This window comes from Petaurus breviceps, unplaced genomic scaffold, assembly GCF_028583685.1.
Source record: "Petaurus breviceps papuanus isolate PSGF00001 unplaced genomic scaffold, PetGlider_PUasm1.0 91133, whole genome shotgun sequence".
Classification (NCBI taxonomy): Eukaryota; Metazoa; Chordata; class Mammalia; order Diprotodontia; family Petauridae; genus Petaurus; species Petaurus breviceps.
This window is the reverse complement of record NW_027187419.1, coordinates 56,760,844-56,832,932: the sequence shown is the minus strand read 5'-3', so window position 1 is coordinate 56,832,932 and position 72,089 is coordinate 56,760,844. Positions and strand designations below refer to the sequence as shown.

Here is a 72,089-nt window from a genome sequence, read left to right as displayed (position 1 = left end):
GCTTTTCTTCCAAGGGGCCAGTATCTTTTAATTTCATGGCTGAAGTCACTGTCTATTATGATCTTTGAGACAAGTGCATAAAGTCTGACACTGCTTTAATTTATTTTCCCTCTATTTGACAGGAAATGATGGGATCAATTGCTATGATCTTAGTGTTTTTTTAATGTTAAGCTCCAAGCAAACTTTCACCCTCTCCTCTTTCACCCTCATCAATTCTTCTTAATTCTTCCTCACTTACTGTTATCAGACTGCTATATTGTCTGCACATCTGAGATTGTTATTTCTCCCAGCAACTTTAATTACAGCACTAAATTAATACAGCTTGGTATTTTTTGATACGTACTCTGCATATAAATTAACTAAATAAGATGACAATATGCAGTCCTGTAGTACTCCTTTCCTAGTCTTAAATCATGACTTGCATACTGGTTCCTCAAGGGAAAAGTAAAATAGTCTGGTACTCCCATCTCTTTGAGGATTTACCACACTCTGTTGTGATCCACTGTAACAACAATGCAATATTCATGATGCCTACGGTGACTAGAAATATGCTGGTATAGTTATTAATCACAAAATGTAACAGGCTGTCTACATTTAGGACATAGCCAGAACATTTATTCAAATACCATAAAGCTGAATCCCCAAACCAGAAAGTCAACGCCATCACAGTAGCCACGGAGTTGGCACACATAGATAATGCAATAAACACCCACATTTTCAAGCCTTCAAAAAAAAATAAGCTCCCTCAGGCAAAGATCCTCCTCTCCTCACTCACGGTAAATGCTTAGCCTTTTGATCCCGGCAGCTCTGTTGCCCCCCACCCCCCAGCAGTTTCCCTCCCTGGCAGTGCTCAGCAGAAGTCCTCAGCAGAAGTGCTGGCTGGCTGTCAGAAGAAATTTTTGCTGCTGCTGCTACTTCTAGTCACCAGGATGGCTCCAGCCCAGCTCCTACTCAGCTCTGGCTCCTTCCTGCCCCACCCTTCCTGCTATGTCAGTAAGTTCAAGGGGCATGGAAGATTTTCCAGTCCCATTACCATTACATCCACACAGTCAAAGACTTTAGTATTGTCAATGAAGAGAAATAATTGTTTTTTCTGGAACTCCTTTGCTTTCTCCGTAGTCCAGTTTATATTGGCAATTTGGTTTCTAGTTTCTCTGCCTTTTTGAAAACTAGCCTGAACTTCTGCTTTTTCTAAGTTCATATATTGCTGAAGGCTAGCTTGCAGAATCTTAAGCATAACCTTGCTGATATGTGAAATCAGTGCAATTGTTCAGTAATTTGAACATCCTTTGGCATTGTCCCTCTAGGACTAGCATATAAACTGATCTTTTCCAATTAAGTGGCCCCTATTGAGTTTTCTGAAATTGCTGGCATATTGAGAGCAACACTTTAACAGAACCATCTTTTTAGGTTTTAAATAGCTCAGCTGGAATTCCATCACCTCCACCAACCTTATTGTTAGTGATGTTTCCTAAGGTCCTCTCTACTTTATTCTTCATTCTCTAGGATGTATGACTTTAGATCAGTAAACACACTATCATGGTTATCAGTCATGTTAAGTTCTTTATATTCTTGCCACCTCTTCTTTATCTGCTTCTGTTAAGTCTTTTGGCATGCCCATTTCTGTGTGAGATATTTCCTTGAAATCTCTAATTTTCTTAAAGAGATCCCTCATCTTTTCCATTCTCTTCATCTCTTTTTTTTCATTGCTCATTTAAGAAAATATTTTGGGCAAGTTACTTAATCCCAGTTGCCCTCAAAAAAAAAAGAGAAAATTTTATCTCTCCTTGCTAGTCTCTGGAATTCTATGTCCAGTTGGGTATACTTTTCCCTTTCTCCTTTCCCTCTCACTTTTTTTTTAAAGCAATCAGGATTAAGTAACTTGCTCAAGGTTACATAGCCAGGTGTTTCTGGGTGGGTGCTAAGTGTCTGAGCCCGGATTTGGTCCCCAGGTCATCCCGACACTGGAGCCAGTGCTCTTACTCGCCGTGCTACCTGGACGCCCCCTCTCCCTTTTTCTTTAGCTATTTGTAAAGCCTCATCAGACAGCCAGACTGGTTTTCTTTATCTTTTTTTTTCCTTTGGGATGTTTTTTTGTTGCTGCCTCTGCCCATAGTTCTTTGGGCATTCTTCCAGACCTAATCCCTTAAAATTATTCACCACCTCCACTTCATATTAAAAAGGGATGTTATTTAGGTCATATTGATTTGGTCTGTGGTCTGTTGATTTTCTTCAATTTAAGCCTGAATTTTGCAATAAGAAGTTCATGATATGAGCCACAGTCAGTTCCAGGTCTTGATTTAGCTGACTGTATAGAGCTCACCCACATGTGGCTGCAAAGTATAAAATGAATCTGATTTTGATATTGACCACCTGATGATATCCATGTGTAGAGTCACCTTTTGGGTTGTTGAAAAACAGAGTATGCTATGACTAGTGAGTTATTTTGACAAAACTCTATCAGTCTCTGCCCTGCTTCATTTTGTAGTCCAAGGCCAAACTTACCTATTCTAATTATTTTTTTATTTCTTAATTTATTATTTCAATCCCCTATGATAAATAAAATAATATAATGGATAAAATGAAAAAAAATCTTATTTCTAAAAGTGGTTGTAGATCTTCATAGAACTGGTGAACTTTGGCCTTTGCAGAATCAGTGGTTGGAACATGGACTTTTTTTTTACTGTGATGTTGCACAGTTTGCCTTGGATTCAAACAGATACCATTCTGTCATTTTTGAGATTATACTCCAGCACTTTTCTTACCCTTTTATTGACTCATTATGAGGGCTACTCTATTTCTCCTAGGGATTCTTGCCCACCGTAGTATATGTAGTGATCATCTGAATTAAATTCACCCATTTGTAGTTATTCTCCACTCTTCCTCAGGAACATGTTGGAAACCTTATGACCTGAAAGGCTCATCTTCTGGTATCATATAATTTATCATTTTAATGCTTACCATGGTATTTTCTTGATAAAGATAATAGAGTGGTTTGCCATTTCCTTCTCTAGTAGTCCTTTTTAGTCAGAGCTCTCTACTTTGACCTATAACCCCTGGATAACCCTTCATGGTATATTTCATAGTTTCATTGATCTATGCAAGACCCTCTGCCACAAAAAGGTAGAGATCTAAGAGAAGTCATCTATTGATATAATATATTTGTTATTTTTATTATTGTCATGGTCAGCTATACTAATATTTTACCTAATATTGATCCAGCCCTACATTTCTGGCATAAATCCCACCTAGACATATTATATGATATTTGTGATACATTGCTATAATCTCCTTATATTTTATTCAAAACTTTTTGTATTGATATCATTAAAGTAATTGCTTTATAATTTTCTTTCTGTTTTTTTTTCTTTTCCTCATATGAATATCAAAACCATATTTGTGCCATAAAAGGAAATAAGAAAGGTTTCTTCTTACGTATTTTCTTCAAATAGTTTTTATAGTATTGGGATTAATTGTTCCTTAAATGTTTATTAAAATGGACTTGTGAATCTCTCTGGTTCAGCAGTTTTTCCCCCTTCAGGGAGTTTATTGATATATTATTCCATTTATTTTTCTATGGTAGGATTAATTAACTATTTTACTTCCACTTCTGTTAATCTCAGAAGTTTGTATTCTCATAAACATTCATCCATTTCACTTGAATTGTCAGTTTTACCGGTATATAGTTGGGCAAAGTAACTTTTAATGGTTGCATAAATTTCATCTCCATTGTTGGTGCATTCACTGTTTTCATTTTTGATACTTGTAATTTAGTTTTCTTCTTTTTAAAATTAAATTAACTAGTGGCTTATCTATATTGTTAGTTTTTTTAAATGCTTTATTAACTTCTGGTTTACATCATTCATTTCCACCAAATTTTGAGTTACAAATTTTCTCCCCATTTTTCCCCTACCCACCTCCCCAAAATAGCAGTCCCACAGGATATGCCCTCCTCCTCCAATCTGCTCTCTCCCATGTCTTCTCCCATACCCCCTTCGACTTTTCCACTAGGGCATGGTGGATCTCCATGCCCCAGTGCCAGTACACCTTACTTTCCAATTACATGTAAAATAGTATTAATAATAGTATATATATATATATATATATATATATATATATATTTAACATTTGATTTTAAAATTTTGAATTCCAGATTCATTCCCTTCCTCTCTTGTCACCCATCCTTACTGGGAAGATAAGCAATTCAGTATAGGTTGTACATCTGTAGCTAATGCAAAACATTACAATAGTAGATATATTGTAAGTGACTGATTATATTTCCCTCCCTCCTATCCCACCTCCCACTTGTTCTATTCTCTACTTTTATCCTGTCCCTTTTCAAAAGTGGATGCTTCCAACTTCCCTCCTCCCCAGCCTGCCCTCCCTTCCATCATCCCCCCTCTCATCTCCTTCCCCCCTACTCTCCTATAGGGTGAGATACCCTATTTAGTGTGTATATCATTCCCTCCCTTAGCCAAATTCAATGAGAATAAGGATGATCCATTCCCTTTTATCTTCCTGTTCTTCCCCTCCATTGTAACTATTTTCCCTTGCCTCTTCTATATGAGATAGTTTACCACATTCTGTCTCTCCCTATCTCCTCTCATGATATTCCTCTCTCACCTCTTAATTTTACTTTTTAAGTATCATCCCTTCCTATTAAATTGGTCCTGTGCCCTCTATGTATACCTGTACCCATATATACACACATTCACAAATGTATTCATATGCCCATATAGCCTCCTATATAGACATATATATGTACACACACATACATATATATGTATATATATATATATATATATATCCTTCATATTCATACTGAGAAAAATTTCATCAGTTACAGTTATTATTTTTCCATGTAGGAATATAAATAGTTCACCTTTGATAAGTTCCTTATAATTTCTTTTCCCTGTTTACCTTCTCATGCTTCTCTTGGTTCTTATATTTCAATGTCAAATTTTCTATTCAACTCTGTTTTTTTCATCAAGAATACTTGAAAGTCCTCTATTCCACTGAATGACCATATTTTCCCCTGAAACATGATACTCATTTTTACTGGGTAGGCAGTTCTTGGTTTTAATCCCAGCTCCTTTGACTTCCAGAATATCATATTCCAAGCCCTTCAATCCCTCAGTGTAGAAGCTGGCAGATCCTGTGTTAATCCTGATTGTGTTTCCACAATATTCAAATTGTTTTTTCCTGGCTGCTTATAATATTCTCTCCTTGATCTGGGAATTTTGGAGTCTGGCTATAATATTCCTAGGAGTTTTCTTTTTGGGATCTTTTTCAGGAGGTGATCAGTGGATTCTTTCAACCTCTATTTTGTCCTATGGTTGAAAAACATCAGGGTAGTTTTCCTTGAGAATTTCTTGGAGGATGATTTCTAGGTTCTTTCTTTGATTATGGCTTTCAAGTAGTCCAATAATTTTAAAATTATCTCTCCTGGATCTATTTTCCAGGTCAGTGGTTTTTCCCATGAGATATTTCACATTGCCTTCTATTCTTTCATTTCTTTGGATCTGTTTCACAGCATCTTGATTTCTCATAAAGTCACTAACTTCCTTTTGCTCCAATCTAATTCTGAAGAAATGATTCTAAATGAGCTTTTGAGATTCTTTTTCCATCTGGCAAATTTGGCTTTTTAAAGCATTCTTCTCCTCACTGCCTTTTTGAGCTTCTTTTGCCCTTTGAGTTAGTCTATTTATAAGGTGTTTTTTCCTCAGTCAGGCTGTTGACTCTTATTTCATAATTTTCTTGCATCGTTGTCATTTCTCTTCCCAATTTTTCCTCCATGTCTCTTATCTGCTTCTTAAGGTCCTCTATGGCCTGTAACCAGCTCATATTTTTCTTTGAAGCTTTGGTGCAGGATTTCTGACTTCACTGTTTTCCTCCTGTTCCATTCTTTGATCCTTTTTGTCCCCAAAATAGGAATCTAATGTTGGATTCTTCTGTTTGCTTTACTTCTTTTGGCTGGACATGTTACCACTCAATTACTTGACTTTTGGGCTTTTTACCACAGTAGGACTCTGCTACCAGACATACCCCTGGTGTTTTCTCAGCTACTGGAGGTATTAGTTGGGTGCCCTCTCTGAAGCCTCCACACACTCTGGTGAGGTAGTCACACACCCCAGGACCTCTACCCTAGACCACAATCCAGATCCAAGCAGGTCAAAGCAAGAGCGATTACCCCTCAGACTGGTCACTTGGTCCCCCTACAGTCTGCAGGCAAGGAGTGGAAGCTGCCACATGGTGGGGGCTGTGCTGCAGCCCTCAGTGGCTTCTTCCTCTAGGGGATAAAGGCCGATTCACTCCCAACTACTGGATCCCAAAGTTCACACTGCACTGACCTCTCACATTGTCCTTAGCATCTATGTGTTGATAATTCTGGAAAACACCATAGCTGCTGGTGATCTGAAGTCCCTCCAGCTGATGGTTGGTCAGGCCTGCCCTGGGGTTAAAACCTCCAGCTCATGTGGGGCTGGGGTTGGCTCCCCAAGTGCTGTGCTGGCTGATTTCTGCCAGCCTGCCAGAATGTCCTCATCAAGAGGTTAGCTTCTCTGTTTCATTTTGTGGGTTCTATAGCTCCAAAGTTTGTTCAGCGTCCCCTTTTACATGAATTGGGGGAAGTGGAAGATGGAGCCCCATGGAAGTCCTGTTTCTATGCCACCATCTTGACTCTGCCCCTTGGTTTTTTCTTTTATAAAAACAACTCCTAATTTTATTTATCAGTTCAGTAGTTTTTTACTTTTAATTTTGTTAATCTCTCCTTTGATGTTCAGGAAAAGTGGATACAATAATCTTAGCATCTCTCCTATCTCTCAACCAATTTATATAACTGATATAACACTAATTTTCATAAGGAACAAATCTGATCATATCACAAGTCAATCTAAAAGCATTTCACTGACTCCTCATTATTTACTGATTTAAGTCAAAACTCCTCAGCTTGGCATTCAAGGAAGAACATCATAATATGGCCTCAGGCTTTATTATCAGATTAATCTTTTCTTAGCATCCTACAGATATATTATGCTCCAACATGCTGCTTTTCTGTAGGTTCCTAGAACCTAACATTTGGGGGCTTTCCCACCTTTGAACCTTTGCTTATGCTGTTCTCTCTAACTTTAATTCCCTTACTCAGGATCTTTATCTTTTAAATTCCCACCCACCTACTTCTTTAAAAGTGCATAGAAGATAAGAGATAGACAGCCATAAAGAATCATAGATAAGAACAGCTTCAGAGGTTACAGTTGATGTTGTGATATAATTAAAAAGAAATGAAAACTGATCATAAAAAAAAAATTACCCAAATTTTCAAAGTGTAGTTCAACTATTTAATGAAGCTTTTTCAGATACCTCCCTGCAAATCTGGATGTGACCTCTTACCAGATGATGCTTTCAGTGATTCATCCTAATGTACACTGTTACTTCTTATCTGTAATCAAACCAATGCTCCCTTGCTTCTAGAAAGGAGTATTAATGGCTTCCCCAATGGCTGTACACACCATATGACTTCCATGCCAACCACTATCTGTCTTTCTGTTTTTCACCTTACACACACACACACACACACACACACACACACACACACACACACATACATATATACACACACAAACTCACACAGATATATATATATATATATATTTTCATTAAAACTCCTTGAAGGCAGGTACAATACTGTTTTTTATTTGTATTCCTAGCTCTTAGTACACTATATTATTATATTTTATTATATATACAATGTTATTACATATTTTATTATACATTACATACTTTATTATATTTTTATTTATATTATATAAAAATTTATATTATATATTTTATTATTCATTCATGCATAGGTTATATATTATATATAATATATATTTTATTATTCATTCATGCATAGAGTTCATCATTTATTGATTCCTTTTGTTACATTAGTTTCTTGGGTCACATATTCTAATTTGAAACTTGATTTGTTTATCTAATTTCTCTTCTCTTTATTTGCTTGTGAACCTTTTAAGATCAGGAACTATCTTTTTGTCTATATTTATGTTTCCTGTGGCACATAGCTCAGTGTCTAGAATTTAGTTGAAACTTAATAGATATTTGATTAATTGAACTGAATGGAATTCTGCTTTATAATGAGTGGTGCTATAGTGGAAAGTTAATATATTTTGTAGAGGCAATCCGTTTGGAGAAAAAAAATGGAATAATAAAGTATTTGACTTGGAATCAGGAAAAGCATGATAAAATACTGCCCCTGACATTTCCTAGTTGTATTACCATGGTCAAATCACAACCTCTTTGATCCTCAGTTACCACATCTATAAAATGGACATAATAATAACTGTAGTACTTAACTCATAGAGTTACTGTTAAGTTCAAACAAGATAAAGTACTGTAGCAGCAAGCACCCCAAGGGTCCTCAGGGTTTGCTGCCACCACAGGTTCTTAGATCTGCTTTGTTAAAGGAAAGCAACTCAAAATGGGTTAACAAGCTTACTTTAATCAGTCAGACATATATCGTTTACCTTGTTCAGGGGAAAAGGTCAGCACCCCGAACTTCAAAGTATACAGGCAGAATTATCAAGACAGAAACAGATCAAGTAGACAGATTTCCAAACTGTCCAACCATTACATCCATACCCAGTCAACATCTGGGTTTCCACATCTGGGTTTTTCAAAGCCAGGGGGGCCCTGGACAATGGCTTCCCAGAATACAGATCAAATCACAGAACACTTCTCAAAGTGGGCCCCCAAAACAAAGCTACACATCAGGGCTTATATAGCCTTCTCCTGGCTCAGAGAATGTAACGACCTTTTGGACCCACTGGCCAATCAAAAAGTATCTACTGAAAAACAAGCCGCCCACCCCAGGCTCCAGGTGCACTTTAGCCTAGGGGCAGGGAAGATCTTTAAATTTGCATTTCCATTACAACTACATAAAGTACTTTGAAATATTTATTGCATAAGTATCAATTATTAGTAATAATAATGCATGGGTATTAGTACCATGAATGTCACTGGCACAATACATTCAAGCCCCATTGTGACAGAACTTGTACATGTGTGACTAAGGCATTTAAAGAATATAAATGAAATAAACTCTTTAAGAACAAAGGAGTTTCTTTTTCTTTTTTTTAATTCTATATTTTGGCTGCATTCCAAATTCTGAACTGTTTCCCTCTCTCCCTCCCCACATCATGCTAGAGACCTCCATTTGACACAGATACATATGTGTGTGTATGAGAGACAGACAGACAGACAGAGACAGACACAGAGACAGGGAGAGAGACAGAGAGACACAAAGACACAGAGAGAGAAGTGAAAACTATGTAATAAATACTTTTTTATCAGTTCTTTCTTTGGAGATAGATAGTATCTTCCTTTATAGGTGCATTGTTGTTGATTTTAATATTTATAATATTCAGAATAGCTTAGTCATTCAGCTATTCTAACAATTTTGCTGTCACTATATACAATGTTTTCTTGGTTCTGCTCATTTCACTTTTCATTATTTCATGCAAATCTTTCTATGTTTTTCTAAAATTATCCTGCTCATCAGTTCTTACAACACAACCATTCAGGGTTTGATAATCAAATCAACATTTCCCTTTCTACTGAGAAGGGTATGATGATCTACTGCCCTTTCATAATTTTTCATTCTCTCTTGTTCTCCACTCATAGATCCACCAACCTGGTGTAGGCTTGCATCACATCATACCTGAACTTGCTTAAATAAGTCTTCTGGTTAATCTTCATGCTTCAAGCATGTCCTGTATCTTGGAATCCTGTCAATGAATTTTCTCTTTAACTAAGCCTTTGACTCTGTCCTAGCAGGAGATTGTTGTCAAAGCTAAAAAGAATAAACAGGATATTTGCACCTCACCATTTCACTATCTCTTAAAAAAAATTAACACTGTGAGCAAGTCCACAAATTCTATAAGATCCCTTAGCAATTGTACCAAAGATTGAAATACCACGAGGAGACTCAAACTGAAAATCATTTGCAAGTGCAAGCTTAGGCTGTTTGTGTTCATTTCTGCATCCTGAGGAGGCCAATACATGGCTTTAAATGGCCTAATTTTTCCTTTCATGAGCCTAACTTTCATTATCACTAATGGAAAAGTAATATGGTAGGGGTGAGGGCTCTGTGGGGGAAGGAAGGCAAATCCAAGACACATTTGTGGGAAGGAAGCAATGTCTGCTCTTCATGTTCTGAGTGAGATTACAATGTGACAACCCTTTAAGCCTGTGAGAAAAATAATTGTACTGGAAATACCCCCTAGGTTGTTTGTGATAATGGCCTGTAATTTTTAAATGGTGAGTATATTTTGACCCTTAATTTTACATGGTTGTTAACCACCAAATGGACAGGGTGGACAATGAAAAGAAAAAAAAAATAGTCAGGATACAAACACAACATTGAAATTTGGATCAGTTGTAAAATACATTTCTGAGAATATGTTCAATAAGGAAAAAAAAAGAGGGAGAACAATGGTACTGAATACTGAGGTCAGGTTTCTCTTTAAAAGTACATGAACCAAACAATCTAAAGGGACGAGAATCTACAGAGACATAATGAAAAAAGGAGGAAAGGAAGGGAGCCAAGCACTACACGATCTCAAAATATAATACAAAGCAATATTTATCAAAATAATTTGGTGATTGTTAAGAAATAGAGAGGTCAATCAGTGGTACAGATTGTGTATACAATTTAGAGAATCAAATGAAAAATGAAGCAAAGCATTCAACAAATCCCAGGAATTGAGCTACTGGGTCAGTGTATTGTACAAAATAATACAATAAATTTCCAGGAAAAGTGGAAAGCAGTCTGGCAGAAATTAGATATAGACCGACATCTCACACCATAAAAAAAAAGATAAGTTCCAAAGAATATCACAAACGTAAATAGTGACATCATCAACAAATTAGAGGAGCAAGGAAGAAATTACCTTCAGGATTTATAGACAGGAGAAGAGTTCATGACCAAACAAGGTATAGAGAGGAAGATCACAGAAATAGAAAATTTTGATCATGTAAAATGAGAAAAATTTTTGAACCAATAAGGTTAATCTAATTAAAATGAGAAGAGAAACAGGAAACCAGGGGAAAGATTTGCAGTAAATTTCTCTCATAAATGTCTCATTTCTAAGATATGTAATAAATTGATTAAAGTTTTTAAGAACAACAGCCATTTCCCCAATAGATAAATAGTTAAAGGATCACTATAGTTAACTAGTTAAAGTTAACTGACATTTCAAAGGAAGAAATTCAAGCTACAAGAAATAAGTTCCAAATCACTAATAGCCAGAGAAGCAAAATAAAGCATCTCTAAGGTTCTGCTTCACACCCATAAGATTTGAAAAAAAGAATGACACAAAAGGAAGATTGCAGTTGTTGAGGGGTAAGGAGCTGCAGGAAGATACGCAGAGTAATACACTGTTTCTGGAACTGTGCATTGGAATAGTTATTTTGGAAAGCAATTTGTAGCTATGTCTCTGACATCACTAAATAGTACATCTATACCCTTTGACCACTATGAGGCCTAGACCCAAAGACATTAAAAAAAGGAAAAAGACTCATATGCATAAAATATATTCATAGGAGGTCTTTTTGTAATAGCGGAGAACTGGAAACTATTGGGTGACTATGTTAATGTCATCACTGTGTTGATGAGGCAGAATTGAAAAGACCCCCAGCCTGTTGTAAGTCTGCCTTTGCTAGTACAGTTGCAAAACATATGAATAGCTTGAGATGAAGGCCTTAGTTGAAAACCAAAACTGTTGAAAACAACAGGCTGGGAATTTGGGGAACGATCACTCTCTTCTATTTGGTTCCTAGGTCCATCCAGCTTCCTCATGCCATGAACAGAAGAACACCAGAAAATGCAAAGACAGAATCAACCACACTTGCTTATGAGAAATAACATTAGATCAGTCATATGTAATCATTAGCAGAATAAAAGGACAACTTGCAAATGCCAGTCATACTCATCTGAATCTGTATGTGTGGAAAGAAGAGCGAGGACCACACAGTTAATTACTTTCCATTTGTCCTTTGCTTCTTGTAATCTCCCTGTGAAACTTTGGTTTGAGAAAGGGAACTGCTGATGTTGATGCCAGCAGGCCTGGGTCCCTGGTACTCTTTGCATGTTTTAGGGCAAGAATTCTTTTTTTTTTTTTGCTTTTTGGAGGCCAGTTGGGGGTAAGTGACTTGCCCAAGGTCACACAGCTTGTTTTTGTGATAAGTGTCTGAGGTCAGATTTGAGCTCAGGTCCTCCTGACTCCAGGGTTGATGCTCTATTCACTGTACCACCTAGCTGTCCCAAGGGGGAGAATTCTAAGCACCTCTCTTTCTCTCCCCCTAAAGAGGTCCTCAAAAACTCCCATGATAGAGGGAAAATCTACCTTCCCAGTCATTATCTCAAGGAAGTACCCTGTCTTCTCAAACTGAAAAAAATACATCTCCCAGGATCTTTATTGGCTTAGCACCTTTTTTAGGCCACCAGCTGAAGCATTGTTAGAGGCCATTACATACAATGTGGAAATTATTATTTACTTGGTGTTTGTTCTGTTCAGAATAAAATATTTTAAGTAATCCATGAGTCTATCTAGAGTTAATGGCTAAAGTTTACCAAAGAGGTAGAAGCATGACCTTCCCTCTGCTCTGGCTTCCACCCTCCCCAATCCATGTAAAAAGGGGACTCTAAACAGGCTTTGGAGCTGCAGAACCCACAAAATGACACAGAGAAGCTAACCTCCCGCTGAGGACAGCCCAGCAGGCTGGCAGGAATCCAGTGCAGTGCTCTGGGAGCCGAGCCCAGCCCCACAGAATCTTTAGCCCCAGGGCGGGCCTGACCAGCTGCTGGCCAGAAGGACTCCAGATCAGTCGCAGCTGTGGCCTTTCCAGATTTATCAACACAGAGATGCAAAGGACAAAGTGAGAGGCCAGTGAAGTCTGGACTTTGGGACCCAGTAAGTGGGAGTGCATGGCTTTTACCCCCGGGGCGAAAAGCTGCTGAGATGCAGGCACAGCCAGCCAGAGCCACATGGCAGCTTCAGCTCCTGGCCTGCAGAGTGTAGGGGGACCAAGCACCAGTCTGAGGCGTAATCACTCTTGCTTTAACCTACTTGTGTCTGGATTGCAGTCTAGGGTGGAGGTCCTGGGGTGTGTGTCCAGCTTGCCAGAGCCCATGGAGACCTCAGAGAGGGCACCCATCTAATACCTCCAGCAGCTGAGAAAACCCCAGCGTTTTGGGATGAAAGCTCCCCTGTCTGGTGGCAGACACCAACTGTGGCAAAAAGCCCAAAAGTCAAGTAATTGTGTGGCAAAATGAGCAGGCAAAGGAAACAAAGCAGACAGAAGATTCCAACAATACACTCCTATTTTGGAGACAAAAAGGAGCAAAGCATGGAACAGGAGGAAAACAGTGAAGTCAGAACTCCTGCACCAAAAGCTTCAAAGGAAAATACGAGCTGGTTACAGGCCATAGAGGACTTTAAGTAGCAGATAAGAGAAGCGGAGGAAAAATTGGGAAGAGAAATGAGAACAATGCAAGAAAATTATGAAATGAGAGTCAACAGCGTGACTGAGGAAAATAATATACCTTAAAAGACAGACTGACTCAAATGGCAAAGGAGGCTCAAAAAGGCAATGAGGAGAAGAATGCCTTAAAAAGTCAAATTTGCCAGATGGAAAAAGAATCTCAAAAGCTCAATGAGGAGAATCATTGCTTCAGAATTAGATTGGAGCAAATGGAAGCTAATGACTTTACGAGAAATCAAGATGCTGTTAAACAGATCCAAAGAAATGAAAGAATAGAAGGCAATGTGAAATATCTCATGGGAAAAACCACTGACCTGGAAAATAGATCCAGGAGAGATAATTTAAAAATTATTGGACTACCTGAAAGCCATGACCAAAGTAAGAACCTAGAAATCATCCTCCAGGAAGTTCTCAAAGAAAACTGCCCTGATGTTTTAGTACCAGAGGGCAAAATAGAGGTTGAAAGAATCCACCAATCACCTCCTGAAAAAGATCCCAAAAAGAAAACTCCTAGGAATATTATAGCCAGTTTCCGGAATTCCCAGATCAAGGAGAGAATATTACAGGTTTCCAGGAAGAAACAATTTGAATATTGTGGAAACACAATCAGGATAACCCAGGATCTGGCAGCTTCTACACTGAGGATCGAAGGGCTTGGAGTATGATATTCTGGAGGTCCAAGGAGCTGGGATTAAAACCAAGAGTCACCTACCCAGCAAAACTGAGTGTCATGTTTCAGGGGAAAATATGGTTATTCAGTGGAATAGAGGACTTTCAAGCATTCTTGCTGAAAAAAAACCAAGTTGAATAGAAAATTTGACATTCAGATACAAGAAGCAAGAACAGCATGAGAAGGTAAACAGGGAAAAGGAATCATAAGGAACTTATCAAAGTTGAACTATTAACATTCCTACATGGAAAAACAATAATTGTAACTTATGAAATTTTTCTCAGTAGTTGAAGGGATTAGAAAAATATATATATATATATATATATATATATATATATATATATATATCTATATATGAGGGTATATGGGCATATGAATACATATGTGAATGTGTGTATATATGTTTACAGGTATACATAGATAGAGGGCACAGGACCAATTTAACAGGAAGGAATGATACTTAAAAGGTGAAATTAAGAGGTGAGAGGAATATAATGAGAGGAGATGGGGAGAGACAGATTGGGCTAAACTATCTCACATAGAAGAGGCAAGAGAAAATGGTTACAACGGAGGGGAAGAATAGGAAGGCAAAAGGGAATGGGTCAACCTTATTCCCATTGAATTTGGCTTCAGGAGGGAGTGAAATACACACTAAATAGGGTACCTCACCCTCCAGGAGAATAGGGGGGGAAGGGGATGAGAGGGGGGATGATAGAAGGGAGGGCAGGCTGGGGGGGAGGGAAGTTGGAAGCACCCACTTTTGAAAAGGAATGGGATCAAAGTAGAGAATCAAACAAGTGGGAGGTGGGATAGGAGAGAGGGAAATATAGTCAGTCTTTTACAATATATCTACTATGTTATTGTTTTGCATTAGCCACACTTGTACAACCTATACTGAACTGCTTATCTTCCCGGTAAGGGTGGGTGACAAGGAAGGAAGGGAATGAATCTGGAATTGAAAGTTTTAAAATCAAATATTCAAATATATATGTATATATATGAGTGTGTGTGTATACATATATATGTATATATATATATACATACAATTATTAATACCATCTTACATGTAATTGGGAAATAAGATATACAGGCACTGAGGCATAGAGATCCACTGGAAAAGTCGAAAGGGGTACGGGAGAAAATATGGGAGAGAGCAGATTGGAGGAGGGGATATCTTGTGGGACTACTATTTTGGGGCGGTGGGTAGGGAAAAAACAGGGAGAAAATTTGTAACTCAAAATCTGGCGGAAATGAATGATGTAAATCAGAAGTTAATAAAGCATTATAAAAAAAAAATAAAGTTTACCAAAGAGGTTACAAGTTCAGGTGAGGCTTTTGAGAAGTCTCTATATATTGACCCCAAACTTGCAATATCTTCTCTAGACTAAGCATTTGAAACTTCAAATTAGAATGCTATCAATGGTAGCTCTCCCCAAACTTCACTGATCTAGAGTACACCAGTTTAGAGTTCAGGAATAATCAAGCCAGGCTAGGGGTCTCCTGTTACAAATTTTGTTGGTAGTGGGGTGTTTTTGTCTCCTTGTCTAAAGGTGAATATCTCATTTTGAGTGTCTGAGTTTTGATTCTAGCTGTGTTACTAACTAGCTGTGAGAACTGTAATTCACTTACACTAGTGTCAGCTGAACCAGAACCAGCCTCTAACCTGTGGGTGGCCAGAGCCAAACAAACAGCAGGCTAGAGACAGGAAAGTCAGGAAACAAACAGAAATTTAATTAATTTCAGAGTGAGGAAAATGACAGATACATATGGAAGCCCCCCTTCTTAGAAGGAGGGCTTAGCATACTGGACTAAAGACAGGTCTTATATACATCCTGAACTGGACTTTGACATAATAATTTTTACGTCTTAAATTACTGTTCCCACAGGCCCTGTGGGAATAGTATCATCTCAATTCTTGGAGGTATGTGATAGATGACCTTGGGAAATAAAGGGATCTAAATTCCTCAGTGAACAAACTTTGCCAGAGGGTAATATCATCCTGAGCTCAAAGGATTATTGCTATGACACACTCAGGACACAACCTGCTTGCTGGGTCTTAGCTCTAGGAAACAGGATATCTCAAAAATATTTTGACATTAGCCTGTAGTTTCCTTATTCAGAAAATGAGAGTGTTCAATTAGACTCTCTGTAAGGTCCCTGATATTTCCAAAACTCTATAATGTACCTGGAAAGGTCCTCATACGTATCACTCCTCTACCCTTCCCCACCCCCACTCTCCTGCCAGGATTCTCTACCTTGCTTGGTACTGACCTCTGTAGTTAGGAGAGAAAAAGCTTTGTGCTAGCACTTCTCAGAATCAGGCCCAGATCTACTCATCATTTGATTCCCAGAGGGACCTGAGGAGGGTCAAATCACAACCTCACTTGTAACCTTTGTCCGTGAATGGACAAATGAAATATGACCCTAACCAGAGATGCTTGCTCTCCCAGAACAAAGTTCTACATGATAAAACCCTACTGTTCTAAATCTTTCAGACAAACTACCACCCATGCCTGAAATAATGGTTCTCTCATCTCCACTTTTGGAATCCTTTGCTTTCTTCAAGCTTCAGCTCATAAAACACAGACTTGAAGCCTTTCTTGATCCAATTCTGCCCCTCCCCTCAGCATTTAGACTCGTCTTCTTCCTCATATTAGTTTGTATTACCTATCTGGGCACATATTGTATACCCCTAATTTATCTGGGCAGCTAGGTGGCGCTGTGGATAGAGCACCAGCCCTAAAGTCAGGAAGACATCTTCCTGAGTTCAAATCTGGTTTCAGACACTTAATAGTCATGTGACCCATTGCAAGTCACTTAACCCTGTTTGTCTCAGTTTCCTTATCTGTAAAATGAGTTGGAGAAGTAAATGGCAAATCACTCTAGTATCTTTGCCAAGAAAACCCCAAATTGAGTCAAAAAGAATCAGACAAGACTATCTCTCCTTGGTGTCTAGCACTACAAAAATATAAAAATACTATCTACCTCTAAAGGTTGTTGTAAGTATCACTAAGATAATATATGCCAATTCCTTAGTGAATCTTTAAGTTCTATACAAGTATTAGCTATTATTATTATTAATGTTGGTTTTAATATTTATTTAATTAAATATATATATATGTATATGTGTGTGTGTGTGTGTGTGTGTATACACAAAGAGGGATGAAAGTACAAGTGTAAATTCCGGGGCATTGTCTCTCCAAGTGGATATTTTAGGGAATTTGCTTCCAAAACAATCATGAAAATGACTTGAAGAGTCAGTGAGGTAAGTGTAGACATTCTCTGATTCTGACTGGGTATCCACATGGTAAAGAGGAGGCTCTTTAAATGGCTATGACCTGTCAGTTTCAAGTCTAAGCTATTTGCATCATTCACTTTTATCTTCATTTGGTGACTCCTTAGCTCATGGCATTTAGTGAGTAAACACATGGTAAGGGGAAAGGCCTTAGGATTTTCTCTTTGAAAATCATAGAACTCCAAGAAACAGGTTTTGATTCTTGGTGTTTTCATTTATTTCCATTCTAGGTGAAGGGATTAGAACCTCATGGCCCAGTGAATTTGGAAGACTTTCAAGAGAGCCCTCTTGTCCTGGCATTCCAGAATTCCAGAGTCTAGTTTAGGGGATGTAGACAACACTGCATTGATGCTTTCAAAAGAACTGACTGACTCCTATGATCTTTCAAAGTTTCCAAGTTAGAGATTCTAATCCCTTTACCTAGAGTTTAAAAGAACAAAAAAAAGGGCAAGGATCAAGGCCTATTTCTCAGTAACACATGGCCTCAAAGGGGAAAAGGCCCTAAGGTCTCTCACCCTAAGTCATTGTGAGTGAGGCAAAGAGGAAATAATTAAAACTCATCAGCCCTTTCAACTATCTCTACAGTCAAAGGGCTCCCTCTCCACTACATGGTTTGCTGACGAGAACCAGTTACAGAATTCTCTAATGTTCTATGATTTCATGATTTCCTAGTAATAAACTATCTAGCCTCTTCACATGAAAAGACACTGCCTCAGGGATTCTATGCATGTGCCAGATTTCCATTACATATTATCATGAGTTCAAGAGCTTCCTTGGATCTAAGACCCTATCTTGATTAATTTTTTATATAATATACCTCAAACATGCTACATGTTTGTTCTGGCTTCTCTGGAAATAAAATAGTTGGTTTGAGAACCAGAAAAATATTATTCCAGTCTTATAAAGACTGGCACTAAGAAGGGATTGTTGATACTTTCTGACAGTGACCTTACTAATGACAAATCTTGTGCATCCATTTCTTATCTCTGCCATCTCCCATTCTAATACATCATCAGAAAGGCTATCCAACTGCTGAAATTTCACCCAGAACTATGGTTATCCTATACCCCTTTAAGTTTACTCCCAGGCCATATTTCTTCCTCGAGATGTTCTTTTAGAAATAGATACAGTGTAGTTTAAATGTAGACCAGGAATCAGGAAATAAAAGAGTTAAAATCATGATTCTAATGTTTACTGTAAGACACTACATGACCATAGGAAAGTGGCAACTTGTTTTCTATTTCAGTTTCATGTTTGAAACATCTATGAAAAGAGTCATCTATGAAACAGAGATAAAATATTTGTAATAATACTGCAAAAAAAGCTGCTGTGAGTATAAAATGAAATAATGTGTGCAAAGTGGCTTGTAAATATTAATTATGATCATTGCACTTGGTCTGGACATATGTCTGCCTCCTATGACTAGAGCCATAACTCAACTAGACCACCAGGGTTTTCACTAGAAGCACTAAAATTTAAAGGGAAAAAGGTGTTGAGAAATTTAAAATACCAATTTCAAAAGACCATGCATTTTAAAATTTTGTTGCCATTTAGATTTTGATAGTGCCTTTGCTCCTTCACTGTCATAGAAACATCTTAGTTTGGCACCCATTTATCAAGAATAAATCATTAAACTAGAAACAACCAGATGGAATTGTTCCTTCCTTTAGCATAAATATTGGGTGAGCTCTTCTCCATCCTGGTCCTGACCTGTTTTCTCTCAGGCAATGACCTCACCAGCAACAGTCTCAGGGTAAGCTGCAGTTTCTCCACACTGTTCCTGGTAGCTTTAGGTCTCTATGATGTGGGGAACTGTGCCCCTACCACCTTACTTTCAATTGAATTTTTCTGAATTGCTTGTTTTTACATTGTTTTGTTTTTTTTACATTTACAAAAAAAATTTACAATTTTTTTTTACATTGCTTGTACTTGTTTTTACATCATGTGTTACAGAGTTGTTTAGAGGTTATGTTCTGTGCTGCTTATCCCAGGCCCCAACGTTATTAGTTATGGCTGTGATGTTTCTCCTGCCTAATAAAAATCCTCTTCCCTTTCACACCAGATATGAGGAAGGGATCATAACCTAAATAACTGATATTATGTTTTTACACTGAACACTCAAGGATCTGTAATGCTGCTACCTCAGAGGCTACCCAGTCAAACCCACTCCTTTTCCAAGGTGAGAAAAGAGGCCCAAGATGATTAAATTACTTTCCCAAGGTCATATAGATTATGAGCTTTTTGGACCCAGGCATTTGGACCCAGTCCCCTTAATTTCAAAGTCAGTGGGTTTTCCACCATCATCGTCTTAAAAAGTTGTTGTGGTTAAAAACAAAACAAAACAAAACAAAACAATCCTTACCTTGAGAGCAAAATGGTGAATAACTTCTCTAAACTTAGGTAGGCTTATCTTTAGAACAGATAGTATATCTCCAGTCCTATATGAAAATTCATTTGTGTGTGTTTTAGTGTTCTGAAGGGCTTCCTTCATATCATGGTGAAGTATAGGAATAGGACTTTATTAGAGGGTTTACATTTTTTTAAACTCTTCATTTTTATCTATTCCTTAAAGTAGACTTAAAGAAATCTAATTGGCAAAAGATGCTTAGTGTCAATGGACTTAAAAGTAAGGAATCTGCATTTAAAAATAGAAGATTTTACAATTTAGAATTTTAATGATTTCTAACAGTTTCCTTCCCAATAGTTCAAATTAATGAGACTGTATTTAATTTAATCAATAAAGAGCTCTGAATACATTATTGCTATACACAAGCTTTACACTTTATAAAAGGTTTAACAGAAATAGCAGAAATAACCAAAAGGGGATGATTCTTTGTAACCTTGATCCAGAATCCAAAAAGGAAAGTCCTCTCATCATCATTAGAGGTTTGCTTGCATTGTATTTTTAAAGAAATTACCTAATTGAGTAAATTCAGGGAGAACCTAATGGGGAAAGCGATAGGGGAAGCCTGTGCATTTAAAACAACAGCAGTATTAATAGCAACAAGAACTAACAACAAGAATTGCTGCCAAACTCCTTACCATCTCTCTCCCTCCTTTCAAAAAGACTTTTCTGAAATGATGATTATTTTCCCAACTTAGTGTCATGCAATTTTACTTCATTAAACTCACCAATACCCATGTATAGAAAGCAAACCCATCCTGAAATAGACAGATCAGCTGTTACCCTCTCTAATTCTCCCCATTGAAGATCCATTATTACAATTCTTTAATGTGATTATAATATTCTATGTTATATTTAGTTTATCTGTACATATCTGATCTCATCTAATGTATTTGGGGTAAGAATCAAGCCTTTCTTATTTCTGTGTCTTCTGTATTACCTCCATAATTACTTGATTTATATTGGAAGTGGCTGGTAGGGGAGGTGGGATGGGGACATTTTTTTTTCTACCAGAACATATTACTACCTTTACCCAACATTTGTAATCCTAACTTCCAGGGGGGCTGAGATTTTAAGTGACTTGCCCAAGGTCTATATGGCAATATGCTTTAAAGATCCAACTTGAATCCAGGTGTTCTTGAACTGAAGGCTGGCTCTATGTCTAGCCATTGTTGCCTGTCATACATATTAAATGCTTAATAAAATGTTTGCTGAATTGAAATTACATTACGAACTTACTTTGTACTTTTTGGCAATATAAGCTTCTTGCCTAAGATGAAGCAGGCACTGGAATTCACAGGTTTATCCTAAGAGGAATGATCATAGATTTTTGAGCTAGAAGGTGTCTAACACCTTTATTTGACAGATGAGGAAACTGAGGTTTTAACAGATTAAATGTCAGAATCAGTGGTGATATAGCTTATATGGGTATCAAGTAGAATTTAAATTTGGGTTGTTTTGACCCTAAACCCATCACTCTCTCCATTGAGTCACCTAGTTAGCTTTGAATGGAACAATTACTTTCTTCAGCATTCAATGGGTAATCCTAAAAAGTTGGGATTTCCTAGTAGTTTTATGTATAAGCTCCCATATGGTTCACTCCATATTATTAATCTAGAACTCTATTAGCATTTAGGAAAGGGTATCCCAGAAAGAATAGTTACAAAAACATTTCCTTCAACCCGGGGGAATACTTCCCCTTACACAAATAAGGTCCCTAGACTATAGTAATAGTATCACATGTGTAAAGAATATGTGTGATCAAGGAGCCTCTGATGAATCTGATGAACCTTGAGGTCTCCTGGACCCTCCCCGCTCAATGCTCATTCATCTAAGATTAGGAAAGAATAAATGAAAGAAAAGATGCCATAATCTGATGGATCCATGGTGACTAGGTAGGAGAAGAGAGACTGCCCTATCTCCTACCCTAGCCAGAAGCTCGTAGCACTTCTGACCTATTCCAAAAGAAGAGAAGAAGCAAAATGGGTTAGATCACTTTTTTTTGTATTCATGCTGAGATCTAGTTCAGCAACTCATGAGCCATCAATCCTTTTAGCTTTGCAGTCACCCAGAAGACTATTTGTTACTGGAAAGTTCCAGTGTCACAGTTACATATGGCCAGAATAGGTACTTCAAGTTTCCATGTGTTGTAAGGGAACCAGGCAAATAATATACATGCATCTTCTTTATAAGACACCAGGAAATGAATATCTTTGTATACTCTAAGGAATGAGTCCTCGCTGTCCAATATCCCCACCACTTATACACATATGCATATACATACATGTGACATAATTAGAAAGCTGTCTTGGAAATCAAGAAAAATCATGTTCATCTCTTGAGTCTGACACATATACTTAACCTCTTAATGGCATAGGAAACTCTAAATCTCAAGTTACAGAAATGGTATAGATTAGCATCAATGGGTGGGATTTCTTTACATTGGTGAAATCACAAGCCTAAATCTAGGTCCAAAAGAAAATCACAAGTAGAAATGATTGTATGGAATTACCAAAAATATATAGTTTGAAAATAGTTCTGCTCCATGAATTTCCCTCTGCCATGACTTTCTAGGGTAAGGAGCAATAGATAGCTATTTTCTGGGTATTTTATTGGTATTTATGGTCAGAAGCGGGGGGGATCCACATATAGTTGAGTCCTATTTTCCCTAAGAATACCACGCATTCTGTTCATTAAGACACATCCTCCCATCCATATCTTGTCTACAAGTAATGTTCCTCCATCCATCTCCACATGTTGCTTAACTTAGTTCCAAATTTCCCATTCTTTTTGTTCACCCTCATTATAAAATTATTGTCATTTGTAGTCCTGTACCACATTCCACTTAAAACCTGGAGGGAGGGAGAAAAGGAGTGCTGTCTTCCATCATCTTGGTAATAATCCAATGGTTTCTTTATATTAGTAATTCTACTCATGTTTTGGCTAGCTCACCCTGGTCTCTGATGGCTTGGCATTCCTGTGCCCATCCTAGTGGTCAGGTCTCTTCTTGGAAACTGGTGAATCCTGCTATGTTGCCTTCTTAATTTACTGTGCTTCCCTCTGTCCCATCTTTAATCTACTGGCATTCATATATCCATGCTTATGAAAAATAATGGGGCCAAGTGTGACCAAAGATAAAAATGAAGATAGCAAGGTTATTTTATGTTGGAGGGATCAAGCTAACCACTGCCTAACCTGCCCTTTACTTCCATTTCTACTGTCTTCCAGTCCTTAACTACTGTAACAGTAAGATGATTGGACTTTTGAAGAAGTGGGATGCTGCTCAGCTAGTTCAAAGCTGATGCAGGCAGGGTTAAAGGGAAGGAATATGGGATCTGACACAGTGTCAGCACAAGTAGGAATCACTGACAAATTCACGGAATCAATTTATATAGGGGGGGGAGCTAAAAGAGCCAGTATAGAATAAAGAAAAAGCCCTCATTGAACCTCCATCATTAATCATAGAACGTGAGAGATGGGATTTATGAAAGCCAATTGTTTTTAGTGCCTTCCCCCTGAGATTATCCCCAAGTTATCCTATATTTATTTTGATTTTGCATTATTATTTGTGTGTTTTCTCCCCTTTTATACTGCCATCCTTGAAAGCAGTGGATATTTTTGCCTTTCACTGTATTCCTAGAACTTAACACAGTGACTAGCATAAAGTAGTTACTTAATAAATGTTTGTTGACTTCACTTCATTTGAACAATTGGAGTATAATTACAGGTAGTACTTAGGTTTTACGCAAGCTAGATTTTGGGAAAATTTATGACCTAAATTCAGATGATGTTCATTGATATGCTTTTTGCTCCTATGTCAGATGAACACTTCACTTTATTAAGAATGATTGGGGGTGGCTAGGTGGCGCAGTGAATAGAGCACAGGCCCTGGAGTCAGGAGGACATGAGTTCAAATCTGGCCTCAAAAACTACTAGCCATGTGACCTTGAGCTAGTCACTTACCCCCAATTGCCCTACCTTCACCCCTCCAAAAAAAAGCAAAAAAAAAAAAAAAAAGGAATAAGTGATAGTAAGGAAGTCCTTAGAATTCAATTGTGGATGAGGACCATCCACAGTAGAAAATAATGGGACTCACTTTGGACCATGCAAAGAATCCCATTTTGTGCTGCCTTAGATGACCCTTCCTTGGGTTTAGAATCTTGGCATTCACAGCTGCGGCCCAATGCCTTGGCTTTGTCTTCTATTCTCATGGATCCCAAGAAGCACTGTGGCAGCCAACCCCTTGTTTGAATACTCTTTTGGTTTCTTTCTAGGTGAGTTTCAAGTCAGCCTTTGGAGACACTAAATAATTTATTACAATGTTAGCATTTCATAGAGTGAGAACAGGGAAAACTGTATAGTTAGAAACCATAGTTAATAAATGCTATATCTGGGGTGGACTAATGACCCATTATAACAACAAAATTTTTGAGTGGGTAAGTGGGCCTCAGATCAAGGTAAAAAAAAACCCAAAACAATAAACTTGTGCTTGTTATATCCACATCCTTTGAACCTTTTCTTTTGCATTTATAATAGTTACTGTCAGCACCAGAGGGCTTCAGAACCCTGCCTATTCATGACATAGCTATCTCTAAGACAGCCAATGAAATCCTCCCCTCCACTCCTGGAAAAACAATTAAATTGATCAAGTTGTTTTGTCAAAGTGAGGCCAAAGGGACTTGACTATTCTTTCTTTATTAATGTCACTCCTCTCGTCCTGTTCATCCAATCAGTTGCCACGTAGTGTCAATTCTACCTCTACGGCATTCCTTCCTCTCACACCACAACTACCCTAGTTCTGGTCCTCTTCACCTCTTACCTGGACCATTTCAATAACTTTCTAATTGTTCTCCTTTTATAGTCTCCCCTCTCCAAATTCTTTACACAATAGCCAAGTTGATATTCCTAAAACACAGGCCTGATTCATCACTTCTCTTCTAAAGAAGCTTCAGTGTCTCCCCACTGCCTCTAGGATAAAATACAACCTCTTTGGTATGTTCATAGCCAGGCTGCAGTCTGTCTTTCCAGGCTGATTGTATATTAATCTCCATCACTAATTTTACTTCTTTGCCAAATGGGTCTACTTGCTCTTCTTTGTACATGACCCTCTATTTCACATCTTCATGCATTTACTCTTGCTTAATTTCTTGGTATTCATTGTGAAAAATCTATTTTTTAGTTCTTAACTTTTCTCAAGGCAAAATTACATTTATTAGCAAGTTGCTTTCTTCTTCTAGGACAGATTTTTGCACATCTCTAGATGTATAATAAAAAAAGATTGGTGTCTTTCTCTCTAGCCCTTGTTCTTGAATTGGGGCATTATGTCAGGACCAGACTCTGGTTTTTGGAGGGGTGGTTGACACTGCTTGGTCTTTCCCTGACCCATATGTGCTCCTGTGTTGATTTCCACTACTCAGGGTTATGCTCTCACACCCTGGATCACTGAGATTCAGAGTGCTGGTACTTCTGGATTCTCCATGATGTTTCAGGACAGAGTTCTTGAGAATGTGGTACCCCTGTGTGCCCTAGCTGTCCCAGTTTGTGTGCTGTTGTGCCTCTCTGGTTGATTTTCTTCCTGGTGACTTCACAATGACCAACTATTGATTTCCAGTAACCTTGGTGATTTTCTGATGATGCTGAGGCTTTCTCAGGAGAGTGTTCTGTTGTTGTTAACTCTGGACCCAGAGCTTTATAAGCTACAGGGTTTCTACTGGTGCTTTTATTGTGGTCCACATATCTATTGTCCATAGGCCTCTGGCTGATTTTTGTGTAGTTTTGAGGTAGAAGAAATTATTGTACTTTAGTACAATGTACAGAAGTACATTACTGTACTTCTTTTGGAAGAAATTACTGTACTTTTGATGAGGTATGGACTCTGGGAAACCCCTTGAGCTCTTTGAGGTATAGGCTCCAGGAACCCCCCTCCCCTTGAACTCTGATTAAATCATCCTATTTGATGAAGCATTTGCATGAGGCCATAAGCCTTACATTGTGGCTGGGCCCAAACTTCTGTTTCTAGACTTCCCACCCTTGAGTCTATCAAAATATCAATCCACCCTTCACCTGGCATAGCCCACCATTATCTATAGTCTCCAGGTAGCCTCCAGCAACTTCCCACCCTTAATCACTCATTGACCTCATTTGACTCCTGAAGACCCTCCCCAAACCCTTCCTATAGACTACCCCTAGATTTCTCCCACAATCTTCTATATATAAGACCCCATCTTGTCTCCATGTATGTGAGAGCACCATAGAATGACCTAGCATAGGCTTACTCTGTGTCTAATACAAGCGAACTTTTGATAAACTTTACTTTTCTTTGGCTGAGAAGACGAGTTGAATTCATTTGGCAGGACCCGGCATGTTGGTATTTTGGGGTCTCCGGAGCAACCCTAACCCTCTTTATGGGAACCCTCTTCACTTTCTCATTGGATTTTTGATCATTATTTGGTCCAATACAAGTTTCAGGGTTTTACTGGAACTAACATGTGGGATTCTGTCATGCATCTTCATGCATCAAAGCACCTTCATGCCTTCCTGAAGGATGTATCTCTGTGCTTGAGACATTCTCCTTCCTTACCTCTACATATTAGAATCCCTTTTTCCCTTCAAGGTTTAACTCAGTTACTACTTCTCCAAGAAGTCTTTTCTGATTCTCTCTTGTTAGTACTTTCCAAAATAAATTTGTTTTTATTTTGTATGTATATTAAACTTGTCAGTAGATGTGATGTATGAACACATGAATCCCCCTTCTATCTCCACACTTGGGATCTCAAAAAAAAGTAAACTTCTTAAAGGCAGGAACTATTTTGTGTCTTTTTATTCCCAGAATTTAGGAGGGGATTTGTCACATTGGTAATTCTTAGTAAATGTTTATTGATTTATTAAATAATGTTCATGGGGTCATCTACAATTTTCAGTTCTCTGATTTCAGTTGTGTACATATGGACACATGGAAATAATTTTACTCTTCTCTGACTGTCAGATTCCTCACACTAATAATTCCAAACCATCTCTCTTCAAGGCTCATAATCTAGCTGTTCCTCCGACAACGTTATCAAAAAATATTGCTGTCTATTCTCCCTATGCCCTTCAAAATTGATTTCATCATTTCCTATGCATTCAAGTATAATTAGAAAGTAGAATACCTCAGAATCTATATATTTAACTCTTATCTTTTCCCTGGATGTGTCACGCATCATATCTCCATTTGGATTACTTTAGACATGGCAACTCAACTTGTCAGAAATAGAACTCATAATCTTTCCTAAATCTGCCATTCTACTAACCTTTCCTATTTTTTGTTAAGAGTACCATCATGCTTCTAGTTGCCTAGTTTCATTACCTTGGAATAATAATAACAAACTCCTTTATCTTCCTCTCCCTGCATATCCAATCAGTTGCCAAATCTTGTTAATTCTGCATTCATTGTATCTATGGTATCTGTCATCTTCTCTCCACTCACAAAACCAGAACTGCCCTAGACCAAGTCCTAATTGCCTCTCATCTGGATCACAGCAATTATTTCCTAGTTGATCTCTCTGCCTCCTGGCTCTTTCTTTCTTCTGCCTTTCCAATCCAACTAATCCAGATTTGCTTGACTATGCATCTGATGATGTTATTCCCCTGCTCAAGTACCTCCCAATTTACTTTATGATGTGACCTAAGCTCCACAGCTTGCCATTTAAGGCTTGTCACAATCTAGTGATAGCCCACCTTTTCCAGCTTATTTCACACCAAATTACCCTAGTCAATGTATGCTTAAAACAACATTTTGTCTTATGTTTCCATGCTTTCACAAGGTATCCCCAATACCTATAATTACTCCTGCTTTACCTCTGCCTGCTACAATTGCAGGTCTCAATCAATAGAACCCCTACTATATGAAATCTTTTTTGATTCTCCATAGTGGTTATGATTGTTTTCCTTCTCAAATGATGCTGTATTCATTCATCATTTTATTTGATATTTTCTCCTAAAAACTATATATATATGTGTGTATGTGTATATAGATATATGTATATATATGTGTGTGTGTGCATATATACATAATAACACAGGTTTCCATGTATGCACTAGATTCAGACTTATATATAATGAATGTTTTCTTCAAGAAGGGAGTCCAGTGGTGCTAAAGACATGATTTAATGTCATTAAAAAAATGAAATGGACCGTGACTTAACAGACAAGAAAAAATATGCTTTGGTTAGACTAGACACTTCCCCTGGAGGCTGAGAGAAGAATAAAAGATGGACAGATCATATTTCCCACTGGTATGTGTGCAATAGCAAAAGAACTAGACAAAAGCTCCCAGAGCCTTAGGTGGACCTCCTATGGGGGATTTATGTGAAGACATATACAAAAGTTACGTAGACTGAGAAGGCAAAGATAGGTCAATATCTACACTATTGGCAGTGAACACACATCAATAATTTCACTTATCCATTAAAGCAACAACATTTCCAAGTGTCCAACACTATAAGAGAAACCAAGTTCCAGGAATTGTTGGGATCTTCAGGTACAATAAAAATGATTTCAGGTCCACAGAAAGTGAAATGGTGTAGAGAAGAAGCACACAAGTCTGGGTTTTAAAAATGTTGCACAAATGAAATGCCCTGTAAAAAGAAAGAATCAACAACTGGGATGGGGGTAGGGCTGTGGGGGCCCTAGCAGGGACAATGGCAGTCTCTAGGAATAGCTGACAAAACTTAGTGTTTGCCAGAACAAAGTTTCAGTAACATGTGAGAACTTTCCATTTTTTTTTATTTTGCCTTAAAAAATTAGATATTCTATGGGGAAAAAAAACAGAGATATATTCTCCTAAAAAGATTTAGGTTGTTTCTGTATAATGTCAAAACAACTAGATAAAAAATGAAAGTAGTTTCATTTTCCATACTCATAAAACAGTGGGTTTAACTGATTCTTCATCATTGTACTCATTTCAAAGAACACCAAAAAATCTTCAGTGATTGAAATGACAAATTGTTCTGACATAATGCAAAGCTCCAGTATTAATTGAAAAAAAAATTAAGAAAAAAGATGAAGATCTTACTTACAAAATATGACTAAGACCAGCAGCCATTTAACATCTCTATGGCTCAGTTTTCTCATTATCTTAATGGGAATAACAATATAAACCTTTTCTATTTCACAGAGGTATTGTGAATCTAAAATGAGATAATATATATGAAAAATTAAGTGTGCTACACCAAATGTAAGATACTATTATTCAATGAAATGGCTGTGAGAAGTCTGTTGATTAAAGAACTGCATGAGATCGTATGGGATGACATTGGAATATAATAATAAATATTTTATTTTCTGTATGAATAATCACAAGAAGCAGTATGCCATAGTGCGTAGAATGTTGAGTTTAAAGTGAGAAAGACCTTAGTTGGAATCCTGTCTTGGACACTTACTAATTGTGACCCTTGAGTAAATCATTTGACCTGTCTTATGCCTCAGACAACTCATTAGAATTTACCTACTAAGCCAAAGACAGATTGGAGTCTGTTTTGGCACAGGGAGTTCCCACACCAGAAATTTCCCCCACTGATAAAATAGAAGATTTTTGTCATATTCATGGATGATGACTATAGGGATATATAAACATTCATTTTATATGAAAACAAGTCCATCTCTAGCTTGATTCAGGCTCATCTTTTACATATATGTATGAATTTATATATTGTTTATGTATACACACATATACTATATATACATATATTTATGTGTCAACACATATGTATATATACATATACATACATATGGTATGTATATGTATTTGTGTGTGTGAAAAGTTGTCTTTCATTTTGAATTCATGCTGGCTAATCTGAATGTCACCCTTGTGTTTGAAATTTGAGCTGCCCTAATGAAGTTTCTAGAAAATAATACTGTCAAATGCTCTTAGAGAACATTCAATTCACTTAAAACTGGGGGAAATAATGAAGGAAAGAATCAGTTTCTCTGAAACATCACAATAGCACGGGGAAAATAAATCAGAAATGATGCATATAACCTTTTTGTAATTATATTTCTAAAAAAAACATTACTTACATTAGCCAGACAGGGTGAAGGGAACAAATGAAACTTTTGCTTATCTGGTTAGGCAGGTCATAGTCCCAGTTGTTCAGGGGTTTTTCCCCCAGGTGAGATCTCTGTTTAAAACTAGTGGTGCCTATTCATTCATTTGCCTCTTCCCAGGCTCTTTTAAAGCTTCCAAGTGAGTTTTCTATTTGAGTATTTTCTTTCTGCTAATGAGTCAATTGAACTGTCTCACCCCATCTCAAACTCTCCCAAAGCCAAAGAACATATTGTAAGGGATAATTTAAAATACGGCACTCGCCACTTTCCTCATTAAAATTATGTAGTACATTTTCTTTTTTGTTTTCTCCAGGGTGGCTGTAGAAATATAACTACATAATTACTGTTTTTCATTATTATCGTAAATATGCTGTTCCTTCCATATTAAATTACTTGTCTTATAAGCTCTCCTGCTGCCGCCATGCTTGAAAGGTCTAGATGGAAATGTCTTCAGAAGCTTATTGCAAATGTAGGCTTTTATACCTTTGGACCTGTGTTATTATTAGTAGCCTCATAGGAAATGTGTATGGATTAACTAAAGATTGTAAAGTGGTTTTAAAATCAATGTAATATTGATTTTAATTTTTACAGATACTAATGCTCTCATAATCATATCACTGTGGTCACAAAACAACCCTGCCAAATTGAACAACCTTCTTATTACTTATAGATTCATCTGGATGTGTAAACTAAATTCTATATTCTCCCCAGAACATGTTTTTTGTTCTTCTTCCTAACATCTCCATCTGTGTTAATGGCATCACCATTTTATCAGGCCCTCATACTTAAATTCATGGAGTAATTTTTTTCTTCCACCCTTAAAACCAATTTGTCCAAGTCCAATCAATCCTACCTTCCTAATCCATTCTGAATTTACCTTATCCCTTCTAGAAATAGATTCACACCATTTCAGTTCATGTTACATGAATTATAATGATAATTTTAGCATCTCCTTATTAATTTACCACCCCTACCTGCTCAAACTTCTTAGGTGTTTACCTAGTGACTAAACAACAAAATCTAAACTTTTTAGACTGACATTCAGGGTCCTCCATGATCTGTCTTGAGTGTTATGGGACTATAGTAACCTAACGCAGCTTCCTCCTGCATGAAGTCTTAATGTTCCCAGCTTTTCTAATGCAGCTTCCTAGTCTGGGACTAGCCCCATGTAGTCAGGTCTTCTCAGAATAGGTTGGTGCCCTACAACAATGCAAGTCACTATGTTCTGATGCCTTACTTAGATGCTTTTCCAGATTGAGACAAGGGGGGGGGGTCTTGTCCAGAAAACAAAAGTACAACTGTCTTCTTGTTGCATATTCTCATTGTATCAGGGCAAAGTTAACCACCTTTGTTAAATGTTAAGTGATTTGTGAGTGCCTCATTTACTCGCAACATCAAACTTGAACTAAGAGGGTATTAGAGGCATGAGTATAATAGCAACCAAAGGTTTTTGCATTACTGTTCTATACCATTGCCATATATCTATTCTTCAATCCTGTTAACATATCCCACTTAATGTTTCTCAAAGTCATCTCTTCTTTTTTCACTTCTGTCTTTGCTCAAAAAACCTCCTATGCCTGGAATATAATCTTTCTCTCAACTTTGTTAACTCATTCTTTGTTGTAAATCCTAGTGACATACTATGTCATAGATTTTAATTTTGTCCAAGGCAATTTGGACAAAAATGTGATTAAATAATTATACAGCAAATTTGCTAATGAACAGGGACTCAGACCCCGTCAGAAAACCCTTAGAACCAGCATGAGGGAGAGAGTTTTCTTTTATGAATAATAGGAGGAGCATACAAAACAGAAGGCATCATCAATGGATAGGAAAACAACAGGATTGGTTATAAAACTTGGAGCATCAAAGGGCTAAGGAATATGATTGGCTGGAAAGTGGGAAGGCTGGGTTAGCAACAACCTTTCCCTGTTATTAAGAAATGTTAATTGTTTGAGTTGGCTTCAAGGACAGTTTAGTGACAGTGGACCAAACTACCTTGGATAACAGAACAGACTCTGGTGTCCATTTGCATCCTTCAAGGAATAGATTTCCTTGAGGCAAGAATAGGAGAGGGAAGGGGAGCAGCCAGGTGGCAGTGAAGAACCTGTCCTAGAGTGAGGAGGAGGACCTGAATTCAAATCCATCCTCAGATACTTAACAGTTACTAGCTGTGTTACCTTGGGCAAGTCACTTAACCCCAATTGCCCCTCCAAAAAAAATAGGAGAGGAATTTGCAAGAGAAATGAAATTCTGATCTTAACTCAGACACAATGAGTGATTTATAGGAAAGCTGCATTTCCAAACTTAACTCTGAGACAAGTGAAGCATGACTCAGGCAGTTACAAAAACTGTCAGCAGTGATAGGGAATGAAATCAATAACAAAATAAAATCAATTTAATCTTCTCAATTGTACACTGAATTCTGGGTCTTACCTAACCTGTTCTACTCTTAACTTTGCTGATTCTTAACAAATGGCAAATAGTTTCAGTGTCTTCTTTTTTTATACATATTTTGAGATCTGTTAATATAATCACTATTCTTTGTTTCTACCCATTATTTCCCCTGAGATTCTTAATCTTTTCTATTTCTAGATGAATTTTTTATTATTTTGTCAAGGTATACAAAGTACCATCTGCATTGTGTGAATAGAATGGGGCTATTTGTAGTTGAAACCATTGGTGTGATTTAGTTAAGCTGGATCTCACATAAATTGCCTGTGGCTCTTCATTTGACAGGGAGATTACATGTTTACCTGGCTGGCTAATAGAGTTTCTGGGTTCCTTGCACTGAGAGTGCATCAATTAAACTTGCTGAAGAAATGATAAGAATCTGAGTCAACTCCTTTGTTTGTGTCCATTTCTTACATTTTTGTACTTTATAGCTTGTTTAAGCAGAATAAGTTGGAGCTTCTAGAATTGTAAGCAGCCTTGTCATAGTTATCCTTCTAATTTGCAAATTATTTTGTCCTTTCTCTACCCACTTGATGATCTAACTGCACACAGACTACTGATTCTTTAATGCTTGCTAAGCCTGAACTATTTATTTCTTGCCTGTTAAGATTAACATAATTTCCCTTTTTGTGTGTCATGTGTTTTGGTGTCAACAACTTTTGTCTTCTTGAATATAGAATTAATGATGTGCTTGCTAGCTTTAGGTTCCTTAACAATTGTCAAATCTGTGGCTTTTCCTTCCTTTCCTTTCCCTCCCGTCACTTCCTCCTGCCCCTCCCCTCCCCTTCCTGGCATTTTCTTTCCCTTTCATCTGACTTAGACATATATTCTCCAAACATGATTTTTTACAATCCAAGTAAATATATTTCATCAAATGCTTATTAAATACCTATTATGTCCAAGGCATTGTGCTAGGTACTGCATATGGAAAGACGAGAGCAAAATACTAATTTTGTTTAAGAAGTGTTCTATCTGCTGAGTGGGGGAGGTGAGACTTCCTCAGAAAAATAAACACATGGTACAAAATACATGCAAAGCATTTTTTTAGGTGGGTTTAAAGTTCTAACAACTTGAGGTATCAGGATTTTAGTCAATCACAAAGTACTTAAACATATATTCTCTGCAAAGCACCATGGTTTCTCCATACCTCTCTACATATGAACACACACACACGTCACTAGCCCAGTATGTGAATACGAGCAGGGACTTCATGTAGTGATTTCCAAAAGCTGAGCTGAAAAGAATGAATAGTACAGACATGATGGATTGGGAAAGACAGTCTATACAAAGACCCTGAGGTAGGAAACTGAGTGTCACATAAAGGGGAAAGCAAGCTGAAAATCAGCATGCAATTTATGAAAAAGTTTTATGCACAGTCAGTTCCATAATTCTATATTCCATTGGTACCAGACTGTGCCCTTACACTAGGCATTCAAGTAATTTCTCCAATTCTCCATTTGTTTCTTCCTTCTACCCAGTTACTTTGCAATATACTTCAGCAACATATCACTTCTGCTTATGCTTTTATTGAGACATTTTCATCAAAATGCCTTCCTTTCACCTAAAAGCTCTTTACATTACTTATATATAAATATATAATATATGAAATATATTATTTTCTTTAAAAAACTTAATTTAGTTGTTTACTTTTAGTTTACAAGATTCAGTTCCACAATCCCTTGAGTTTCAAATTTTCTTCCCCTCCTTGTCCGCTCCCCCCGCCATGATGGCATGCAATCAAATACAGGATCTGCAATACCTTCACATTAAACATTAGTCAGGTTATAGAGAAGAATTGTAACCAATGGAATGAACAATGGGAAAGGGGAAACAAAATCAAACCAGAAAAGGAAAGAGAGCAGGTAGTTTGCTTCAATCTGCATTCAGACCCAGTAGTTCTTTCTCTGAATGTGGACATCTCTTTCCATCATGAGTCTTTTGGAGTTGTCTTATAACCTTACATTGATGAATTTTGGTCATCACACATACATTGTATCTGTAATTCTGTACAAATTTTATTTAGCTGTTTTATATGCAGGATGTCCCAAAAGTCTTAGTGCTACAAAAACTTAAATGCTCCTTTCTGGTTAACCTTCTTCTCATAAATCAGGTATGTACTAACAAAGTTATATTGATCAAAAAATTAGAGACATTCAACCTGGAGAAGTGAAAACTTCGAAAAGGTATGATAACTGCACCCAAGCATTTGAAGGGCTCTCAAGTGGAGAAATCATTAGATTTGTTGTTTGGCAACAGGAAGTTAAACCAAGAGAAACGAGTGACATTTTCAAAGAGGAAAATTTAGACTTGATGTCAGGAGAACACTTGCTAACTTCCAATGTTTATTGGGCAGTTTCAAGATTGTGTCAATCCCCTCCAGCTTGAAGATCTTCAAGCTGATACTCAGGGGCAACTCATTGTGTATTTTATAGTTAGGATTGCTTTTCTGTAGAGGTTGGTTAGTTGGTTGCTGTGTTCACTTATTATTCTCAAATTATATGATCCTGACTCACCTCCCATTACTTACTTTAAGACTAAAGTGAAGGGAGAGTTAGTGCATGATTTTTAGTTCAGATGATTTTGCATTCAGTGCAGGCAGAGATTCAACCAAAGTATGGATCAATTCTCTATTCCTTGTGCTAGTTTTGTCCTAACAAATAACAGTAAGAAAACACAGGTGTTCTACCAGTCAGCACCACACCATCCATACCTGGATCTGTTGGTTAAAGAAAATGGAGAACTTCTGAGTACTGAGGATAAGCTCACTCACTTTGGCAGTATACTTTCCAGGGATGTGCACATTGATGATAAGGCTGATGCACGCATTGCCAGTGCTATCTAGCTTAGTGTTTGGGAATCTCTGAAGCCAAGGGTGGGAGAGAAGAGGTATTAGACTGTCTAGCAAACTGAAGTTCTACAGAGCTGTTGTGCTGACCTCATTGTTGTATGCTTATGAAACCCGGACAGTATACCAGTGACATGCTGGTAAACTGAATCACTTCCATTTGAATTGTCTCAGGAAGATTCTGAAGATCACCTGGTAGGATAAGGTACCAGATATCAATGTCCTTTTTTAAACTAAACTGCTAAGCATTCAAATTCCCATAATGAAACTGTGATGGGTCGGCCAAGTTGTTTGAATTCCAAATATACCCTTGCCTAAAAGAGTGTTTTACAGAGAACTCACACAAGGCAAGTGCTCACATGGTGGTCAGAAGGAGTGATAGAAGGACACTTTCAAGTTTTCTGCTAAGAACTTTGGAATTGATTGCATGACATGACAGGCACTGACAGGACTGTCCAGCCCAGCATGCCCTAATCAAAGTAGGTGCTGTGCTCCATGAGTAAAGCAGAATTGAAGTACCTCAAAAGAAACATGAGGTGTATAGATTTATGGAATCCACTCCGATTGTTCACATGGACTATTTGTGCCTGACCTGTGGTAGAACATTCTGAGATCATATTGTTCTGATTGTGTACAGTTGGACACACTGTAATTCAACTCTAGCATAGTGATGTCATTTTGGTCCTCTCTGAGAATTAAGGACAACAACTACTTTATATTTAATGACTTTATATTTATTTTGTATTTATTCTGTGTATACTTATATGTTGCATCCTCCAATAGAATGAAAACTCACTGAGAGTAGAGTTTTTCCTGTTTTTTCCCTTTGTATCCTTATCATCTAGGATAGCACTTGGTACATAGGTACTTAGCACATGCTTGTTTAAACCAGCTATATAAAAACTTAAATTAGAAAAACATTATTGTCATCTATGATCTCAATGGATGTCTCACTGTGAGCCCACAGAGAGTGAAATAGTATTCTCCTTCCCCTTCATCATGTTATTTGAGAGACTGGAAAAGTGGCAAACAATTCATCCAGGGGACACAAGAAGATCAAACACAAGTAGTCAGCTTAAAGGAATGTGAACCTGTTGTACCAGAAAAAAAATATTGGCAATGGGTTAAAGAAAAAAATTCCATTAACAAGGACATGTGTTACCTCTTTTTAATATCTGTTATCTACCCATGTACCTCACCATTATTGTATTCTGTCGTTAGAGCCAATATTCCCATTTGATGGGAAACACTTGTGGAATAGTGTGTTCTAGATTTTCAGAAGGATGTTTTGTACTGACTGTTTTTACTTTGCTATAGAATCTTCATAAATATCCCTTTGTTAAACTCACTGGAAACTCACTTTGTTAAAACACTGGAAATTCACTGATTGGTAATCAATAGGATGCATTTTGAGGACTCATGAGCTACAGTTCTCAATTACTCTCTGAGGAGCTAGCCTGCTCATGCAAGTGGGAGTGAAGATAATGCCCTCAGAGGGACTGTTGTATGGAGAAAAAAACTAAAGCAAAGGCTTACTTACTTGGCATAAATTGATGAATGAATAGGAAAGCATTTACTGAGTAATTACTATTTTCCAGGCACTGTTTGAAACTCGAGGGATTCAAAAGCAAACAAGGAAGACAATCCTTAAGGAACTTATTTTCTAAAAGGGAAAGACAGGGTATATATAGGGGAGTGGTCGTCAAGGAGAAAGAAAATTAGAAAGATTGCGAGTAAAATCACAGAGAAAATGACTAACCTTTCAGTTGGTCAGTCTTTTCTTCGGTTGACTATTTGCAATTTATCATACACACATAAGTTATATATATTATATATATTCATATGCTATCTGTGCATATATGTAAATATGTATATGTTATATATATAATTTTTACACAGTTTTTGAATGTTGTATTTCACATTAGACTGTAAGTTCTTTTAGAATAGGATTTTTTATTTTTGTTTGGCCTTTATGTCACCAGTGATTAGCACAGTGCATGACCCATAACAGGCACTTAATAAATGCTTGCTGATTGACTTTTTCAGGAATGATATTGTTAATTTGATTGATACTCTCAGAGATGGAGTTGGAAGAGGGGATGTGGGAAGTATTCAGAAACCAGATTTTCAGTGCTCATCAGTCAGAAACCAGGATGAGAGGGGTTGGAGATCAAAGTTTGAATCATAAAAGTTCAGAATTACACTGTCTTTAGGAGACTAAAAACAACCAAGGAATTAGGGTCATTCAGTCAAATAAATAGCCAATTCAATGAAAATGCAAATTAGGTTGATTTCCAGGTGTTTGATTGAATTTACCAGTCAATTGAACCAAAATGGTCCATTCAATGGCCACATATAACATACTTCCAAACTCTTTCTATCTTAAGTGTCCTACATTTCAAAATCGAAAAAAATAAGATTGCAAGCAAAAATTAATTTCTATGGACTTAATGCTAACCAAAGAGAGACCTATTTTTACAATTAAAAATAAATCCATAAAATTCAAATTCCTAATGAAAATCATTTCTGCTGAGAGAAGCATTCAAAATTATCTCCCCTAGGCTACTCTGGAAAATCTTATCAGTGTGAACAATTGTTTCTATTTACATTTATGGGAGACTATTCCTTTACCCATGATAGCATGATCACAAATAGATTCTTTAGGTTCATCAAAATGATTAATCTTTATTTAATCTTGGGGAGAGTTAACTGCCCTCAAGCCCACTGAAATGTATGGTGTACCAGGACTAAAAAAAAAAATCAGGTTAGTAGCCTGGTTGCTGTAGTATCAGAGATGGAGTGCATAATGGATGGATAAACAGTGTTAATGGGCTACCAGTTCTCCCTCTTATCTTCAAGGTGGGACTAATAGGTCTGGAGAAAGGAATCTGAAAGGAAATAAACACATGTAGAATTTGACTTAAAAGTATTTTTAATAAAAATTATAGCTTGGAAACCATTTGGAGAGCTAATTATTCTTGTACTTCCACAATTAAACAGAGAATTATTTAATCCATTATTGAAATGCTGTCACAGCTTGCTCATTTTTTCCCATTCATTTCATTTATAATTCTTGTATTCGAATCAAGTCACTTAGTTAGCTGTTGTCACAGGTGTTTCTAGATTAAAGTGTCACAGACTTGGATGTTGACCAGGAAGTTTGACTTGAACAAAAAACACATTTATCTAAAGGCCTCACCACCTGTGTTTTTTTTTTTGTTTTTTTTAGAAGCTAATGTGACTACCACAAGATCAAAGTATTGTAGAACCTCAGAAGGGAAATCAGAGATTCTTTCTGTTAACTGTCTGAAACCTATCTACAAAATTAGTATATTGTACAATATATTTTTGGTATCTAATTATAAGCAATAGAGCACTGTTTTTTTTTTTTTAACACCATACACCTGCCTCTAGCATCAAACCTCTGTGACTTAAATCCAAATCAATGTTTCCAATCCAATAAGCAGCAGCAATTTCTTAAAAATAATAGTAATGATCTGCTACAAGACTTGTAGTAGTAATTCACATTTACAGAGGAGTTACAGGATTTAATAGGATCTTTCCTCATAACAACCTTGTGAGGAAATAGTGTAAATTACCTTCATGTCTTTTTTTATGGATGATAAAACCAAGGCCTAGTTTTGTACCATGATTTTTCCAAGGTCATACAGCTAATGTATCAAAACCAGGACTCTAACTCAGTTCCCCTGACTTACAAGTCCTCACTACATACTGTGATGACATTACTAGTTTTCATGTTTAGAATTAACAGTAACACAAATGTAAATTAACACTAACATAGTTTTTTCCATTCCCATCTCTGTTAGTAATGTTACAAATAATAATAAATTTTATATGTGATATCATATAATCCTCATTGCTGTGTACATGTGAGGTTAGCACTCAAGACAGTCTCCTTTTGGTATATGTTTGATACTGAGACACTTGCAGGTCATTTACTATTTAATAAAAGGAGATTTATTTAGTTATTATAGGAAAATTGATAGATGTGGATGGCATTTCAAGCCGATTCAGCTGAGCAAAGCTTCCCTGCCTAGGAATTGCCATCCTGGTTCTATAGCCAAGCAACAGAGCATACATAGCTAGATCCCCTTTTGATTTTTTGTAGTCAGGTGACCAGGAAGTAACGTCAACAGACTGAGCCTTTAATCCCCTGAGCTACCCAAGTCTCAATGATGCTTTTAATCCTTTTAAAATAAAATAAGACCATCATGCATGGATAATAAGCATTTAAGATCGTGATCCCATCACAAATAGGTACTACAGGTTGTATTAGCTCCACTTATTTTATGAGGAAATAAAAAACCCAGACGTTTTTATTCATAGTTACATAGTTTCACATGTAATATTCAGACTCTAAATTCAACACTTTTTCTACTACACTATTGCCTTAATGAGTCACATTTCCAAAGTTTTGTGAAGAATTTGATAGGTAATTTATGATATCTTCACTAGTTAGATATTTGCAAAATATCAAATAGACTCACTAAAGTGACATGTTTGTAGCCCTATTATACTTCCACTGGTAAGATCACTGACTCTGTTGTTATTTGGGTACAACAGACTTCTTTTTATATACTTACCCCTCATCTTTGTGGAGGGCCCTCTCCTTTAGGTATCTAGAAATTTTGTGTTTTCCTCATCACCTTTCCTTATCAAAACTTGCTTTCTTGTGAAGCTTGGTTATGCACATCTGTCATCCCTACCACCAGAGACACAGTAGCTACTGATCTTGAGAGTTTATAGGCTGCACTGATTAGGTACCTGCAGAGGGTTCAGCAAACATGTGGTGAGCACTTGGGTTCCCAGGGCTACCAGGCTTTTCAGGAAGAGGTAAACCAGCTCAAATCAGTGGAATCAGGAGACCTAGTTTTAAAACAAATAGACCTCTGTGGGTAGAACTTAGATGGTGAAGAACAGAAAGCACTCAGCCAAGCTCTCTAAGCAACTTTAAAATAATACCTTAAATCAAATTCTAGAATATCAGGGTCAACAAAAGATCAGAGTAAGACATTCTTCCAATCCAAAGCAACCCAGGATGTTGGAAAGAGAGATCTGTGACATGGGGGGTAAAGGCTGGCATGTAGGTCATATGGATAAAACACGAGTGGTGGGACTAGGGAGTGGTGACAGAAGCAGCAGCAACTTTAGGAGCTCTCAATCAAGAGACAATAAAGGGACCTAGAAATTGATCAGAAAAAGTTTACAGGGCACCCTGTGTTATCACGTGATACATGACCATATCTTGTTTAGCAGCTCCATTGCCTATATTCACTTCTGGGTCATAGTTCAAGGGCTGAGAAGAGCACTTTTGGTCAAGAGGAAGCAGGAACTCTGAGGGACAGTATTGCTTTGGGTCACAAGGGATCAGGAGCCCTAAGGAACAATATTGTTTCTGGTCCCAAGGGATAAGGGGCCCTTTCTGGGTAAGGACCAGAGTAAAGAACAAAAGGAAAGTGACCATATCTCTTCCCAGATCCCATCACCTTGAAAGCACCAAAACTTCCAGGCTCTCAGAACTACCCCTGCAAACAGCAGTGTGAAAAAACCTAAGGCTTAAGACAATGCCTCTTCCTGCCATGCCAGGAATCAAGTTCAACTTTCACATAAAATTCAGAATCAAGAAATAGGTTAAAAAATGAGCAAACAACAACAAATATCTGACTATATAAAGCTACAGTGGTGATAGAAAAGACCAAGATACAAACTGTGAAGAATATGAAGTCCAAATAGTTATAAGCAAAGAAATCATTTAAGAATTATTGGATAGTTGAAATCCATGATTTAAAATAAAAAGAGCCTAGACATCATATTTGAAGAAATAATCAAGGAAAACTGACCCAATATCCTAGAACCCAAGAGTAAAATAGATTTTAAAGAATCCAGAGATCACCACCTGAAAGAGTTCCCCAAATGAAAACCCCCAGGAATATTAAAGTTAAATACAAGAGCTCCCAGGTGAAAGAGAAAATACTTCAAGAAGCCAGAAAGAAATCATTCAAATACCATGGAGCCGCCCCATTCAGGATCACATAAGATTTAGCAGCTACCATGTTTAAAGGAGTAGAGGACTTGGAATATGATATTCCCAAAGGCAAAAGAGCTAATCTTATAGCCAAGAATAACCAACCCAGCAAAACAGAGCATAATCTTTCAAGGGAAAAAAATGAATAGAGAGAATAAATGGAGCCTTTCTTCAAATGATAAGAAACAGCTATCTAAAACTGAGAGCAAGCATTATCTGTAAAGGGCATAAACTTGAAGTCTTCCCAATAAGATCAGGGGTGAAGCAAGGATGTCTATTATCACCACTATTATTCAATATTGTCCTATTAATGCTAGCTAGAGCAATGAGACAAGAAAAAGAAATTGAAAGAAGAAAAATAGGCAACGAGGAAAGAAAACAAACATTCTTTGCAGATGGTATGACAGTATACTTAGGGAACCTTAGAAAATCAACTGAAAAAGTAATTGAAGCAATAGCTTTATCAAAGTTGCAGGATATAAAATAAACTTCGATAAATCACCATCAGCAAGAGATAGAAAGAGGAATTCCATTTAAAATAATTGTAAATTATATTTAAGAATCTATCTGCCAATACAAACACAATTACAAAACATTTTTTCACACAAATACAGATCTTAACAATTGGAGAAATATTAATTGCTCTAGTGTAGACCAAGTCAATATAAGAAAAATGACATTTGTAGTCAAGCTAATTTACTTATTCAGTGCATACCAATTAAACTACCAAATAATTATTTTATGGAACTAGAAAAATTATAACAAAATACATCTGGAAGAACAAAAGGTCAAGAGTATTAAGGAAGTCAATAAAAAAATGTGAACAAAGTTTGCTTAACAGTTCCAGATTTCAAACTATATTACTAATTTTTAATCATCAAAACTATCTAATACTGGCTGGGAAATAGAATGGAATAGATCAATGGAATAGATTAAGTAGACAATACATAGTAGTAAATGGCCATAATAATCTAGTGTTTGATAAACCTAAAGATCCAAGACTTTTGGGTAAGAACTCAATTTTTGCCAAAAATTTCTGGGAAAAAAAGAAAGTAGTTTAGTAGCTTAGGAATAGACCAACAACCCACACTGTACAGTAAAATGTTGAAGTTGATAAAAGGTTTAGACTATAAAGGGTGGTATCATAAGTAAATAAGAGGAACATGGAAAAATGTACCTATAAGACAGAGGGACAGGAGGGCAGAGTCAAGATGATGGAGTAAAGACAGGGATCTGCTTGAGCTCTCCCCCAAACTCCTGAAAACACCTGTAAAATGACTCTAAACAAATTGTAGAGCAACAAGAACCACAAAATGACAGAGTGAAACAGATTTCCAGCCCAAGACAATCTGGAAGGCTGATAGGAAGGGTCTATTGCACTGTGCTCAGAGTGGAGCACAGCCCAGTGTGAGCTGTGCTACCATAGATGGGACTGGAGCAGGCCTCAGGGTACTGATTCATTGGTAGCTGTGGTAGTTTCCAGACTTCTCAACTCATAAATGCCAAAGACAGCTTCAAAGGTCAGTGGGAAAGCGTCTCAGCTGGGTGAGAGAGGAGCGTGGTCTGGTCCCAGCCTCAGTGTCAGAATGACTGTAGCCACTGCCACAGCTGTGGCTGCTTCTGGAGCTCTTGGTCTACAGACGATGGGGGAATAGATAAGCCGATCTGGTTAACAGTCCTGGGTGGCAGTCCTGGGGTGAGGAGAAGCTCTGGAATGGTAGAGCTGGTGGCAACTGTGGAGAGGGAATGCTTCTTGCTGTTCTAGGGCAGAAAAGAGGGCTTGTGTTTGCTCACAGACCGGAGCACAGTCCAGGAGAGGAGTAATCACCTCTCATTTGGTCATACCACCTTGAAGGAACTGAGAATTTATAGGTCGTAGAGATATTTCTGAAAACAGTTGCACAAAACCCCTGAACCTTGGGGAAGTACACCTTCCACTTAACAAAAAGCTCAAAAGTCAAGCAATTGACTGCGAAAATGAGCAAACAGGGAAAGATAAGATTGTAGAAGCTTACTTGCTTGGTAAAAAGGTATTTTCTTCATTCTTGGTGATGAAGAAGATCAAGGCATGCAACCACAGGAAGATCAAAGCATATAACTGGAAGAAGAGCAAAACATAAAACTGGAGGAAGACAGCAAGGTCAAGGCTTCTGCGTGCAAAGGCTCTAAGAAATGGTCTCGGCCCCGCCCCGCCCCTCCCCTTCCGATGTGTTCCCACGTCCTCCTTCTTCTTCCACTGCCTCCCCAGGTTGGGGGATCCAACCCGGACTGAGCGCCCGAGGTGCTTGCCCAGAGTGGAGATATGAGCAGCTGCAAGCGGGACGTAAATGAGGAGTTCAACGAACAGCTGAGCCTCCAACAGCTCCAAGAGGAGGCCAAGCTCGCGGCCGGCGGCTCGCCCGAGGGACCCGTGGACGATGACCCTTACACTGTCGTGGACCCGGTGGATGGCACCACCTATGAGTGGGACCGAGACAAGAAGGCTTGGTTCCCTAAGATTACGGAAGATTTCCTTGCCAATTATCAGGCTAATTATGGGTTCCTTGATGTTAGCTCCTCTTCCTCCGGTGGGCAAAAAGAGAAACAGGCTGATGTGGATGTAAAAGCATCACAAAAACCTACAGATCAAAAAGCCACTCAACGCTGAAAAGAAGCAGAAAGGTGAAAAAAGAAAGCCTGAACCAGGGTGGTTTCATGTTGAGGAAGACAAAAATACAAATGTGTATGTGACCAGCTTACCTCCAGACATTACAAAGGATGAATTTGTATGGCTCATGTCCAAATGTGGCATCATCATGAGAGACCCACAGACAGAGGAATAAAAAATCAAGCTTTATAAAGATAAACAAGGAAATCTTAAAGGAGATGGACTTTGCTGTTATTTGAAGAGGGAATCTGTGGATCTAGCATTAAGACTTCTGGATGATGATGAAATAAGAGGCTACAAATTACATGTGGAAATGGCAAAGTTTCAGCTCAAGGGAGAATATGATGCCAGCAAGAAGAATAAGAAATGCAAAGACTACAGGAAAAAGATGTCTCAACAACAAAAACAGCTGGATTGGAGGCCTGAGAAGAAAGCCAATACTACAAGAATGCGGCAGGAGCAGGTGGTCATTATCAAGAACATGTTCTACCCTAAGGATTTCGAGGCTGATCCATTGGTACTAAATGAGATCCGGGAAGACCTCCGAACAGAGTGTGAAAAGTTTGGGCAAGTCAAGAAGGTGCTTCTATTTGACCAACACCCAGACGGGGTGGCCTCTGTGTCCTACAAAGAACCAGAAGAAGCTGACCTATGTATCCAAGCCCTCCATGGGAGGTGGTTTGGCGGTCGTCAATTAAACATGGAAGTGTGGGATGGTGTGACTGATTTTCAGGTCGAGGAGACATTAAGAGAGAGGGAAGAAAGACTGAAAGGTTGGGAGTCTTTTTTAGAGCATCATACCAAACAGAAAGAAACGGATGCCTCTGATGTAAATTCTGCTTCCAGTAGTGTGGATCTGGGAAAAGGGAAGCCATCCCTAGCGGATATGACCTCACCTAGAGCAAAGGAAGAAGCTGGTAATGGGGAATGCAGTAGAGGCGGGATCCAATCTAAGGACAGTAGCTTGGGCCACGATCATAATCAAGACCAGGCATGCCATTAACCCCTTAAGCATGCTTTGTAGGGCATTGTTTGGATTTCTTTGTGCTTCAGGGTGATTACTGGTAGTGTTTCCATGAATATATGCATATTAATCAGATGTCATCCACTTAGTGCTTTGAAGTTTTCATTAAAAGCAGTATTTAATGAGGAACTAAAAATATTTGTTAATGGGCTGACCTAGTGAAACATCCCAAGTACCTGGTTCCAGTGAACTGAATTTGTTTATGTCAGATCCTTGCTTGTAAAGTCTCTAAAGGTATCTGTGTGAAGTATGTTGTAGTCTAACTTCGAAATTTGTGATCATAAAACTAAAAATAATTTGATAATACTTAAATTGAATTTAAGGCTTAAGTTGAATTTTAAATACGACTATTAAATATTTTTCTATTTTGAAACAAAGAAATGATGAAATTGATGGTTTCAGAGCAGCCTAGGAAAACTTGTATGAATTGATGCAGAGTAAAGTGAGCAGAAACAGTAGAACAATTTATACAGGAAAAACAATATTGTAAAGACAAACAACTGAAAGACTTAAGAACTCTGATCATCACGATAACCAACCATGATTCCAGAGAGCCCATTATGAAACATGCTACCATCTCTTGAGTGAGAAGTGATGGACTCAGGGTGTAGAATGAGACATATATTTTTTGGACATGACCAATGCAGGAATTTGTTTTGCTTGACTATGCATATTTGTTACAAGGATTTTGCTTTGTTTTGTTTTCAGTGGGAGAGGGGAGGTGGGAGGGAGAGAATAGATTTTTGTTAATCGAAAAAAATAAAATTTAATTAAAAAAAGAAAATTAGCTGGATCAGACAAATTATACACAAAGAAATTTGTGCTGGATTTAATATATTTTTCAAAACACTGAGGGATTGATTTTCAATATATTTCAAAGAAGTGTATGAAATGGTTGGAAGAAAACCATGGGTGGTATTTCTTCAACATTTCAGTACTTTAATAGACTTCAATCTCATCAGTGTGGCTGTTCCTCTCACTGTTGAAGACTGAAGTCTAATTTAATTATCTTTCAAATCCCTCCAATAAATCCCCCTCAAAGGATAGTGCTGGGAGCCTTCCTCTATATCTCTTGACATTGGTTACCCCTCACTTTCCATTTGTGATTGGCCCCCTCTTTCTGGTAATACATCTGTCTAATAATAGTCTTCATGCTACTTCTCCTGCAGAATTCTTCATTGATAATGTGTTAAGACTATTATCACCCAAAAATGGTGACTGAGAGGACATTAGCAACAACTGATCTATATAGTTATGTGTTCATCTCTGTAAAATTTTTGAGATTAACTTATGTACATACTTAGAGTGTCCTTGATGAAACTATAAGAAGGGAATACATGGGCTCTTGTAGACAGTTTTCTACAACAGACCACATCTTTGCACTCATGTAAGTGATTGAAAGGTATGGGGAATACATGATCCTACTGTGTTTATTGTTATTACCAAAAAAAAAAGTTTGAGTCAGTAAAGTACAATAAAAAAAGCCTTCTAAAACTCAAAAAAAAAAAAAAAGAAATGGTCTCAGGCCATGGAAGAGCTCAAAAAATATTTTGAAAATCAAGTGAGAGAGAGGAAAAATTGAGAAGAGAAATAAAAGTGATGCAAGAAAATAATGAAAAATGAGTCAACAGCTTGCTAAAGGAGACCCCCCAAATGCTGAAGAAAATAACACCTTTGGGGTGGTTAGGTGGTACAGTGAATAGAACACTGGTTCTGGAGTCAGGAGGACCTGAGTTCAAATCTGGCCTCAGACACTTAACACAAAAACTAGCTCTGTGACCTTGGGCAAGTCACTTAACCCCAATTGCCCTCCAAAAAGCAAAAGAAAAGAAAAGAACACCTTTAAAAATAGAAACTCAAAAGGCAAAAGAGGTTAAAAAAGCCAATGAGGAGAAGAATGTCTTAAAAAGTAGAACTGACCAAATGGAAAAGGAGGTCCATATATATAGATAATGTGTGTATGTATATATATGTTTGTATATGTATATTGTGTATAACACACATGTAATTGGGTATGGAAATATATCTTACCCTGTGAGGAAAGTAGGGGCAAGAGGATAAGAGAGGGGGGATAATAGAAGGGATAGCAGATTGGGGGAAGGGGTAATCAGAAGCAAACACTTTTGTGGGGTGACAGGTCAAGGGAAAGAATGGCATAAATGGAGGGCAGGACAGGATAGAGGGAAATATGGTAGGTCTTTCAAAACATGACTGTTATGGAAGTGTTTTGCATGGCCACACATGTATAACCTATATCAAATTGCTTGCTTTCTCAGTGAAGGTGGGTGGGGAGGGAGGAAGGGAGAGTATATGGAACTCAAAGCTTTAAAAATGAATGTTAAAAATTGTTTTTGTGGGGGCGGCCAAGTAGCACAGCGAGTAAGAGCACCGGCTCCAGTGTCGGGATGACCTGGGGATCAAGTCCCGGGCTCAGACACTTAGCAACCACCCAGAAATACCTGGCTGTGTAACCTTTAGCAAGTTACTTAACCCCGATTGCTTTAAAAAAAATTGTTTTTGTATACAACTGGGAAATAAGATGTACAAGAAATGGGTCATAGAAATCTATCTTGCCCTACAGGGAAATGTAATGGGAATGTAAATTTTAAAGATCTTCCCTGCCCCTAGGCTAAAGTGCACCTGGAGCCTGGGGTGGGAGACTTGTTTTTCAGAAGATACTTTTTGATTGGCCAGTGGATCAAGAAAGTTGTTACATTCTCTGAGCCAGGAGAAGTAAAATGGATATTTTTTGCATGAAATTAAAGGGTTTTTGCATAAACAAAACCAATGCAGGCAAAATTTGAAGAGAAGTGAGAAACTGGGAAATATTTTTTACAATAAATTTCTTTGATAAAGATCTAATTTCTCAAACATATAAGGCACTGAGACCAATTGATCAAAATAGGAACCATTTCCCAGTTGACAGTTTTCAGAAGAAATCAAATCCATCAATAGTCAGATAACAAAATACACTTAATAACTATTATAGAAATGTAAATTAAAACAATTCTGATATACCACTTCACACTTATCATATTGGCTAACATGACAGCAAAGGGAAAGGATAAATACTGGAGGGGACATGGGAAAATTGGGATACTGGGGTGGTAGAGCCAGTAGAAACAGAACTTCCATGTGGCTCCAGCTTCCACCTTCTCCAATACATGTAAAAAATGACTCTAAACAAACTTTAGAGATACAGAACCCACAAAGTGACAGAGAGAAACAAATCTAATAAAGAAATCCCAGCAGGCCAGCAAGAAGAGTCCATTGTAGCATGTTAGGAGCCAAGCAAAGTACAGACTGAGCCGCGGTTTTAGCTTCAGGACAGCCCTGACCAGGCAGTGGCTGGAGCTGACTTCACAAGAGAAAACAACCAGCAACTCTAATGGTTTCAAGATTTCTCAATCCACAAATGCCAAAGACAAAATAACAGGTCAGTGTGGACCTTTATTCAAATGGGGGAGTGTGGTCTGGCTGCTACCCTCAGAGCAAGAAGCTGAAGAGACGCTGTGGCTGCCACACAGCTGCTCCTGGCCTGCAGATTGTAGGGGACAAAGCAACCATTTAGAAGGTAATTACTCTTGCTTTGACCTGCTTAGATCCAGATCACAGTCTGGGGTAGTGGCCCTGGGGTGTGTGACCAATGAGCCAGAGTGTGTGGGGGCCATAGAGAGGGTGCCCATCTAATAGCTCTGGCAGCTTCAAAAACCCCAGCAATTTGGGACACAGCTCTCTCCATACTGGAAGCAGAGTTCTACCATGGCCAAGAGCTCAAAAGTCAAGTAATTGACTGTCAATATGAGCAAGCAATGATAGAATCTTTTCGGGGGGACAAGAAGGATCAAGGCATGGAGTAGGAGGAAGACAATAAAGTCAGAACTCCTGCATCAGAAGCCTCCAAGAAAAATATGAATTGGTTACAGGCCATGGAGGAGCTCAAGAAGGATTTTGAAAATCAAGTAAGAGAAGTGGAGGAAAAATTGGAAAGAGAAATGAGAATGATTCAAGAAATCATGAAAAGAGAGTCAACATACTGCTAAAGGAGACCCCAAAAAATATTAAAGAAAATAACACCTTAAAAAATAGACTAACTCAAATGGCAAAAGAGGCCCAAAATAGCCGATGAGGAGAAGAATGCTTTAAAAAGCTGAATTTGCTAGATGAAAAAGGAATTTCAAAAACTCGCTGAAGAGAATAACTCCTTCAAAATTAAACTGGAGAAACTGGAAGCTAATGACTTTATGAGAAATCAAGATACTGTTAAACAGATCCAAACAAATGAAAAAATAGAAGGCAATGTGAAATATCTCATTGGAAAAACCACTGACCCGGAAAATAGATCCAGGAGAGATAATTTAAAAATTATTGGTCTACCTGAAATCCATGATCAAAAAAGAGTATAGACACCATCTTTTAAGAGATTATCAAGCAAAATTGCCCTGATATTCTAGAACCACAGGGCAAAATAGACCAATCACCTCTTGAAAAAAATCCCCAAAAGAAAACTCCTAGGAATATTATAGACAAATTTCAGAGTTCCTAGGCCAAGGAGAAAATACTGCAAGCAGTTAGGAAGAAACAATTTGAGTATTGTGGAAACACAATCAGTATAACACAAGACGTAGCAGCTTCTACACTAAGGGATCGCAGGGTTTGGGATATATTCTAGAGGTCAAAGGAGCTAGTACTAAAACCAAGAATCATCTATGCAGCAAAAATGAGTGTAATGCTATAGGGAAAAATATGACTATTCAATAAAATAGAGGTCTTTCAAGCATTCTTGATTAAAAAACCAGAGCTGAACAGATAATTTGAGTTTCAAATATAAGAAGCAAGAGAGTCATGAGACAGTAAACAGGAAAAAGAACTAAGGAACTTATTAAAGTTGAACTGTTTACATTCTTACATGGAAAAACAATAATTGTAACTCATAAAACTTTTCTCAGCATGAGGATAGCTGAAGAGAATATATATGTATACATATATATGTATGTATATATGTATACATGTATACATACATACATATGTATGTATGGGAGGATGTGTGTATATAAATATATGTGAGTTGGCATTTGTATGTTCATGTATACATAGACAGAGGGCACAGGATGAATTGAATATGAAGGGATGATATCTAAAAAAATAAAAGTAAGAGGTGAGAGGAATTCATTGGGAGAAGAAGAAAGGGAGTGATAAATTAGGGTAAATTATCTCATATAAAAGAGGCAAGAGAAAACTGTTACAATGGCGGGGGGGGGGGAGAGCAGGAAGATGAAAGGAAATGGGACAACCTGATTCACATTGAATTTGGCCTAAGGAGGGAATTAAATACACACTCAATTGTATCTTACCCTACAGGAAAATAGGGGGCTAGGACATAAGAGGAGGGAGGATAAAAGGGAGGGCAGATTGGGGGTGAGGGTGGTTAGAAGCAAACATTTTTTAAAAGGGATAGGATCAAAGGAGAAAATAGAATAAGTGGGGGGCAGGATAGAATGGAGGGAAATATAGCTAGTCTTCCACAATATAACTACTATGGAAATGATTTTTGTAACTCCACATGTACAGTCTATATTGAATTGCTTATCTTCCCAGTGGGGGTGGGTGAGAAGGGAAGAAGGGAAAAAAATCTGGAACTCAAAGTCATAAAAACAAATCTTTTTTTAAAATGTTTTATTAACTTCTGATTTACATCATTCGTTTCCGCCAGATTTTGAGTTACATTTTCTCCCCGTTTTTCCCCTACCCACCGCCCCAAAATAGCAGTCCCACAAGATATCCCCTCCTCCAATCTACTCTCTCCCATATTTTCTCCCATACCCCTTTCGACTTTTCCAGTGGATCTCTATGCCTCAGTGCCTGTATATCTTATTTCCCAATTACATGAAAGATGGTATTAATAATAATAATATATACATACACACATATATACATATATATATTTGAATATTTGATTTTAAAACTTTCAATTCCAGATTCATTCCCTTCCTTCCTTGTCACCCACCCTTACTGATAAAATAAGCAGTTCAGTATAGGTTGTACATGTGTGGCTAATGCAAAACAATAACATAGTAGATATATTGTGAAAGACTGACTATATTTCCCTTCCTCCTATCCCACCTCCCACTTGTTCTATTCTCTACTTTGATCCCGTCCCTTTTCAAAAGTGGGTGCTTCCAACTTCCCTCCCCCCCAGCCTGCCCTCCCTTCTATCATCCCCCCTCTCATCCCCTTCCCCCCCTATTCTCCTGGAGGGTGAGATCCCCTATTTAGTGTGTATTTCACTACCTCCTCAAGCCAGATTCAATGGGAATAAGTTTGTCCCATTCCCTTTTGCCTTCCTATCCTTCCCCTTCATTGTAACCATTTTCCCTTGCCTCTTCTGTATGAGATAGTTTACCCCAATCTGTCTCTCCCCATATCCTCTCATTATATTCCTCTCACCTCTTAATTTCACCTTTTAAGTATCATCCCTTCCTGTTAAATTGGTCCTGTGCCCTCTATCTATGTATACCTGTAAACATATATACACACATTCACATATGTATTCATATGCCCATATACCCTCATATATATATATATATATATATATATATATATATATATGTATATATATATGTGTGTGTGTGTGTGTGTGTGTGTGTGTATATAACCTCCGGAATATCACATTCCAAGCCCTTCCATCCCTCAGTGTAGAAGCTGCCAGATCCTGGGTTATCCTGATTGTGTTTCCACAATATTCAAATTGTTTCTTCCTGGCTGCTTGTAATATTCTCTCCTTAATCTGGGAATTCTGGAACCTGGCTATAATATTCCTAGGAGTTTTCTTTTTGGGATCTTTTTCAGGAGGTGATTGGTGGATTCTTTCAACCTCTATTTTGCCCTCTGGTACTAAAACATCAGGGCAGTTTTCTTTGAGAACTTGCTGGAGGATGATTTCTAGGTTTTTACTTTGGTCATGGCTTTCAGGTAGTCCAATAATTTTTAAATTATCTCTCCTGGATCTATTTTCCAGGTCAGTGGTTTTTCCCATGAGATATTTCACATTGCCTTCTATTCTTTTATTTGTTTGGATCTGTTTAACAGCATCTTGATTTCTCATAAAGTCATTAGCTTCCATTTGCTCCAATCTAATTCTGAAGCCATGATTCTCCTCATTGAGCTTTTGAAATTCTTTTTCCATCTGGCAAATTCAACTTTTTAAGGCATTCTCCTCCTCATTGCCTTTTTGAGCCTCCTTTGCCATTTGAGTCAGTCTGTCTTTTAAGGTATTATTTTCCTCAGTCAGGCTGTTGACTCTCATTTCATAATTTTCATGCTTTGTTCTCATTTCTCTTACCAATTTTTCCTCCACTTCTCTTATCTGCTTCTTAAGGTCCTCTATGGCTTGTAACCAGCTTGTATTTTCCTTTGAAGCTTTTGGTGCTGGAGTTCTGACTTCACTGTTTTCCTCCTGTTCCATGCCTTGCTCCTTCTTGTCCCCAAAATAGGAGTGTAATGTTGGAATCTTCTGTCTGCTTTGTTTCCTTTGCCTACTCATTTTGCCACTCAATTACTTGACTTTGGGGCTTTTTGCCACAGTAGGACTCTGCCACCAGACAGGGGAGCTTTCGTCCCAAATGCTGGAGTTTTCTCAGCTGCTGGAGGTATTAGATGGGTGCCCTCTCTGAGGTCTCCACAGGCTCTGGCAAGCTGGACACACACCCCAGGACTTCCACCCCAGCCTGCAATCCTGATCCAAGCAGGTTAAAGCAAGAGTTATTACCCCTCAGACTGGTGCTTGGTCCCCCTACACTCTGCAGGCGAGGAGCTGAAGCCACCATGTGGCACCAGCTGGCTGTGCTGGGGTCTCAGTGGCTTCTCACCCCGGAGGTAAAAGCCATGCACTCCCACTTACTGGTCCCAAAGTCCAGACTGCACTGGCCTCTCACCTTGTCCTCTGCATCTATATTTTGATAAATGCTGTTCTGGAGTCCTTCTGGCAGGGGCTGGTCAGGCCGGCCCTGAAGCTAAAGCCTCAGAGTGGGGCTGGGCTGGGCTCCCAAAGTGCTGAGCTGGATTCCTGCCTGCCTGCAGGGCTGTCCTCAGTGGGAGGTTAGCTTCTCTGTGTCATTTTGTGGCTTCTGCGGCTCCAAAGTTTGTTTAGAGTCCTTTTTTTACATGGATTGGGGAAGATGGAAGCTGGAGCCATGGGAAGGTCATGCTTCTACTCTGCTGTCTTGGCTCCGCCCTCCCCCCCTCACCTAAAAACAAATCTTAAAAAAAATTTTTTTTTACATGAAACTGGGAAATAAGATATACAGGTACTGGGGTATAGAAACCCATCTTTCCCTACTAGAAAGTTAGGGGGGGTAAAGGGGGAGGATATAAGAGAGAACAGGTTGGGGGAAGAGGTATTCAGTAGGCTTGCTGTTTTGAGGAGGGGGATAGGGGAAAGATGGGGAGAGAAAAATTATAATTCATAATCTTGTGGAAATGAATGTTGAAAATTAAAAATAAATAAATTTATAAAATAAAGAAATTGGGTTACTCTATACTTTTGGTATAATTGTGAACTGGTCCAACTATGCTGCAGAACAATTTGGAACTATGCCCAAAGGTTCGTAAATTGTGCATACACTTTGATCTGACAATACCACTACTAGCTCTTGTATCCCAAAGAGATCATAAGAAAGGGAAAAGGACCTGCATATACAAAATATGCGTATCAGTTCTTTTTGTGGTGGCAAAGATTTAGAAATTGAGAGGATGCTTATCAATTGGGAACAGCTGAACAAGTTATGTGATATGATTTTGATGAAATGATTTTATCCTGTAAAGAATGATGAGCAGAATGTCTTCAAAAAATACTTGGTAAGACTTATATGAACTGAGGGAGAGTGAAGTGAGCAGAACGAGGAGAACACTGTACACAGTATTAATAATATTGTAAGGCTAATCAAGTGTGAAAATGTTCCAAGTGAAATTTAACAAATGGGTAAACTAAAGTAATTCTTCATGCAAGATAACAATTTATTAATCAGGCACTGAACCTATTAATAAAAGGATCCCTGGCCCATCTCCATTTGTGCCAAAAGACTCTGAGTGATGACTGATAAAACTTTGTAAACCTTGGTGTGTTTTCCTTCTGATTATCCTGACAGTTCATCATTTGGAATTCCCCTGGCAAAGGCAAGGGAATCCAGATTTGTGGACATTTTCCTGAGAAGGTGGGTTAATAGTTCTCAGCTCCTCCCAATTACTTCATTGTAGGAAGAACAGTACTAAACATCAAGTGAAAAGTTCAGTTTGCAACTAGTGAAGGTGGGCTGGCCTTCAGATGTGGCTGATTACCATTTCCTTTGACTCTTCAGGAATTCTAGCTGCTTCATTAAATCCTGCTGTCTTCAGATCTTGGCTCGAAAAACATAAACCATCTCAATCTGGTTCACTCTGGCTTGGTCTACCCCATGTAGATTATTACATCACCCCTAACTTTGATTAGGAAAAGTAAGGACACAAAAGGAGTCATCTCCTGGGTAGGGCCAACTCAAGCTAGTTTCTTGTTCTTAGCTGGTAAACAGAAGCAAGGGGCTTAGCTCAAGTATGTTAATGAGCAAATGCCTTGAGGAAATAGGCTGCCCTTCAGAAATGAGGTCTGTCAGAATGAAGAAAAGAATGGATCACAGAGAAATATTGGCTATTAAAAATATTAATTCTAAATAATATAAATTTTAATTTTAATAAATATAATCATTTAATAAATAATAATCCATTTCCCTCAAGGCTTAACTACTCAGATCAAGAAAATTATCTGAGACAATTCCAAAGGACCCATGATGAGAATGCTATCCATCTTTAGAGAGAACTAGGGAACTCTGAATGCAGATTGACATATACCTTTTTAAAAATTTATTTTACTTTTATTTTACAGTATAACTCATATAGAAATATGTTAAGCATCATGTCACATGTATAACTGATATTAGATTGCTTGCCTTCTGAAGTAAGAGTGAAGTACATGAGAAAGGGAGAAAATTTGGAGCTCAAAATTTTTAAAAATGAACTAATTTTTTTACATGTATTGGAAAATAATTAATAAAATGAATAAAAGTCAAAAATTTAAAAGAAATAAAGCAAACACACAACAACTTTCTCTCAGGAGAGAAAAGCAATTCATTTACAAGATTTATATGATGAGGTTTACTAGATTTTCTTTTCCAAGGAGCATTCACTATTTCTCAGAAGACAAAACATTAAGTCAAAAGGATGAATATCCAATTAAGTTTTCCATATCGAACTTTTTTTTTTATAGTATGGAGGTGGTTTTTGTTTTCTCTGTTTTGTTTTTCAAAGAGACCTTTAGCCAGTTAGTTATTCTGTCTGCACATAATCCTGAAGTTGGATACTAATGGCCAATTGATATGGAATCAAAGAATCTGGGGATCAACTCAATCAATAGATCCAGTACTTTAACAAGGACCTTGCTTAGAAATATACATTGAGAGTTTTCTGGGAACCATAATTTGGAACTTGGCAAGTAGTGATCTATCTTCTGCTCTGAGAATTACAGTGATATAACTCACTAATTACCAAGGTGACTCAGTAGACTTTTGGATAGCTTTATTTACTAGGGCATTTTCCCTACGCAGTCTAAATTTACTTCCCACTCATTGCTCCTGGGTCACAAGACAGAATCAGGAGGAGGTTAAGTGACTTACCTACCATCACAAAGTCATCATTTGTCAGAGTCTGGACTTGAACTTGGGTCTCCCTACCTCAAAGTCTCTAATGACTATAATATGATGCCTGTTGGAGCTGGGAAGGACTATCAACCTCACCTGTTCTAACTGATCATTTTACATAGAAAGTTTCTCCAAGGACATTGAAACTAAGAAAGTTGGAGATTTGACCAAGTTAATAAGTAGTAGATCAACCAACAAAAAAACCAAAAACCAATTCTTTGATTTTAGACACCTTGTGATTTAGAGTGGGTAACTATAACTTTTCTCCCTGCCATACTGATCATCTGCCATCACATAGCTGATTTACACAGCCTTCCCTCCTCCTCCACTGCTTTTGCATGGGTTGCTCTTCCCTCTAATTCTCTCTCTCTCTCTCTGCAGATGAATGATACCTTTTCTATGAAGGGGCCCAGCTCTATTCTTGTATTAATTTTGAAGTCTTCCTTGATCAGTTCAGACCACAGGATTTGCTATCTCCTCTGCACTCCCTTCCCTACTCATATGATACTTGTACCTGTTTCCCTTCCAAGTTTCTTCATGTTGGGAACCATATCTGGTGCTTTGTAGTACTCACTACCTCAATATAGGTTCTCACTATACATTAAGTGATTGATTACTTAATCTATACATTTTGACTAGAAAACAAAACTGCATATCACTTGATTTTTTCATTTTTCACACCAGATTCCTATTCTCAACTCACATGACTACTCTAGACTCAAGGGGTAGCCTAAATTCCTAAAATAATAATTCATGAGCCCTGTTGGATGGGTTTATCTTAAATGTTCAACCAGTCAACACTGTTCATGGAAATTACATAGTAAGAGGGGCAGCTTGGTGGTGCAGTGAATAGAGCACTGGCCCTGGAGTCAGGAGGACCTGAGTTCAAATCTGATCTCAGACACTTAACATTTACTAGCCTTGTGACCTTGGGCAAGTCACTTGATCCCAATTTCCCTGCATTCCCCCCTGCAAAAAAAAAAGACGTAGTAAGAAACAAAATACTTCTACCTAAAAACTGGGCATTTTCTTCTAAAAAACAACAAAAAAAGGGAAAATCTATTAGGTTCTCCTATAACAGTTGATGAGTTTGTGGAAAACTCAGTGTTTGGTTCAAATCCAAATGAACCTATTCCTTTCCCAAATCCAGTCTCTCTTCCCCTACTACTCCATACCTCAAACAATTACTCAGCAAACTCCAGCATCAGGGGGCAAAGTAGATGCACAGAGAACTCATAAGTAGAAAGGCACACATGGGGCGGCCAGGTGGCTCAGCGAGTGAGAGCACCAGCCCCAGAGTCGGGATGACCTGGATCAAATCCGGTCTCAGATACTCAGCATCACACCCAGAAATAACTGGCTGTGTAACCTTGAGGAAGTTACTTAACCCCTATTGCTTAAAAAAAAAAGAAAGGCACACATGTAGGGAGAATGTGTGACCATAGCATATTGGTATAATGAGAGGCCACATACATCTGATGCTGAAGGACTTCTGAAGTTCTCATTCTTCTCTTTCTGGGGGAAGATGTCTCTATGAGATGACTCATTCTGCTAGGTGACTTGTTCTACAAGGCCCTGTGCCTTATCTTGACTGGTGCATATGATTTTGATGGTTGGTCATAGTCACTGTCATTTCTAGCTTTGGCATACCTCAACTGGTCTCTTAACTTCTATTGTATGTCAGAAAAAAAAATGAAACCCACATTCTCCATTCTGGTGAGAGAAATTATTCTTTGAGTATCCCAACTCAAACTCCAATTATTATTAATTATTTCAATATCATTTTGTAAGGGGTAATGATAGTCATTATTTTAAAATATTCCTCTAGTAATGCATATCTAGTCAATTACCTAATAACAGGTATATAAATAAGGAATGTTTTGATCCACACTTTATATAAGTGACATATGAATTTTAATTCTAATAAGTGACAAAGATTCTAATAGAAGGACCCTAGGATAGTCCTCATATTTTAATTTTATGTTCATTACTTGTTTAATACCTATGGAGCTCACTTGTATAGCTATAAAAATTCTGACAAAGATATCTCCATCTTGTTTTGCTCAAATTCCATGATCAAAGTAAGCATGTGGAGGTAGTGGTGGCATGGTATGGAAATTCCTTTCCATATGTTCCTGAAGTACATGTATAGTTTGTACCGTCTTCTATTCCCCAACCTAAGGAGAAGCCTATGTATCTTGTGACCACCTAGTCAGCAGAGATATTCCTTGCTTTACCTAACTTGTGACTCTGCTGACATACCGTTTTTTGTTTATTTTGGCTTATATTTAGTCTTTAATAAGACCTTTAGAGAGGTCTTATGTCAACCAATGGGACTCTGTATTTTGTGTAGATGATTTAAAATGTCCAGGTAATAAATCCAGCATTAAACCCTATAAAAAGCAAGGTCCTAGAAGAAGGGGGCATCTTAGATTGTGATGGAGATCTGAGGTCCACTTCATTAGAAGGGACCATGGACCCTCTAAAAAAGTGCCATTGGCTCACCACTTTGCCTCAAGTGTCTTTTACTGTAGGTTGGACAATTTTAATCCTTACACTAGGACCTATGATGCATGCACTGAGAAGGGTCCTACCTCCAGATGCAACTCTCTCAACACCTTTTGTTTCTTTTATTCAACTTCTCAGATGGATCATTGCTCCCATGAGTTTCTACTGCAAGATACCATTGCTAATATGTAGTATGAAAAGAAATATTCTGCCCACCTTGCTTCATCTTGCCGAAAACAGAAAGATGAGGAGAGAACTGATTTTCTTTTCTTGGGAAAAAAAAATCTTTGGGTTAGGTCAGCTTGCTTGCTATGAGTATATGGTTTATCTCAGCGGATCATTAGAAGTTTCTGCTGTTTTTCAGGTGTGATAGTAATGGCATTTAAAGATTCCCCTCTATTGGCTTGGTTTTTCAAATTGATTGTGTTAAACCCAGAGCTTGTTAATCCCACCTATGGGATGGACTTGTTGATGTGAAGAGAGGGTCCTGAACTGGGAGGAGCTGGTGACGTAGATTTGGAGAGACAAGAGAGAGGCAGAAGAACTTTTTTTGGGGGGCAGCACCTCGTGGAGAGAGACTAAGAGAATTGCTGGTGGCCGCTTTGAATTGCCCTGGACTTTTGAGACCTGCCCCCTGAGCTGCCAAGGCCTGAGGAGACATGGCTGTTTTGCTGGTACTTTGTCTGTCTGTTTTGATGTTGTTTTGCCAGATTTGTCCACTGGTGAAAGACAGTCCTGTTGTTGAAGAAGTCCTGGAACCTGGCTTTTGGTTAAGAAGCCCTGAGACCGTCCTGCAGACAGAGAGTGAATACTGTCCACTGGTGAAGGACAGTGCTGTTGTTGCAGGGGTCTGGAGACCGTGCTGCAGACAGAGTGAATACTGTCCACTGGTGAAGGACAGTGCTGTTGTTGCAGGGGTCTGGAGACTGTCCTGCAGACAGAGTGAATACTGTCCACTGGTGAAGGACAGTGCTGTTGTTGCAGGGGTCTGGGAACCTTTCTGTTGGTTCAGAAGCCCTGAAGAAGGATTTTCTTGTTGTATGTTTACAGAAATCCTGGGAGAGGGTTTTGCTAATGATTTCAGGGGTTCTAGGACTGTTCTACAGACAGAGGATGAATTAATGAAGGGACTGGCAATGTATCTTGTGGCCTTGCTAAGCCTTGTCTCCCCAGGAACTAAGATTGCTGAGAACTTGCCTCGTGTCAAGATGAAGAAAAGACCTCCATTTGGGTATTAAGTGCTGTGTTTAAACTTGATGTAACTCTGGGGTAGATTCAATTGAGATCCAGGGGTGGGGAATGTTTGACCTTTTTGTGCTCTGTGATTGACAAATGAAGGTACAGCTTAGGGGTAGAGTAGTATTTAGAACAGGGACTTTGTAATTGATTGAATGATTGGAAGGTCCTAGGGTGGGGTAGTACTTGGAGATTATTTAATCACCCTTAGTAAATGCTGTATTTTGAATGATGTCATGTTTTGACCTTCTCTGTTCTTGGTTTGTCACTGAATAAAATGGAGAGCACCTATGCTGGTATTTTGAACCTTGGGAAGTTGCCTTTCCTTGGCAATTACATTACATAAGGTACCCCTATCTAGTGGCCAACATTGTATAATTAAAGCAGGCTGACTGAAGAACTTCTTCCTTTTTTTTGCCAGGTTTGGAAAAAGTCATCAATTTAATCAAGGACTGAGCTTGTTCCTTTGCACTGTTAATAACTGGAGACCTTGCATGACCTTAGACTAATTTGTGTTTGAATTACTTCTAAAATTTCAATGAGAATTAGAGGTTTGAAAGATATCTGGTTTTAGAAGACTAGTGTAAAGTTTAGTAACTCATCACTTTTCGGAGAGGCCATAATGGGCATCACTCCTTGATCCCATCCAAGAAAAACTGCTCCAATCTAGATTACATTAGAGTTGGGAGGAAACAACTGCTTATGTGACTTTGGGCAAGTCATTTTGACTTTTTCAGTCTCAGTTTCCTTCTCTGTAAAGTGAAGGGACTGTAGTAGACGATCTATAAGACTCCTTAACACTCTGACACATGCACAAAAATACAAACTAAACCCTAACTATAATGCTGAATAGAACATAGAAGGATTGAGAATTCCAAAGTACAGTTTGGTTGGGAGAGAGGCTGGTTATTTCTGTTTTGTAGAAGAGGGAAGACTTCCATGGAGGAGTTGGCATTAGAGCTAGACCTTGAAGATGGGCAGGAGTTAAAAGGGCAAAGATAGAGAGGTGAAGTCATTAGGGCACAGCATGAAAATCACAGGCCCCAATGTGGGATGCATCTTTATCAAGATGATATTCACAAAATTTTTTTTCTGATGTCTACTGGCAATTTACAGATCCTTATACTAAAGGAATTGTTCTCTGAGAACTTAATTCATAGATGACTTGGATAACCTGAGTTTTAAAAAGCGTATGTTGGCCTGGTTGTTTTTCATGTCCATATCCTTCTCTGCATCTTGGCCTTGACTTGTGGATGCTTCAATTTATTTTGCTGAAAGTTATTGCCATTTTATCATGGGCCTAAACCTTATCCCTGACATAAATCAACTCCTAGATATTTCTATTTGTTAAACCACACTTAATCTCTCTAACAAAGGCAGACATAAGGTCAACTCATGTGTTGATGGGACTTTTTCAATAGTTATTGCTCAATGTTTTCAGGTTAAAAAAAAATCAAAGAAACTACTCATTGCTAGATCCTTCAGTTTTTTGACTTTGCTCAGCTGTAGTTGCTGGCACGTTTAAAGAACCTAATACTAATAATGATCCTATTGTCTGAGGAAGAAGAAAAATGTCATGGGTTCCTGGAAGTTCTTGAGCCATAAGGAGTGGTTGTAGTTAAGGAAGTGAACAACAGTCTCATTGGTTATGATCCAATTCTTAGATGATAAGTTTGCTGAGCTGTCTTATTTTTCTGACGTCAAGTCAGTATCATTTCAGTAAACTCACATTTTGCATCACTGTTCAAGAGGAAGTAGCCATTGGAGGACAACTGGTGAGTAGAGTGCTAGATCTGGAGACAGAAGACCTAAGTTAAATTCTAGCTTCAATATTTGCTTGGTATCCAGTTAAATAGAAAAGTCATTTAATCTCTATCAGTCCCAGTTTCATTATTTGTCAATGGAGGCTAATAACAGTAGTATTACCTACCTTATAGGTTGTTATGAGGAAAGTACTTGGTGGTCCTTAAAATATTATGTATGAGTGTAATTGGTGCTACAGGCAGCATCACCACCAGCAGTAGCAGCAGAAGCATCCTTACCCTTATCCTCATTATTGTTGTGAGTTGATAGGCATTAACTCTTAATGGTACTTAGATGGCATAGCAGTCTTGGAGTGAGGAACAACCCATTTTAAATCCTGTCTCAGACACTTAGTAGCTGTGTGACTTTAACAGGTCTATTGTGAAGCTCAGATGAAAGAATACATGTAAAGCACTTTGCAAAACTTAAAGTGCTATATAAATTCTAATATTACTATGACTACAACTACTACTACTATTATTACTGCTGTTGCTGCTGCTACTACTACTACCACTGTCACTACTACTAGTTGTTCTTATTATTAGCTTACAGTCACCAGACCTCATGTCTGGTGACGATGTCATTCCCTGAGCCTTCTATTATATTCCTGATGTGCTGAAGCACTATTTGAAGAGCAATGTAGAGATGTGATGGTAAATGTTTAGCAACTGGCTCTCTGAAGGGGGAAATTGGGGAAAATGTTCAACTCTGAATCACTGGGAAAATTATTTTTAGTTTAATCTGAATTCTTAATGGTTTCAATCTACAAAATCAATAAAACTATATCAATATATCAAACTCTGATTTATCGGGATTGCTGATTTCTGAGTTGTAAATGCTCACAGGGAAAGTTTAACAATTGACTCTCAAAAGTCAGTTGGAATTGGTTTCAGTATACACCTAGACACTAATCAAATGACTTGACCTCTATCAGTCTCTTTTTTTTATTTGTTAAAAGAGAATTATAATGGCACCCACCTCACAGAGTTGTTTTGGTGACCAAATGATATAACATACTTTGAAAACCTTAAAGTACTATATAAGTGCTATTATTTTTATTATTATTGGTGCAAAATAAACACAGCCAAAATACTGGTAGACAGACTACCTCTCCAAAGGAAATTATTCACTTTATAGTCATATACAAGAGACTGCTAATTTTCTGTTGAAAAAATAATTGGTTGTGCCTTAATTTTATAAGAACCTAATAGAAACTAAGACAAACTTGCTGCTATTCAGTTGTTTCAGGGGTGTCTGACTCTTTGTGACCCCATTTGGGATTTTCTTGGCAAAGATACTAGAACAGTTTGCCCTTTACTTCTCTACTTAGTTCATTTTACAGATGAGAAACTGAGGCAAACAGGGTGAAGTGACTTTCCTGGTGTCATCAACAAACACAACAATCAAAAATACAACAAAAGAAAACATGACCTTTTGAATTTCTACTTTTCCCAATAGCTAGTTCAATCACTCAGGTTCATAACCTTAGTGTCATCCTTCATTCCCCACTCTTATTCACTGCATATATTAAATTAGTTTATCAGCCTTGCTATTTCTAACCCCACAATGCTTCTTGTATCAATCCCCTTCTCTGCCGTCACCCTAGTTTCAGACCTTCTTTACTTCTTACTGGCTCTATTATAATAGCCTCCTAACTAATCTCCTTGCTTCACATATCTCCCTACTCCAATCCATCCTTTAAACTGTTGCCAAATTAATTTTTCTAAATTAAACTGAAGTCTAAGTACCTATAATTGCTACTCATTGGCTTGGGGCTAAGCAAAAGAAAGTTTTTGCTTTAGATAAGTTCTTTATGTAAATTCCTTCTTTTATGTTACAACCATTCAAATATTTGAAGATATTGATCTTCCTACTGAAGTCTTCTCTTCACTTAGATAAGCACCCCTCCTTTCTTCCACTAATCTTGATATGACATAGTTTCAAGTTCCATTCACTGGTATTTTTACATGTGTTTGGAGGTATGGCTTATTCCAGATGTGGTCTGAATAGAGTAGAGTACATTATGGTGTACCAGAATAACCCCACAGTTTGCATAACCTACAGTCCTGAGATGTTCGGCCTGGTGACATGATGACTTATGATGGAAATAATAGCAATCTTCCATAGTTGAAGGACTCTAATGGCAAAAAGGAATTAGATTTTTTTTTCTGCTTATCTCCAACAGGCAGAACTAGGAACAATGGATGAAAGTTGCCTGAAGGGAAATCTCAATTTGATGTCAGGAAAAGATTTCCTAACAATGTGATAATAGTGGAATTGGCTATCTTGTGCAGCAGTGGATTCCTTCTCATTGGAGGTCTCTAAGTGGAGGGTGGATGATCCTTGTCAGAAATGTTTAGAAAATTTTTTTCAACTAACAAGAACATATTTACTCTGTCACCCACCTCTGCTACTGGGTTCCCCTCCCAGGAAAAAATGGAGGCCTTGTTTTGTGCCGTTAGCAAATTTAAAAAGCTTATATTGTTACTCTTCAATATTATTGATCAAAGCTATTAAACATAACAGAACCAAGTAAAGGGCCTTCCGGCAAGTTACTAGTGATGACTTTCAAAGCTTAACTTTCATCCATTAATAAACACTCCTTGGATACCTTTGAATTGAATATATTGCATCTAAAACAAATCAAACTTTTATTTAATTTACAAGGAAATCTCTGTAGTCATAAAGAGTAGAAAGGGTGAGATTTGCAAATTTGAATACTAACTATTCAAAGTACTTCAGATAAAATGATAAGTAAAAATCATTCAGATTTTCTACTCCATGTTTCAAATCTCATAAGTAGTTTTATCATCTCTATGACTTTGGAGATAATAAAATTGTGCCTTAAAATACTGGAATGGGAGGAGCTAGCTATGGCTTAGGGAACATTAGGGATAAAGTAGGTTCTAAGGTAAAAAGGAGGTTGTTTCATGCAATTCTTTAGATTGGAGATCTAGAGGTAGACCAGGGTAGCCTTCACTTTATCCAATTTTGGAAGAAAACCGAGAAGAATCATAAACTGAGAATGATTCAGTCACAAAATAAAAGATTATTGATGATATATTTGTTGATAGGAATATATAAAAAGGAATAGTGAGACTAGTGGCATGCAGTAGCAGAATGATAAAAGCAGAAAATACCCCGAAAGACTCGGCTTCCCAGAAAATTACCATGTTATGATATAAGTTGGCTTAGAGTTTAATTACACTGTTTATAAAAATTATAGAATGTATGTCAAGAAGCTTGAATTGATTTTCTACTTGAATAATAGGTCTATAGCTGTTCCCTCCATGTTCTTACCATATTTTCCTCATCATATTTACATTTATGTTTATTTCTTTTTTTAAATAAAGTTTATTTATTTTTAGTTTTCACCATTCACTTGGCATAAGATTTTGAGTCTCAAGTTTTCTCTCTATCCCTCCCCTCACCCCATCCCAAGATGGCAGTTTGATACAGGTTCTACATATGTACTCATATTAAAAATATTTTCATACTAGTCATGTTATAAAGAAGAATTAGAACCAATGGGAGAAACAACAGAAAAGGAGAGAGAGAGAGAGAGAGAGAGAGAGAGAGAGAGAGAGAGAGAGAGAAATGTTTAGATCTGCATTTAGTCTTCATAGTTCTTTTTCTGGATGTGGAAAGAATTTTCCATCATGATTCGTTTGGAGTAGTCTTAGATGCTTGCATTGCTAAGTAGAGGTAAGTCTATCAAAGCTAGTCATCACATAATGTGTCTGTTACTTTGTACAATGTTCTGGTTCTGCTCACTTCACTCAACATCAGCTCATGTAAGTCTTACAGGTTTTCCTGAAGTCTACCTGTTCATTTCTTTTTTTTTAATTTAAAAAAAATTTTTTTTAAAGCAATTGGGGTTAAGTATCTTGCTCAAGGTTACACGGCCAGTTATTATTATTTCTGGGTGTGGTGCTGAGTTTCTGAGCCCGGATTTGATCCAGGTCATCCCGACACTGGAGCCGGTGCTCTTACTCGCTGAGCCACCTGGCCGCCCCTAAGCAATTGGGGTTAAGTAACTTGCTCAAGGTTACACGGCCAGGTGTTTCTGGGTGGGTGCTAAGTGTCTGAGCCTGGGATTCGATCTCCAGGTCTTCTCAACACTGGAGCCGGTGCTCTTACTCGCTGTGCTACCTGGCCGCCCCTACCTGTTCATTTCTTATAGCACAACAGTATTCTGTTACATTCGTATACTACAATTTTTTCAGGCATTCTGTGATTGATGAGCATCCCCTAAATTTCCAGTTCTTGGCTACCACAAAAAGAGCTGCTATAAATATTTTTGTACATGTGGGTCCTTTTCTTGTTTTGATGATCTCTTTAGAATACAGACCTAGAAGTGATATTACTGGGTCAAAGGGTATGCACAGTTTTATACCCCTTTGTGCATAGTTCCAATTTGCTCTCCAGAATGGTCAGATCAGTTCACAATTCTACCTTATAATGCCACATTTGTTATTTCTTTAAACCCTATCATTCTTACTCATGTCCTACAATTTCTTTGAAACTGTTGTCTTCTAAAATCATACATGATCACTCTTGAAACCATCCTTTATGAGATTTTAAGGACTATATTACAATTATTCTTTACATCATTGGATCCAGCATTATTCCATGCAAATAGAAGGCTTTCATCAAATGTTTGTTGACTTTTAATTTGCTATTGATTGCTATTTTTATAATTCTTGATCTATAAGGAACACTAGACATTATTGAGGAGAGCACAGATCTTAGAACAGGACAGATTTGGGTTGAAGTTGTAGCTATGGCATTTAGGAATTATGTGATACTTAGACATACCACTTTAACTCTGAGCATCAATTTTTTCATATCCCATGTGGAGCTAATGATACACTATATGCAGTTCATGTAAAGAAAGTTTTTTTTTAAAATCTTAAAGTGTCATATAATGTAAACTTTTTCTAGCTAGGTGTATCATTACATTTTGTATTGTTGTTATTGATATTACTATTATCAATACGTGAATGATGCTCCACACAATTCTCTGATTACTTGCATGCATTATTGGTTCTTCCCTTTGCTTCATGTACTTATATATCATTACCTCAATATTTGATTCTTAATCACTAATTTGCTTTTCTAGGCAACCCATCTGTTATGATGTTTCTCCATATCTTGTGCTGCACCATGGCCAAAGACGAAGTCTGCTGTTGATTGAAGCTAGTTCAGCACACATGAAAAAAATGATATCCCAACCACCCAGATAAATTTCAGAGGCTGTGCTTTGAGGTGAGAACTATTTAGAGCTATCCATTGTTCTGAAGGATTACCATCCAAGACTATAATAAAACATTCAGCATTTAGATAGTGCTTTAAAATTTTCAAAGAACTTTACAACATTATTTCATTTTCTCATCCTAGCAATCCTGAGAGGTAGCTGCTATTACTTATCACCATCTTATAGATGATGAAACTGAAGTGGACATAGATCAGGTGACTTGCACAAGGTCAAACAGTTAGTAAATGTCTGAACTACATTTGAACTTGGGTATTCTCGACTTTGGGTCCAACTTTCTACTCACTGTGCTGTTAAGTTTCCTCTAGCATTGTGCCAAGATCAGTAACTGGTGGAGTAGGCATAACTGGAAGTCATTCCATGTTGTGGAGAAGCCCAAAGAAAAAATTTTTTTAATCTAGCTTATGTGGAGGATGGAGTTTTAGAATCAGGTTTGGAGTGATTTGTGTTGTAAGTTGTTAGAGAAAGAGTACATATATTGCAATCATGAAGCTCAGGGAGTGAGTCAGGAGATATAAGAAGGGATGGTGTTTGGGTATGGAACAGGAAGCAGATGGAAATTGTCCCCTGATCCTTCTCCCACACAAACCTATCAGCTTTTATAGACTTGTGTTTTTATAGATTAATATTAGGTCACTCTAATACTTGGAAAACTGTGATGACCAAACCCTGACAGTTATGTGATACCTGATTGGCCTAGTTTTGTTCTCTCTCTAGCTTCTGAATGAGAAAAGACAGCATCTGAAGGACCAAAGTACCCAGAATCTGAATGTGAGCATAATTGTTGATAAGTAGACAGTGACTGGGCGTGTGGAAGGTGGTTTCTCCGTTCTCAGTCAGTGAGAGACTAAAGGTTTCTCTCTGGCCTTGAAGAACCAAGATGGTTTACTAATCATTGATTGATAAATATAAGGATTTGAGACAAGTGATGAAACCTAGATCAGAGGGGTATATTACATTTGTAGGAAAAGATGAAGAAATATGGTTAAAAATTCAGATACTATAGAAAATTCAGAGTTTGAGTTTCCCAAAGAGTTTAAACAATTGTCAGCACTTGTAGGGTAACTCGTGCTCTGTATATGTTTATACCTTATCTGGAAAAGGTCAGTTCCACCCTTACTTTTTTTTATAAATGTACTGGACAGCCCCATGGTCTGCCTGTACAGTTACCACAGGGGAAATAGCTATCTGTAAAACATAGTAGGCATTCCTAAGGCATAACATTAAAAAAAGACATTGACAAACTAGAGTACATCCATAAGAAGATAACCAGGATGGTGAGACTTAAAATCAAGATAAAGTACTTTAAGAAATCAACTGTCCTTTAAATTTTCCATTCTTAGCTTATTTTCAATAGGGATGTTGATTAGAATGTTCTTTCAAACTCAGCTCTTTTATTCTTTTGACTCCAAATCCTCCAGTGGCTTGTACTCATCCACCAGGGTTCAAGCTAGCTTGTCAACAAAATACTTACAGAGTATTTCCATAAAAGCAACCAGCAGTTTTTATTTTCCTGGCCTCTCCCTATAGAATTAATAAAGATGAGGTAAACAAACAGATCAAACATCACAAAGCTCTATGATCAATATCCCTAGTTCCATGATGCCGTTTTTCTGCCTCTTGTTATGATGATGATCTTCAACCCAGAGCTCTAAGTTTCCTTTTGCATTTGAAACATACTCTTTTCCTTTGCAAAAGACTATAGGCAGCCCAGTCGCTTGTCAGTTATTTACAGAATCTGACTTTTCTCTCTCTGCATCACCTCTATTCCATTTGGTTTTGGCAAGGATCCAGATCATAGCCCAAATATACATCTCACATATTCATTCTGAAACCCCATGTCAATGCTGAATTTTAGACCCCAGTCTTAAACAGCAAGGACTCTTATGCTCCAGTTAATTCAGATTATCATTTTATGCCCCCTTCCCTTATTCATAGTCATACCTCTCTTCTTCTATTTCCCTCACAAAAATGCAAGACCTCTTCAAACCCCAATCTTCCTAGCCTTCAACTAACTTTCATTCATGATATTATTAATAATATCTAAGATAACTATAATGACTTAATGGTTTCATAGCTCTGCACACACAGCTAATATAATCCTCATAATAGAACTATAAAGTAGGCACGATAGGCAGGTATCACTCCATTTTGTAGATGAGGACCTGTGGCACAAATGAGTTAAGTGACTTGCTCATGATTGGTGGCCATACTAGTGGGAGCAAGAATCAAATCTATATCTGTTCGAACTCTAACTCTAAGCCAATACTTTTTCCACTAAACCACACCACCTCCTACATATAGTCATTTTCCTCTTTGATGGAATACACGGGCTCTATCCTTTCTGTCTTTTATTCAATTTGATAAGGAGAAATATTGTAGAGAGTTTACAAACTCCAATTTATTGGCTTCTGTCTACTTTTTGAGCTTGTGCTTATATTAACTTTATTTATACAAGTGAGGGGGGAATGGCCCTCTCTCATGATGAGCTGGACATTTAGAGTTGATAGAAAGGTCTCTCTAATGGGCCTAGTCTTTATGGGGAAAGTTCAGAATGATTAGCTAAAGCAATTGCATAGAAGTGGTTGAGAATCCATAGAAGCTTGATAACATTTAATGGAAGTGTCTTGGAGAGATTTAGTTTAATGGCAGTGCCTTGGAGAGATGTGATGCATAGACATTTTTTAACTGATTTTGGGAAGTATCTTTGCTTGGTTGTATGTCTAGAACTGAAGTACATTCAAAAAGCAATAGTCCAAAAGATCCCATTCATTCTCTTTGGTATGACTCCTTACCTGGCTCTGTTCTAGTGATAAATGGAACAATATTATGAGAGGGGAGGCCTTAGGCCCTCTCCATCTGAGGCTGATAGGTGACCTATGAACATAGATATCCTGGGTTCCTTGCATGGAAGTTGTAATTTCATTGTAGGTGAAAGAAACTGTAGATAATTATAACCTTGTGAGCTTTGAGAAGCCAGAAGTTCAAGGTATTTGTAGTTCAGTCTACACTTCGATGCTTGGTTTGGTATCCAGCACAACATCAAGGCCCTGAGGTAAGGAATGACCTTCAGGGTCGAGTCATTTGGTAGATGAGAGAAAAAAATCATACAACAATGATGCCACGTTTCAAAGTAAGTGAGTTGGGAACAATGCTTTATAGAAAATACTTTAAATCTGAGTCTACTCTTTTTGGAGATTGAGGTAGTATTGATGCAAATGTGTATCCCTAGTATTTGGAAAAGAAATGTTTGCAATTCTGTTTTTAATTTTGAAATGTCCTTCAGATATTTCTGAATCCTTCAGAAAAGCAAATTGATGTCAACTGATTAGATGGAATGGGAACATTAATCATTGACAGCTAACAGTGGGAGAGAATACACCAGAATAGGGGATTGAGCCAAGAACATTAAAGGACAGATACTCAACCCTCAGGTATACCCATAGGTTTTTGAGGAGTGTATGTAGCCAATCTTCTTCAAGAAATTCTCAAGGAAAATTGCCCTGATGTTTTTGAACCAGAGGGCAAAATAGAGGTTGAAAGAATCCACCGATCACCTCCTGAAAAAGAACCCAAAAAGAAAATTCATAGGAATGTTATAGCCAGGTTCTAGAGTTCCCAGATCAAGGAGAAAATATTGTAAGCAGCCAGGAAGAAACAATTTGAGTATTGTGGAAGCACAATCAGGATAACACAGGATCTTGCAGCTTCTATATTAAGGGATCAAAGGGCTTGGAATATGATATTCTGGAGGGCAAAGGAGGTGGGATTAAAATCAAGAATCACCTACCCAGCAAAACTGAGTATCATGTTTCAGGGGAAAATATGGTCATTCAGTAGAATAGAGGACTTTCAAGCATTCTTGATGAAAAAACCAGAGCTGAATAGAAAATTTGACATTCAGATACAAGAAGCAAGAGAAGCATGAGAAGGTAAACAGCGAAAAGAAATAATAAGGAACTTATTAAAGTTGAACTACTTATACTCCTACATGGTAAAATGATAATTGTAACTTAAAAAACTTTTCTCAATATGAGAATAGTTGAAGGGAATAGAAATGTATATATATATATGTATATGTATACATACATATATGTCTATATAGGAGGGTATATGGGTGTATGAATACATATGTGAGTGTGTGTATATATGTGTACAGGTATACATAGACAGAGGCACAGGACCAATTGAATAGGAAGGGATGACATATAAAAGGTGAAATTGAGAGGTGAGAGAGGAATATAATGAGAGTAGATGGGGAGAGACAGAATGGGGTAAAATATCTCATATAGAAGAGGCAAGGGAAAACTATTACAATGGAGGGGAAGAACAGGAAGGCAAAAGGGAATAAGTCAACCTTACTCTCATTGAATTTGGCTTAGGGAGGGAATGGCATACACACTAAATAGGGTATCTCACCATACAGGAGAATAGGGGGGAAGGGTATGAGAGGGGGGATGATGGAGGGGAGGGTACATTGGGGGTGGGAAGTTGGAAGCACACACTTTTGAAAAGGGAGAGGGTCAAAGTAGAAAAAAGAACAAGTGGGGCAGGATAGGATGGAGGGAAATATAGTCAATCTTTCACAACATATCCACTATGGAACTGTTTTGCATAGTTACAATTTGTGCAACATATATTGAATTGCATATCTTCTCAGAAAGGGTGGGTGATGAGGGAGAAAGGGAAAGAATCTGGGATTCAAAGTTTTAAAATCAAATGTTTTAAAAAATTATTATTATTATTTTACATGCAACTGGGAAATAAGATGTACAGGCACGGGGGTACAGAGATACAACTTGCCCTACTGGAAAGTCAGAGGGGGGATGGGGGAAGATATAAGATAGAGTAGATTGGGGGATGGGGTATACAGTGCGATCACTATTTCAGGGTGGTGGGTAGGGGAAAGACAGGGAGAAAATTTGTAACTCAAAATCTTGTGGAAACGTATGATGTAAAAAGTAAACATAAAATTTAGTTTAAAAAAAGAATTCTGATTAACTTCATGATCAACTGTGGTTCAAGATGACTAATTATGACCAATGCTACTTGCCTCACTGCTGGAGAAATTATGGACTCAGGAAGCAGAATGAAACATAAATATTTTGGAGTATGCTAACTTAGGAGTTTGCTTTGTTTGATTATATACATTAGTTATGAGAATTTTTCTTTTCTTTCAATTGGATGGAACAATGAAGTGAAGAAAGGAAATGGATTTTTGTTCATATAAAATACTAAAATTTCTTTATTTAAAAAAAAATCCATGTCTTCCCCTTATTGTGATCCTCGAATATTTGGATTTCCAGTTTCATTTCAGTATAAATGAACACTTGTAAAGCCTTAGTCAACACACAAACAGTGTAAAAAAACAATAACAAAAAACTGGTACAAGCTTCTTTAAGGCTAAGATCTCTTTCCCTGCTCCAATGAACTGAGTTGAAACCTTAGAGACAGTATGTTTACCATTTGAGAGAAAGGGAAAGTTAAGAAAATAAAATACAGAAAGACATGAGATAATACAGCACCATCAGAT

The 72,089-nt window shown here is 37.7% G+C and overlaps 1 pseudogene; it reads left to right on the top strand.

Moving 5' to 3' along the window:
- Nucleotides 1-43,638: 43,638 nt before the first annotated feature.
- On the top strand, nt 43,639-44,986 carry LOC138155133 (17S U2 SnRNP complex component HTATSF1 pseudogene; annotated as a pseudogene).
- Nucleotides 44,987-72,089: the final 27,103 nt, after the last annotated feature.